Source organism: Thamnophis elegans, chromosome 2 (genome assembly GCF_009769535.1).
Source record: "Thamnophis elegans isolate rThaEle1 chromosome 2, rThaEle1.pri, whole genome shotgun sequence".
Classification (NCBI taxonomy): domain Eukaryota; kingdom Metazoa; phylum Chordata; class Lepidosauria; order Squamata; family Colubridae; genus Thamnophis; species Thamnophis elegans.
In genome coordinates, this window is record NC_045542.1 from 22,016,369 (window position 1) to 22,068,514 (window position 52,146).

At 42.3% G+C, this 52,146-nt stretch overlaps 2 protein-coding genes across 3 annotated transcripts in view; both read left to right on the forward strand.

Moving 5' to 3' along the window:
* AMHR2 (anti-Mullerian hormone receptor type 2) overlaps positions 1–16,378 on the forward strand; it is a 43,373-nt gene extending 26,995 nt beyond the window's left edge. Inside the window, exons 7-10 of the mRNA XM_032211265.1 lie at positions 1,345–1,505; positions 2,701–2,848; positions 13,667–13,803; positions 16,250–16,378. Coding sequence (XP_032067156.1) covers positions 1,345–1,505; positions 2,701–2,848; positions 13,667–13,803; positions 16,250–16,378 — 575 coding nt within the window. The remainder of the gene's footprint in view (positions 1–1,344; positions 1,506–2,700; positions 2,849–13,666; positions 13,804–16,249) is intronic.
* Positions 16,379–29,740: 13,362 nt separating this feature from the next.
* PRR13 (proline rich 13) lies at positions 29,741–51,564 on the forward strand. Of its 2 annotated transcripts, none has more exons than XM_032211529.1 (4): positions 29,741–29,861; positions 44,702–44,741; positions 45,890–46,296; positions 50,071–51,564. In XM_032211529.1, exons 2-4 carry the CDS (start codon positions 44,723–44,725, stop codon positions 50,107–50,109), a joined length of 465 nt encoding a protein of 154 aa, XP_032067420.1. In that variant the 5' UTR covers positions 29,741–29,861; positions 44,702–44,722; the 3' UTR covers positions 50,110–51,564. The 2 variants fall into 2 exon arrangements, with proteins under 2 accessions (XP_032067420.1, XP_032067419.1); XM_032211528.1 differs by lacking the exon at positions 29,741–29,861 and adding an exon at positions 31,882–31,955.
* The last annotated feature ends 582 nt before the right edge of the window (positions 51,565–52,146 follow it).

Here is a 52,146-nt window from a genome sequence, read left to right on the forward strand (position 1 = left end):
TGGATAAGGGGAGGAATCTAAGAATTATCCAAGAGATGTGATTCAGAAGTCGGAGTAAAAGCCACAGTCAAGTCTATTTATTTCTCGATTTTTTTTTTAAATTGAGCTGCTCTACAGCCAGACATGAGTGAATTCCATGTTGGCATTGCATCCAGAGGTTTTTCCTGACTTTCCTTAGTGACCATCATTGCATTTTAAAGTGGCCAGTTTCATAAATAACACAAGCGGTCGGTATTCCACCAATATTTAAAATAAAATATCACCAGAGCTAATGTTAATGTCCGTTCTGAACTTGCCTGGCACATCAGTTTCAGTGACTGAGATGTGGTGCCATGATTAGACAGCAAAATATCTCTTTTGTACTTTTTATTGAGCCTACTCAAAATTTACTACTTTGGTATCATGCAGATGTTCTATCACTACCAGAGCAAACAATCAGAGTTAATGGGAACTGAGAGTCAGCGATATTTAAAGTGGCAAAGATCTGCCACGCTGGCTGTTATCTGACTGCCAGCAGCTCTCTGGGGCTCCAAGCAGAAAGAGAATATTCTGCCTGATGTCTTTTAACTGGAAATATCTGGGCTTCAATCTTATGAATGGAAAACATCTATTCTTCAGTTAACGGTGTTTCTCAACCTTGGCATTTGCTGGCTGGGGAATTCTGGAAGTTGAAGTCCGGACATCTTCAAGTTGCCAAGGTTGAGAAACACTGAGTTAACCTATCTAGGCTCCTTTTAGCTTGGTTCACCTGACATATTACACTATGTCATCATCTGGTTTATGAGATTTTTACTTACTACGTCTGTGATGGCGAACGAATGGCCCACGTGCCAGAGGTGGCACGCAGCACCCTCTCTGATGGCATGCGAGCCGTTGCCCCAGTTCGGCTCCGCCACACAGGAGCACACACCTCCCACCATCCAGCTTTTTGGGTCTTTGGGTCTCTATTGCGCATGTGTGGGGGTCAGGGGGCGTGCAGGGTGGGGGATTTGAGCATATGCACGGAGGGACGTGCAGGGTGTGCACACGCATGCATGGGGGTGGGGTGCATGCACAGGGGACACACACGCATTGTATTTCGGGGGGCTCGGGTGCATGCGCATGCGCTTCGGGCACTCGCTCCAGAAAAGGTTAGCCATCACTGTGCTAAGTGATACTAGACTTTAATCAAATTTTCCTTACCACGCAGTTCCTTCTCATGATTCAATAAGCCACGTTTAAACAAACAATGGTGTGATGTGTGAATCCAGTCTTCCTTTGTCCACGCTAACTGGTTTAGTAGGTTCATACGTGGTTAAGATGACAACTTTGTTGAAACTTGTTATTTTTTTCCCATGATATCAGGCCTGCATAAACCCGGGGTGGCCCATCGTGACCTCAGTAGCCAGAATGTGCTGGTGCGGGAAGATAGGACTTGCGTCATAACGGATTTTGGCTTTGCTATGACCCTCCCTCTGCGACACGAGCAGTCACGAAAAGGTCCTGCAGAAGCCATTGTGCACAAGGTACCATACATGACATAGAAAGTCCCAAAGAGATGCATATTGTTGAAATGGGATCAATGGTTCTTCTAAAATTCATTTACTTACATTGAACTTCAAGCCCCAGACGTCTCATATCAAAACTCATAAAACGACAACAATCATCACAACCACGTTCAGACAATAGTAAGAAGAGAGGTAATATTTATTCCAGTAGAGATGCAGGATCAGTATGTCAGGGGTGGGTTTCCAAAGTTTTTACTGCTGGTTCTGTGGGCATGCCTTATTTTGTGGGCGTGGCTTGGCTAATTTATGTTTCAGATTGGAGATGGGAAATAAAATATGCTGTAAAACTTTTTTTTTAAAGGCCAAAGAAAGCAGCAACCCGAGCTGCACTGAGCTGAATGCAGGAGAGCTTGAGGGTCCGAAGAGTGCATGGTTTTGTTCGCTGCCTGTTAGCTCCGGAGGGCGGCGGGGCAGCAGGTCACCCTGCTCATGAGTAAACTTGCTCACGAGAAAACTGCAGATTAGAGGCAGCCAGCAGATCCTGGCATGCTCGCTTGGCTGCTGCCGCCCTCTTGTGAAGCCTCGGGGCTCCCTGAGCAGCCCATGCTGCTTACCTGTGTGTAAGCACTAGGAAGCAGTTGTGTGGGTGCACATGGTGAAGACGAGGCAGGGCGAGCGTCAGAGTGATCCGGTTCAGGGCGTGGCCAGCCAGCCATCACTACCGGTTCAACGACCCACGCCCAATTACCACTACCAGTTCTCCTGAACCGGTCCGAACTGGGAGCAACCCACCTTTGCAATATGTCCGATTCCAGTATCGTGTTTCAGATTCCAGCATTGTGTTTGAGATCTGACAGCATCCTGGTAGTTAGCACTTAGCTATAGCACTTTACACTTAGATACCACTTTATAGTGCTTTATAGCCCTCTCTAAGAAGATTACAGAGTCAGCATATTGCCCCCAATAATCTGGGTCCTCATTTTACTGACCTTGAAGGATGGAAGTCTAAGTCAACCTTGAGTCAGTCAGGATCGAACTGCTGATAGTTGGCAGAATTAGCCTGCAGTACTGCATTCTGACCGCGGCTCTTTCTCATATTGTACTGTTTTGAAATGGACTACTTACCGTATATAAAATTTGGGCATACCCAGTTCTTGCTCCAAGTAGGCATTATTCATAAACTGCTTGCTTCTTTCATTGGTATTTTCTCCAGGTAGGAGCTCAACGCTATGTAGCTCCTGAAATTTTGGATGAGAATTTGAATCTGCAGGATGTGGGCTCTGCACTGAGGCAAGCGGATGTCTATTCCCTGGCACTGGTACTGTGGGAGATCCTGATGAGATGCTCTGCACTTTTCCCAGGTAAACCATTATGGAATTCCACAATGGCCAAAGACTTTGGCTGACAATTACTGGAGATGATATCGAGTAGCTTTGATTTTGCAATCATCAGTTCCCTTCCAAAGAATGCTGAGAACTGTAGGTTGATGAGAATTCTCGGCTCCCACAATTGGCTGGCTGTAAGGAAAAGATAACCTGGCACCTGCTGTTCATGCCAAAAGCAATTGTGGTTTATGTAGAAGACAGTGGTGGGTTGCAGGCGGTATGTCCCGTTATGGGCGTACCGGTGCCTGCCCAGAGCACAGGGTACCATTCCGGTACGGTGCTCCGGAGGGCCACCCACCCGGCCATCGTCCTTACCTATCTTGAAACTCTTCAGCCCTTCCACGCATGCGCATGGCATGTACAGCACCTGTGTGACGCTTCACCGAGCAGCTGGAGCGTCGCAGAGGCTCGTGGAGGCATCGCTGAAAGGTAGAACGCATGTGCATGCTGTGCACATGTGTGCACGCTTTGTGTGTTCATGTGGAGGGCTCGGGCCCCTACTCCAACCGTACCAGTTGCAACGGGATCCAGAACCCACCACTGGTAGAAGAGATATCATAGCTAGCATTTTAGAGAAAGGTAAATGTGGGCTTCGTAACAGGAGGAAACCACTGTATAATGAAAGTTTCAGTGCAAGCTGGAAGAAAAAGTGTAAACTATCGTTGCCTATATCACTTTTATTCTTATTGTTGGTTATCTTGGATAGAAAAGTGATCTGTGTGTTTGTGTGTGTGTGTGTGTAAATGTTCTATTATAGTAAAAACACATGGAGAAAATTTATCTATGTGGCACAATCAATAAAAAGAAGTCCTACATAGATATATCCATGTAGAAAACTGGAATTAAATCCAATTTGAAATTTCCTCTGTATTCTCTGTAAAATAGATTCTTAATTTAGAAAAGTCCATGGATGAATGCAGGAGTGAAGAATGGAAAGGATGAACTCCGTTCTTCCTTATTCTTGGAAAGCTCAGAATGTCAAACTTTTCTGCATTAAACTATTAATAGAGCAACTTAAAGTAAGATTGTAAGTCTAGGGCTGAATTTGAATCATTCCCGCATCGTATTTGATTCCCTTATTGGTATCATTATTGTGATTGTTCTGTTATTTTACCATATATACTGAGAGCTTCTGCATTGGAGACAAATCCCCTGGGGGGGGTTCTTATCACACTTTTTAGAATAAAGCACAATTTCTGGGTCCAAGCAATAAAGTAACCTTATACCATGTTTTACAAAGAGTGAGACTGGGGAGCATGATGTTTGAACCCAACCTTATAGTCTTAAGAAAGGGAAAGGGAAGTAGCAGAAGAACAGGGCCTTGTGCTGTTTACCCTTTAGCTGTTTCTGCTGTTCAACTGAGCAATACAACTGGCAAAGGATGATTTAAATCTCCTGCAAACCTTACTCAGTTAATCAGCAGACAAACAGCACTCCCTATAATCTTTTCAGTGTTTTTCAACTTAAGGCTGGGGAATTCTGGGAGTTGTCATCCACATATCTTAAAGTTACATGGTTTGAAAAACATTGTTTTAGCTGCTCAATTAAATCACTAGAAAAGAGCAGAGAAATAAGGCAGCATGTTCAGAGTGGATAATTCTTGGGCAGATGGGCGTGAGAGATTATGGGGAGGTTGGAAAAGAAAACTATTGGAAAGTAGATCTAAACAATCAAAGAGAAAGGCAATTTAGTTGGCAGCTTATCTTGTAAATAACAACTTAGTCCAGGTGGCAAGAAATAGGAGGAGGAAACATTGCAAACCCTTCAAAGAGACTCAGCCTGAATTTATGCCCTACAAGTGAGGCTGTGAAATTCCTCTCATAGTTTCCCAGATTCTGTACTTACCCAAGGCTAACATTAAATATACCTTACAAGTAGTCAACTCACAACCTTCATTGAGCCCCAAAATTTTGCTGTTAAGTGAGGCCGCTGTTAAGTGAATTTTGCCCCATTTTACGACCTTTCTTGCCACAGTTGTTAGGTGAATCACTGCAGTGGTTAAGTTAGTGACACAGTTGTTAAGTGAATGTGGCTTCCCCATTGACTTTGCTTGTCAGAAAGTCACAAAAGGGGAACATATGACCTTGGGACACTGCAAAACGGTCATAAATATGAGTCGGTTGCCAAGCATTTGAATTTTGATCACGTGACCATGTGGATGCTGCAACAGTTGTAAGTATGAAAAAAGTTCACAAGTCCCTTTTTGTCAATGATGTTATAACTTCAAAAGATCACTAAATGAACTGCTGTAAGTTGAAGACTACCTGTACTAACCTCTTGCTAGTTCACTCGTGTGGGTGGGTTTGACAATGGGGATATCCTGCAGATTAGATAGTCCTCATCTGTTTTAAAACTCAAGACTTACTCACAGGTTTCCAACTTTCCAACCGGTGTCACCCACATGGACGCACACAGCGTGCGTGCATGTGTCCTACTTGCCTGCAACGCTTACGCAAGCCTCCGCGATGCTCCAGCTGCTCGGCGGAGCATTGCGCAGGCGCAATTTGTACCATGCATGTGCGCGGAAGCGCCAAAGGCTTAAAGGACAGGTAAGGAGCTCAAGCAGGCGGGCGGGCCCTCCGGAGCAGAGTACCGAAATGGTACCTGGTGTTTTGGGCAGGCTCTGGTACGCCCGTATCGGGGTGTACCACCTGTAACCCACCACTGCTCCAAGCCTTCCTGTTCTCTACCATCCTTTAGAGTCCATTTAAGCTCACGCCTACTGCTTCAGTGACTCCATCCAGCCACCTCATTCTCTGTTGTCCCTTTCTTCTTTTGCCCTCAGTCTTTCCCAGCATTAGGTTTTTCTCCTAAATTGGCCTAAATAACAGGAATAGGTTTAAACCTACGTATATATCACTTTGCAGTAGATGTATACATAAGGTATAAGCTCCATGGAATTTGAAGGATTTTTTCCCACTTTTTTAAAGGATCAATTCAATTATTATTATTTATAGTAAACAAATATTTATTTATTACAGGCTGTCACAATGGTGTGTGTGGGAATGGCTCTTCGCTAATAAAGCATCTGGCACTGAAACCGTTTTTATTTGTATTTGAATCCAGAATTCACCCCTGTGATTGTATCACAAGCTACACCCCTAACAAGTTTTGATTTCACTAATCTAGTACAGTGAAGAGAAATGCACCCCCTTTAATATTTTGTGTGCATATAGGCCTTTTGATGCAGAAACGATGGCAGAGCTGTGCTGGGCTCCAAAGCAAACCTCTCAGTCTGACTGTCCAATGGGTGAGAGGCCTCAGGCCTCTTGCCCCAACTGCTACCATTGAGTAGGGGCAGGAGAAGGGGATGGGGCTCCTAAAGCCCCTGTTTATCTGCTATGGCTACAGGAGCAGGTCTGAGCTCCATAGCTATCTCCACCCCCACCCCCCACCCGGCTTCTGTCTCTGTTCCTGACTGAGGAGAGGTAGAAAGATGTTTGAAGATCGCCTTGAAGAAGGAATCCAAAACATCAGTTTGGCCCAGATTGGGGATGCAGGTGGAAAGAAAGAAATCAAGACAGCTGCATCTGGCTGATATAAAAGGGAAAAAAGATAATCTCCTTCAGGTTTTCAATATTAGATTAGAATACCACCACCACCACCACAACAACATGACCAAGTTGCTAAATTAATCCACTGGTCATTATGTAAAAAATATGATTTACCTGTATCCAGAAAGTCATGGGAACATAAAGTGGAAAAAGTTATCGAAAATGAGAAGGTGAAGATCTTGTGGGACTTTCGAATACAAATGGATCATCATTTGGAGCACAAACCGCCAGATATCATGGTTGTAGAGAGCCAAAGTGTACAGTTTATTGATATCACTGTTGATATCGCGGCCTGGCCATCGAAACTACACGGCAGGGGATGAAGCATGTAACAGTGATACCCATTGTCATTGGGGCACTTGGCACCATGTCCAAGAATTTTACAAGTTACATCAACAAATTACAGCTTCCTGCAATAACACCAGTGGAACTGCAAAAAATTGTGCTATTCGGAACATCTTATATTTTAAGAAGGTACTTGGTTGATACTTAGGACACTGGCAGCAAATCGTACCAATAATTAGCACCAGTCACTGGTATTTGTAATGCATTTTTGAATGTTCAGTTGGCTGAAATTCATGTTTAATGAATAAAGTAAATAATAATAATAATAATAATAATAATAATAACAACAATAATAGTAAGCTAATCAGAAGATATAGATTGGATACAAGAAACATCAATGAAGCTGTAGAGATTGTAAAACAGCAGATAACAGCAACAGCTAGAAAAATTGAAAGATATGAGGCATGAATCATCCAATATAAACAAAATCAGCAATTTCGATCAGACCAACGGCGTTTTTATCAAAGTCTTAATGTGAATGGTGACACCAAAAGTGAAAAACCAGAAAAGCAGGCCACAGTTGAATTCTGGAAAGAACTGTGGGAAAATGCAAAGGACTACAATAAGGAAGCAAAGTGGATATATGACTTTGAGAAAAGCATTGGCAACAAACAAATACAAATATTAGAAATAACAACTGAGATGGTCAAAAATCGAGTTTAAAAAGTAAAGAATTGGACATCACCTGAAAATGACCAATTGCATGGTTGACTGACTGGTTTACATGCAATATTGGCCAGGCAACTGAATGAAATTTTACAAAATGGTCAAATTGATGAATGGTTGACAACTGGAAAAAAATACTTGATTCAGAAGGATGCAACTAAAGGAACAATACCTGAAAACTACAGACCAATAACATGCTTGCCAACCACCTTCAAATTACTCACAGGCATTATTGCAGATAACATTATGGATTATTTGGAAACAAATAACATCTTGCCAGTAGAGCAAAAAGGCAACAAAAGAAGGAGCAGGGGCACAAAAGATCAGCTCCTAATTGATAAAATGATATTAGAAAATTGTAAGAACAGAAAAACAAACTTGAATATGGTCTGGATTGATTACAAAAAGGTATTCGACTCATTGCCACATAGTTGGATCATAAAATGCTTAGAAACAACTGGCATTAGCAAAAATATTATATCCTTTACTGAAAAGGCGATGAAACAGTGGAGAACTGAGTTGGCAGTAGGGAATGAGATCTACGGAATGGTTAATATCAAGCAAGGAATTTTCCAGGGTGATTCTCTTTCACCTCTTCTCTTCATCATCGCGATGATCCCACTATCAGTAATCTTTAAAAAAAAATGAAATTAGGCTACCAAGCCAAAAAAGCTGAAAAAAAATTCTCATTTGTTATATATGGATGATTTGAAATTCTATGGAGAGTTAGAAATAGAAATCCAATCACTGACAAACACAGTCCGAGTATTCAGCACCGATATTTCAATGCAGTTTGGCATGGAAAAATGCGCCACTGTATCCATAAAAAGGGGCAAAATCTCTACATGTGAGGGAATTGAAATGCCCAATGGCCAACTAATTAAATGCAATGAAAATGAAGCCTACAAATATTTAGGCATTCTGCAGTTGGATAACATCAAGCATGGAGAAGTAAAAACTATTGTCAGGGGAGAGTACACCAACAGAGTTAGGAAAATTTTGAAATCTAAATTGAATGGTGGAAATACAATCAAGGTCATAAATACCTGGGCAATACCAGTTATAAGATACACAGCTGGTATAGTTAACTGGACACAAGCTGATTTGGACATTTTGGACTGAAAAACCAGGAAACTAATGACAATGCACTACAGTTTACATCCACGTGGTGATACTGATAGACTATACCTGCCCCGAAAATCAGGTGGCAGAGGATTATTACAAGTGAAGCAAACAGTTGAAGAAGAAAAATATGGCTGATTATTTTAAAGAAAGTCAAGAACATCTATTAATCGAAGTAAAGAACAAAAATCTATTGAAGGTCCAACAGACGAAACAAGAATACAGAAAAGATGTGATAAAATCAAGAATGGAGAGTTGGCAGAACAAAGCATTGCATGGCCAATTTCTGGAAAAAATAAAAGATAAAATGGACAGTGAAAAAACTTGGTTATGGTTAACAGCAGGTACATTAAAGAAAGAAACAGAGTCACTAATCCTGGCTGCGCAAGAACAAGCTATCCGCACAAATGCCATTAAGGCCAAAATCGAAAAATCCTCTGATGATGCCAAATGCAGACTTGGCAAAGAAGCTGATGAAACTGTTGATCACATACTCAGCTGCTGTAAAAAAATCGCGCAGACTGATTATAAATTGCGGCACAATTCAGTAGCACAAATGATCCATTGGAATTTGTGCAAAGATTATAATATTAAAACAGCAATAAATTGGTGGGAACATCAGCCTGAAAAAGTCACCGAAAATCAGATGGTCAAGATCTTGTGGGATTTTCGCATACAAACGGACAAAATACTGGCGCATAATACACCAGACATCACACTGGTTGAGAAAAACAAGGTTACAATCATAGACATTGCAATACTAGGTGATAGCAGGGTCGATGAGAAGGAATATGAAAAAATCGCGAAATACCAGGACTTAAAAATCGAAATTCAACTATTATGGCACAAACCAGCAGTGGTAATTCCAGTGGTAATCGGCACACTGGGTGCTATTCCAAAAGCACTGGAATTACATTTAAAACAGTTAAAAATTGACAAAATCACCATCAGTCAAATGCAAAAAGCCGCACTGCTTGGATCTGCATGCATATTACAAAAATACGTTACGATGACCTAGGCCCCTGGGTGGGGTCCGACTAGTAATCAATGGCAAATCCAGCAAAACAATTGGCCGCTGTGATACAATTCTGTTGTTGCGATAATAATAATAATGTAGAGCAGCGGTTCTCAACCTGTGGGTCGGGACCCCTTTGGAGGTCAAATGACCCTTTCACAGGGGTCACCTAAGACCATCTGAAAATACATATTTTCAATGGTCTTAGGAACTGAGACACCAATTTTATGGTTGGGGGTCACCACAACATGAGAAACTGTATTAAAGGGTCGTGGCATTGGGAAGATTGGGAACCACTGCAGTAGAGCTCCATTAGTTCACAGTCTTTGTTTCTTGACCGGGTCTTCCTGAAAAGAGGTGATGAGGCTACAGTGCTAGTACAGCCGATTGAGGCGGCAGCTGGCTATGGGGGAAGCAGTGGTTTCTCTTTCTTCCCTCCCTCCATGCTACTTGCCTGCTGCTGCTGCTGCTATCCCCGGGCACTAGGTACCATTCCGGTACGGTGCTTCGGAGGGCCCACCTGCCCACCCGCGCTCCTTACCTGTATTTGAGCTGTTCGGGGCTTCGGCACATGCACACGGAGCGTTTGGCACCTGCGCGATGCTCCGCTGAGCAGCTGAAGTATTGCTGGCAGTAAGTACGCATGCGTGCGCTGTGTGTGTGCGCATGTGTGCCGGGCACGTTCATGTGGTGGACGCCCAGCCCCATTGCACCATACCGGTTGCAACGGGATCTGGAACCCACCACTGATTGGTATGCAAGTTAAAAAAAAAGTAAGCCTATTTTTGAGGAGTCCAAACATGGGTGATGTTACCTAGTTTGGGTCGCATCACAAGAAAACCAAGTTCATAGAGCACCATTTCAACCCTGAGCTACAAATATTCTTGATAAGCCTATTTTTGTTTACTAACAAAAACCGTGCCCTGTTGTTCTGATCAATAAAAGAGAAACGGATCCATAGTCTGCTTCTTCACAAATGCAGCCCATCTATAACAGGCATGGCAGCCAAAGGGCTGCTATAACCCGGTATTCTTCCATTCCCACTTATCTCCCTTTGAAGGGGCAGGAGCAGTGGTGAAATTCAATTTTTTTTACTACCAGTTCTGTGGGCATGGCTTGATGGGTGTGGCAGGGGAAGGACCTTGCAAAATCCCCATTCCCTCCCCACTCCTGGGAGGATACAGGGGTGGGTTTCTGCCGGTACTACTGCCGGTTCAGTGTGCGCACAATTTTTGCCTATAAATAGGAACAATTAAAAAGATGAAAAAAAAAACCCACCATGTTGCAGCAACTGGAGAACCAGTTGGGGGCGTGGCAAAAATGCCGTCCCTACCGGTTCGGAGACCCAGTCACCATTTCCACTACTGGTTCCACCTCTGAAAGGATATTGCAAAATCTCCATTCCTACCCCACTCTGGGGCCAGTCCAGAGGTGGTATTTTCTGGTTCTCCCAACCATTCAAAATTTTCACTACTGTTTCGCTGCTGAATTTCACCCATGGGCAGGAGAGAACTTGATTTCCGACCTTTATTATGGTCTCAACTGGTTGCACTAATAACTGAGAAGAGCTTTCACATGGTGAAGTCATGAATGGTCACCCCTTGCCTATTTGAGGCACCTCATTATAACTTGGCCTGATTTTGGATAGTGGCAATAGTTATTCCTGTTTTGCTGCAAAAGGACAATTTATCCTACCTTGGCTAGGCAGCTCTGCCAAGAGATAAGGAAGGGAGGGCGAGCATAACAGTGGTGATAATGGTGTGGGGTATGCTGCCATCTGGTGGCAATTTAGGAGCACAGCCTGCCCTTGATCAACAACAAATGGGGATATGTTCAGCTTGAACGGATAAAGCTGAACTGCAGACTTCCGGGGTGGAATTATATGATCTTGGTCTTATTGAACTCAGTCTCATTCTGCATCCTCTTCCTCCTTCTCTTCTCCAGACTTTGGGTGACCTTTTAAATCCCTTGAGACAAGAGCCTTCTGTTCTGTTGCTTCGAGACATCATTTCCAGCGGTACGGTGACTCATCTCTGTACAATGAGACAGAGTCATTGATGGAGCAACATGAGCAAAAGCACCCCAACCTCTCTGGGCATCAGCCAGACTCCTAGTCTCCTAGCAAGACCCGTGGCTAAAGAGAAAAGATTGTTGAAGGAGAAAAATATTACATTTCCCAAATTAATAAGTTGGAGCTTGTCTCCAGGGAATGGGCAGTGTCCCCCATGCAAAAGTCTTTTTCTTAAGAGTAGAGGCTGGATTGGAATACCGGTAGTCCTTGACTTACGACCACAATTGAGGCCAAGGTTTCTGTTGCTAAATGAAACATTTCTTAAGTGAGTTGTCTCATTTTTTGACTTTCCTTGCCATAGTTGTTGAGTGAATCACTGCAATTCTTAAGTGAGTCACGTGGTTGTTAAGTGAATCAGGCTTCCCCATGGAGTTTGCTTGTCAGAAAGTCCCTAAAGGGGATTGTATGGCCCCAGGACACTGCAAAACCATCATAAACATGGGTCTCAATTTTGAATACGTGACCATGGGGAAGCGGCAATGGTTGTAAGCATGAAAAATGGTCATAGGCCGGGGTGAAATGCTACCCGTTTGAACTGGCTTGCCTGAATCGGTAATAAAAAATGCTACCAGTTCGCCTGAACTGGTAGCAAAAAAATGCGACAATCAGCTGTGCCATGCGATTTATATTTGCTAGAAAGCAGGAAGTCCTGCTTCCTAGTGAATCTAAACTGCACAGCACAGCTGTTCCCCCCTTGCTGTTTACCTTTATTTACCTTTGCAGACTCAGAAAATGCTTCTTAATCCTCCCTTTTCAGTGCTGTGGGGTAGCACATCCCTGCGCAAAGCAAACTGGTAGCAGACTTTAGAGCATTTTACCCCTGGTCACATGTCACTTTTTTCAGTGCCACTATAACTCTGAACAGTCATTAAATGAACAGTTGTAAGTTGAGAACTACTTGTAGACCGTCTGAGCATTTGTTACTGAGAGGCCACTAACGTTTAATAGCAGTATGTGTCTGAAAGTCTTTATCCCTCTACAGCAGTCAACTTTTAAGATATGTGGACCAACTCCTAGAAGTCCCCAGTCAGCATACCTGAAGTTTAAGTCCACAAGTTTTAAAGTTGACAAGGCTGAGAAAGGTTGCTTGCTCTGCAGGTAAGAGCAAGGAAGTGCACATTTTATGACACTAAAGAAAATCTTTGCCTTCAGTAATACATGCAAGGCTCAACCCCCCCCCCCCCAAGAAAAAAAAGGTGACAGGATGAAAATAGGCAGCAACACACTAAAGATTTCCTTTGGTGTAGTAACTCCTATGAATCACTTTCTCTTGATAATTTTCAGTACCAGCAACTGTAAATGGATAGCTAGTTTCTGTGTTTCTGCCTTTCCTTTTGTGAATAGTGGTATTAGTGGTCATTGCAGTGCAACCTGCTGACTCTCCTTTATTGGTAGTCCTCAACTTATAACCGTTTGTTTAGTGGCCGTTCAAAGTTACCAAGGCACTAAAAAGTGATTTATAACTATTTTTTCACACTTACGACCATTGCATACCATCCTCTGTCACCTGATCAAAATTCAGATGCTTGGCAACTGTCTGGAAGCCAGAGTCATTCAACCACCGTGATATTAATTTAACAACTGGAGAGATTCACTTAACAACTGTGGCAAGAAAGGTCCTAAAATGGAGGAAAATGCAGTTGTCTTGCTTAACAGCGGCAACCTTGGCCTCAATTGCAGCCATAAATGGAGGACTACCTGTACCAGTGTTTCTCAACCTTGGCAACTTGAAGATTCTGGGAATTCTGGGAGTTGAAGTCCGGACATCTTCAAGTTGCCAAGGTTGAGAAACACTGACCTGTACTAACAGATTGCAACCCTGAGTACAGGGACCACCACTGTCCAAGCAATGCAGCAATTATTTGGAAGTGAAATTTTGTTATGAAATGGGTAGGTGCTGTGAAGCGTGAAGAAGACAGCTGAAGCAATAACTTTGCTATTCATGCACTGGCTATGCTTGGCCCACATGTGCGCTCGCACAAACCCTGCTTTGATAAAACAGGCCATTTTTGTCTCTTCAGAGAACAGCATTCCCCCATTCCAGCTCGCCTATGAAGCAGAATTAGGTAGCAGCCCTACGTACAATGAGCTGCGAAGGTTGACTGTTGAGGAAAGGCGAAGACCAATCATCCCACCAGCCTGGACAAGATTTGGGCAAGTAAGTTCACAACACAGGTAGGTTTGAATACGGGGCAGTAGGCTTTAGACAACATGTTGGCAGCTACACTCCTAAAGAGGATGGACCAGGAGTTGAGTTTGTTGATCAGAAAGGTTGGCAGTTTGAATCCCTAGCGCCACGTAACAGAGTGAGCTCCCGTTACTTGTCTCAGCTTCTGCCAACCTAGCAGTTTGAAATCATGTAAAAAATGCAAGAAGAAAAATAGGGACCATCTTTGGTGGGAAGGTAACAGTGTTCTGTGTTCTTTCGGCGTTTAGTCATGCCACCCACATGACCACGGAGACATCTCCAGACAGTGCTGGATCTTCGGCTTTGAAACAGAGATGAGCACCGCCCCCTAGAGTCGGGAATGACTAGCACATATGTGCGAGGGGAACCTCTACCTTAAACCCTGCAGGGCTAAGGGAACACAGCTTGTGCCTTAGCCCTGTCTCTCTGCCAAAAAAGGGGAAAAGGAGACAACACGGGCTGAAAAGTCAGTTCTGAAGGCCACAGATAGGACAAGCCTGTATTTGACTTTTGGGCAATATTTTTCCTGCACTGAGGCTCTAGATGCAGTGAAAGGGATGGGAGGGATTAATCCAGGGGTGGGGAACAATGGCTCTTTTATGACATGTGGACTTCAACTCCTGGAATTCCTGAGCCAGCCATTAATTCTGGGAGTTCAAGTCCACAAGTCATAAAAGGACCATAGTTCCCCACCTCTGGATTATTCTAACAAAAAAGGATAGCCAAAGATTGCTGCAGTTGCTGCAGAAGCAACTGTCATGGGGACAAATCCATCAGGTGATTATCGCAGGGGACGATGGAACAAGCTCCTAGAGAACTTTAATGGAGGGAAAAGATTTGGGGCTAAAGGCAAGAGGGGAGCTCAGTGAACAAAACCATGATCTTTTAACGACAGCAAGGAGAATAGAAGTTAATCCCCTGGATCCACTGGTAGAACTCTGGGTATTTTACATTAGTTCATTAAGAATTTTATTCCCTATTTATTAGTGGCAGGAGAAACAAAATAGCTCCCTTGCCTTGTGCTAAAAATAGTTGAAATAGAAGGCGCTTGGAGTAACCAACAACAGATTTTGCTTTGAAAAGGAGGGTTCTTATAGACTAAATGAAAGCCTGATTTCAGAATTGTATGTCCCTTTGCAGCTGGGAGGATGTCAAGATTCTCTTTTGAAAAAAATCGCTTTCTCAAGTCCAAAGTCTGCCTAGTTATGTGCAGAGAAATCACGTTTCCCAACATCTGTGTTAGAGATGGGGTCTCACCAGAATGCATAGCCGCAAAAGCTCTCTTGAGATTCCTTATTCCAGATACAGGAGGCCTATTTGCACCCCATGTCACATCTCCTGCAACAGCTTTTGCTACACTTTCCACATGCATTGGGTACCCAGGTCTTCATCAGCACTGGCTGAGAAGGATGCAAACTGCAAGCATCTAGAACAGAGATGGTCAACCTTTATGGAACCGAGTTCCGAAACTGGAGCCTGTGTGGGCGTGCATGTGCGTGCGCGCACACTGGAGCACCAGAACCTGGAAGAGAACAGCTGGCTGATGCTCATGTGTGTGGCGGCCAACTGCTCTTCCGGGTTCTGCCGGACAGCTGCTCCCTTCTGGGTTCTGGCACGCGCATGTGCATGCTGGAACCCGGAAGAGCAGCTGACTGTTGCGAGCATGCCCACGTGTGCGATAGTTTTACCATCATGGATCTAGAATAAGACACTAGGGAGGAAGTTAAATATGAGCCAATGAAGTGTTAGCAGCAGCCAAAAAAGTCAATGCAATCCTAGGCTGCATTAATAGAGATAGAATCAAGATCACGTGAAGTACTAGTACCCCTTTATAAAGCCTTAGTGAGACTACACTTTGAATAGTACATCCACCACATAAAAGCTGTGGAGACTCTGGAAAGAGTGCAGGGAAGGGCAACAAAGATGATTAGAGGGGCTGGAGGCTAAAATATATGAAGAATGGTTGCAGGAACTGGGTATGTCTAGTCCAGTGAAAAGAAGGATGAGGGGAGACTTGATAGCATTGTTCCAGTATTTGAGGGGCTTCCACAAACAAGAAGGGATTCAACCTATTTTCCAAAGCACCAGAAGACAAGACAAAAAGTAATGGATGGAGACTAATCAGGGAGAAAAGCAACCTAGAACTAAGGAGAAATTTCCTCACAGTTAGAACAATTAACCAGTGGGATGGCTTGCCTTAAAAAGTTGTGGGTGCCCCAACACTGGAGGCTTTCAAGAAGAGACTGGACAGCCATTTGTCTGAAATGGTATAGGATCTCCTGCTCAAGCAGAGGGTTGCACTAGGAGACCCCCAAGGTCCCTTCCAACTCTGTTACTCTAGGTTCTAAGTCTTCTAGAAGGAGTTCCTCTTCTTTTCCTGACCTTTGCTGTTCCTCTTCTCTCTCCTGTCCTCTAGGTAGCTATTTCTTTGCAAGAGCTCCTGGAAGACTGTTGGGACCCTGAACCAGAAGCTCGTCTGCAAGCTGAGTGTGCCCTACAAAGGCTGCAAAGGCTGGGCACTGAGGATCTGGTGAAGGACTACTGAGGTCAAAGCATTTTAGGCTTTCCACTCAGATTTACTTCGAAGAACTTTGTCCGAGAAGAGCAGGAGGCCTTTAAGAGAAGCCCATCCAGGTCCATTTTCTCAATAGGACCCTACCAGGACATTGTCCGAATGGATGCATTTTTATAAATGCTAGCCATTAAATCAACTTGAATTGTTTTTGTTAACTACTGTTAACCTGGGAGATATCCTATATCCAGCCTCTGACTTTGGAATGTTCATCATTTCAGTTCCTCCAAATAGCACAATATCTTTCTGGAACCTTAAGCAACCTTTCTTCCAAATAACTCCCAGTGAACTCAATTTCTGAGCAGATATTAGATGCATAGTTTATAACAGGGGTGTCAAACTCAAGGCCCACGGGAGAGATCTGACATGCAATGTGGTTGGATCCGGTCTGCAGGGCCGTCCTGGTCTACCCACTGCGAAGTGGAAAGATCTTAAAATTAAAGATCAAGAAAATACAGAATATTATACGATTTGGAATAAATTCTATGAATGGCTAGAAGCAAGAGGTGGGAATTAGAGAAAAGTAAAATCCTAAATGTTAGCACTGAAAATAAGAAGGTAAATAATTACAATAATCAACCAAAATGTACATATTTTAATGTAAGAAGAAAATTAGCTAAAAGCTTGTTTATATTATTACTATTGTTACTATATCATTATTATTGTTATTAGCTTGTATGTTGATGTTTAACACCACCCTTCTTTTTTGGTCTTTTTTATTTGGTATACCCTGACAATGCACTTTTTTTCAAAAGTGTTTATGAATAAAATTTATATATATATAAAAAAAGATCAGGCCCGCATGACTTCCCACCCAGTCTACCCATTGTGAAGAGGAAAGATTAGGCCAGTGTGGCTTCGGCCCGGTCTACCCAATGCAAAGGGGAGACATGCCAGAAGTTTGGGGAGTGGCGTCATGCTGGCCCCACCCACCCAGTCAGCTGCACCCACCGTTGCCCCCCCCCTTCCTTGAGGTTAACCAAAGCCCTGATGTGGCCCTCAATGAAATTAGTTTGGCACCCCTGGTTTATAGCATGTGTTACCTGAATGCACAAATTAGTTTTAAATGAAGAATTCAGATTCCTAAGAAATACTTTTCTCTGGAATTGCTGAAAAATATGGAAGTGCAGCCCAACACATCTAAAGGACATACAGTTGGGAAAGATTGAGGACATAGATACATAGATTGTTGGGGGGCAATATGCTGACTCTAAACCATTTAGAGAGGGCTGTAAAGCACTGTGAAGCAGTATATAAGTCTAAGTGCTATTGCTATTCTCTTCCACTGAAGAAAAAATCATTCTTATGTCTGCATCCAACTCAATACCTCTACACCAGGGGTGTCAAACTGGATTTCTTCGAGGGCCGGATCAGCATTGTAGTTCTCCTCCATAGGCCAGCAGCAGGGGGCGTGGAGGGAGACAGGACAGATGCCTCCCTCCACGCCCCCCGCTGCTGGCCCACAGAGAACTACGCTGCTGATGCTGGCCCAACCAGGGCACAGGAAGGTGGGCCTGCACATGGCTCCCCTGGACTTCATTTTCACCCTCCATGGCCTCCTGCAGCACTCTGCCAAATGAAAATGTGCCGTTTTGGGCCGGCAGAGTCACCCCGGGCCAGTCCTTTGATACTTCCGGCCCGGCCCCATGGGCCGGATTTAAGCACCCCGTGTACTGGATCTGGCCTGCGGGCCTTGACTTTGACACCCCTGCTTTACACCCTCTTTTTGCAATAATTTGTTACCAAAAATTGTTCAAGATTGTTTGGGATTTTATGTCCTAGTTGACAGAGGGACAGTCATTAACTTGATGCAGTTTTGTTCTGATGGGCTGTCCAGTTTATTCCCATTTTAAAGGGAGGGAAGGAAGGAAGGGAGTCTTCAAGCCAACCATCCAGAGGAAGGGAACCAAGTCACCTAATCACCACCCCAAGGTGGTGAGACCTCCTATATTCGTAATAGATTTTTTTTCCTTAGCTTTCATCCAGATTTATAAAGAAGCACAGGCAGACATTTATATTTCTTTTCTCTTTTGTTGTTTGGTGACCACCACCACCCCGCCCCATGTATTCTTTTGTGGTCCGTTCCCTTTTTCATCTAACTTTGTTTTAAAATTAAAAGCTTCAGCCAAAGCTGTTTTTAGTTTATTTTTATCTCTCCAGAATGTAATGTGAGATTAGCATTGACCAAATTTATCACTAGTAATCTAGGTTTTACATTGATTTAAAACATGCATATCCCTCTCTGCCATTAAGATGCTCACAAGCAGATGACAGTAACTTAAGCATGCCCATTTTAATGCAAAAAACATAATAAAAACGATCATAGAAAACAAAACAAAAAAAACCCTTAAAAAAAATAAAAATTAGGAAATTTCAGGCATTCGCAATTTTATAAACCAGCTAGTGAAAGAGTGGTAGGAAAGGGATGAAGGAATTCCTCTAGGAAGCCAGCCTCATTCCAGATATATTGGGACTACCAATTCCATAATTCCTAGCCAGGTTTTGGGAATACACTAAGTTGGGAATGTTCTTCCATTTCCTAGCCAAAGACATGAGCGCCAGTGGAATGGAGTGGTTCATGGATTAAAGAACCCCACACCCACAATGCAATGCGCCTCTTCCCCTGCACATGCGTGTGATCCCCGTGACCCATTTGGGGCCTAGCAGGCTTCCCTGAAGCCTCCTGGGACAAAAAACGGACACGGGGGGAGGGGGCATGCCCCCTGCTCGTCCCACCCCCATGCATGCGTACATGACCTCCTGCCCCTCCACATGGGGCATGATCCCCTGCCCCCTATCCATGCACGTCTCCCACATGTGCAGCTGAGACCCGAAAATCAGCTGGCTGGTGGGAGGCACATGCACATGCACTGTGGAGCTGAGCTGGGCAATGGCTCGCATGCCCGCAGAGAGGGCTCCACGTGCCACCTGTGGCACGCGTGCCATAGGTTTGCCATCATGGATATAGAGCATCTACCTAGCTGTAAAACCAGCATGGCATTTTATTGTAAACCTTGTAGTAACCAACTGCAGGATAGTCAAGGATGGGGCTGGGAGACAGATTCCACCTTTGGGAGTTTGAGGCATTAACTTGGGGTTGGATTACCCTGTCTTAAAGTGGCTCTTTGACATATGACAGCAGGCAACATACTGTGTGTGAGAGAGAGAGGGGGGGGGGATTGTCGGGATGATGGCAGAGACACAGCCACAAAGTGGTTATGTCATTCGTACAAGTCTGTTCCATCTAGCAGTCACAATTACAATAAACATGCCAGAGGAAAATTTATTTCCCCAGAGACGGCACTACATCGTGAAATTCAATTGCTTTGGCGATAAGATCTTATGCGGTGCATCTGTTTTCTTTCTTTACCTTGCCCTAATAAGGTAAAGAACCAGCGTGGATCATAATAGGAGAGTTGAGTAAGGATGGGAAGAGTTCAAATCTCCCTATATCCACAACAACTATACTTGGATGACCTCCCCCTAATCTCCTTCCCTTCCAACGGAATCGCCACACATTCAATTTCCAGGAAGGAGACCCGGAAGGTACGAGAAAGTCAAAGTTTCCCTGTGAGCTGTTTCAAGACCGCAGGATGAAAGCAAAAATAAAGAGCCCAAGATTCAGCTGCTCAGCTTTTGTTCTCCTTTTGACCTTCAGCTGTCGAACAGAATTGCATTCTTGCCATCTCATCAGAAGAGAAAAGGACGATTTGTTACTATATCATGCACCAAGCTGCTTGGCCAGATGCCACCAGCCACCAGAAATGCAAGACCTCTGTCCTTGACGCAGATGCTTACATATACACAGGCTCCGCTCTTCCGTACTGGAGCCCCAGATTTTCTTTATATAGCCGGCAAGAGGAGTGAATCACCATTAGAAGCAAGCCTGTTATTCTGACACAAGCAGTATTTTGAATATTTTTAGGGACTAGACGAACAAGCGCTGCCGATTATCGGGGTAGTGATTTACCAGAAGCATTTCCTGTGCACATATTCCACCTTATGTCTAATTTTTGTACAAACATTTGTAAAAAACATTTTAAAAGCTGAAAGTGTAACACCACACAATAGAAACACTTTTTTTGAAAAAGATAAAAATAGAATAAAAATGGAGTAAAAACTAGAACCATCCGGGAGGGAGCGGGGAAATAATGACTGGAAAAGCTGATATTTTTTTAAAAAAGGAGTTTTTAGGATATCTAAAGCACTTTACATCCAATTTTGGTATAGTGGTTAAGTCAGGGGTGGGTTCTTGCCGGTATTGCAACCAGTTCGGTGACCAAACAAAATTTGTGTGTGCATGCTAGCTTCGCGCATTTGCACTTAAAAAGGTCTTTGCATGCGCACACCATTAAAAAAGAGGGAAAATTACATTTTTTCAATGAAGATGGTTCTGCACATGTGCAGAAAAGAAAATAAAGATGGCAGCACCCAGGATAGAGCCGGTATGGTCACGTGCCCGGCTGAGTTACTACCTATTCGGCCGAACCGGGCTGAACCAGTAGGAACCCACCTCTGGATTAAGTCCCACCTTAGCAAAAAACCAGCTGGGTGACCTTGGTCCCGTCACTCTGTGAGCCCTAGGAAGCAGGCAAGGGCAAACCACATCTGAAAAACCTTGCCAAGAAAACATCAGGGATTAGTCAAGACGGTTGCCAGGAGTTAACACTGACTCAAAGGCGCGCGCGCGCACACACACACACAAACACACACACACACAGATAAGCAGCCTAGACTTGCCTCTGTGACTGAGACAGCATACAGGTTCATTAAATACATAAATATTCTTTTCATACAAATCACATTAAGCCAAATCCAGAACCAGACCATTTTATAACCAATCCAAGCGAGCCCAGACTGTTCCCCAGGGTAGGTAGAACTCAGAAAGAATAAACCTGCCATCTACAGTAATTTCTCCACTGCATAATGGTAGAAATAAGCCCAAATGCAGCATATTTTTACAGCAGCTCTAAATGATATGATGTTAACTTTTAAAAACGACATTTGTTATTAAAAGTCCCCTCCGTCCCCCGGAAGTATACTTATTGCTCCTTTCTCTTACCCTCCCTCCGCCTCCCCCTATTCAGCCCAATAATATGGGGCAAGGAAATGGATACTCTCCTTGGGTCACATGGCTGCCAGGAGAAACAGGCGTGGATGTCATGTTGGTAGCAGGCTCCATTCCTTAACGCTAGCCAAGATTTCAGAATGCTGTGGGGCTAAAAATAGATTTTTGCTCCGGGATTTGTAGGAGGCAAACGCTCTTTAATCTGTGCCTGCATGATGGACTGCACAGTGCAAATATAACTCTTTACCTCACTGATTTTCAAGGGTTCTCTGGACCCTTGAATTAAAACCAGGAAAAAAACAAAAATCTTGAACTACATTTAAGGCACACATTTGAACCACTTAGAAGCTCAGTTTTAAAAAGGTGAGGCATGTGGAGATGATCACAAAACACATCATGCAGGATGCGGAAGGGAAAAAGATGTTGAGAGTTTGGAAAAAATGCAAAGGAACAACTAAGATAATTAAAGGTCTGGAGACAAAAACATGAAGAACGATTCCAGGAGCTGGATATGGCTAGTCTGGAGAAAACAAGGCCTAGGGATGGCATGACAGCAATATTCCAGTATTTGAGGGGCTGCCACAAAGAAGAAGGGTTCAATTTATTTCCCAAAGCACCGGAAGGCAAGACAAGAAACAATGGATAGAAACTAATTAAGGAGAGAAGCAACCTGGAATTAAGGAGAAACTCCCTAACAGTGAGGACAATTAACCAGTGGAACAGCTTGCCTTCAGAAGTTATAGTGCCATGATGGTGAGCCTATGGCACACGTGCCAGAAGTGGCACACAGAGCCATCTCTCCAGGCACGCCAGTTGTCGTCAGTTGCTCTTCTGGTTTCCGGTGCACACAGGAGAGTGCCAGAAACCAGAAGAGCTGTTCTGTAGTGGGCATGCGCCAGAGCGCTGGAAGCCAAAGAGCAATTCCCCAGTGTGCATGCACGCACTGGGAAGCTGTTCCTCTGGTTTCCGTGTGCACATGCGTGCTGGGCAGCTGGTCTTTGCATATGTATACACGCCAAAAAACAGAAGACAAGGTGACTGGCGCGCATGCGCATGCTAGAAACCAGAAGTTCAACTTCCCGGTGTGTGCATGAGTGCCAGGGAACTGCTGTTCTGGTTTCCAGCGCTCCCGTACATGCGCACCAGGGAGCAGCTCTTCCGATTTCTGGTGCTCCCCCGCGCCCACTCCTGTTTTGGCACTCAGTGCCGAAAAGATTCGCCAACACTGTTGTAGGTGCTTCATCACTGGAGATTTTTAAGAAGAGCCCAGACAGCCACTTGTCTGAAATAATATAGGGTCTCCTCCTGCTTGAGAGGCTGAACTAGAACTAGAGTGTCAAACTCACATCGCCACAGTGGGCTGGGAGTTTGACAGCCCTGGACTTGAAGATCTCCAAGCTCTATTCTAATTGAATCAAAATTGCTCTCCCAAAGCCACATACATGAAAAAAGGGGTAGTATTTGAACCCCCCGTCAAGCCCCTCCTTTTGAAACCAGTAACTATCTCAGCAGATGTGCCCTTCTTGGGCCCCAATCACAGTTAAACTGGCCCAGGTGTCATCTGCTTAGGTTCTGTACTTCATTTTTATTTATTTATCTAGGTGCCTTCCAGCCTGTGTTGACTCCTGGCGACTTCCTGGCCAAGTCCTTGCAGTTTTCTTGGCAAGATTTCAGAAGTGGCTTTCCCTTGTTTGCTTCCCAGGGTTGAGAGACAGAGAGAGGGATGGAAGGAGAGAGAGAAATAGGCCCAATGTCACCCAACTGGCTTTGTGCCTAAGGCAAGACATGCACTCAGTTTCCTGGTTTCCAGTGCCTTAACTATGATACCAAACTGTCTATTTTACCAGATTGGATAACATGCCCGAATCCCAAAGGTCTCCCATGAACCACATCTAAGAAAAAGAGGGGGGGGGGGGACATTGTAACTAAATCTAAATCATAAAAATAAAATATGAAAGAAAAACAAAGAACCCAATACAGGTATCTACTTACTGGCAACTAAATGCACATGAGAATAAAACAGCATTAACTTCCCTCACACCCCACAAAGTGGGAACTTTCAGCAGGCCTTCTCCTGATTTGACTGGATGGGCACATGTTGCCTGCTGTAGGGTATCTCACTTTACATCAGGGGTATCAAACTCACGCCATCACATCATCCTTTTGTGACCTACCGGGACTTCCCCCCCCCTTTGCTAAACTGGGGGTGGGCGTGGCCAGCATGTGACCCATCCAGCCCGCGGGTCGTGAGTTTGACATCCCTGCTCTACATCATTTAATTCAGCTTCTCATAGCATAGAGAATTCATTAAAAGTTAACCTGTGATTTGTTTAATTGTAGTTTCTAAAATAAACCACAATTGGCTCCAATCATGCAACACAATAAACCATAAACTATGATTTTTAAATCTCATTGGTTGGGGCTAATCAGATGCACTAAACCACAAACAATCAAGGACACTATCATGGCTTAGCACTGATTGTAAAATCAGTTTGTATGTTGTATTGTAATTATGCCTTCAGGGCTTATAGACTTTAACATGTTTGGGTTAGAACAGCCTTTCTTAACCTTTTTATCCTAGAGCAGTGTTTCTTAATCTTGATAACTTTCAAGAGGCGTGTACTTCAACTCCCAGAATTCCCTATCCAGCAGGCTAGGAAATTCTGGGAGTTGAAGTACACATATCTAAAAATTGCTATGCTGAGAGAAATCATGCCAAGAAGAACTGCTGGAATAATTGTAAGGTCTCAGAACGTCTTGCATAAAAATCATAAAATATCCAATTTCATAAGACAATTCACTTCTAACCTATATACTCTGTGTTTTATAATCTTTACAACAGCAATAAAGCAGCAGATGAGCATATGAGTCACAGCACATAAAATTTTTACCAAGGTGAACTTTTTGCATTGCGCAGGCCATGAAGTTCAAGAAGCAATGTTTATTCCCTCCCCCCCACCATCATGATAGCACGCAGAACCCCTAGAGTCACTTGCAAATCCCAGTTGAGAAAGCTGGGGTTAGAGGATCACCACTGATTTTGGCTTGTTTTCTCTGTTATTTATTGACTTACAGTATTTCTATGACTATAAATTTCATCCATAACGCAGCTTCTGGGAGCAGCTTTATCCATTACGCAGAGACCTCATTCACACAACACATTAAACTATAATGTGCTTTGCTTGTGCCTAAGTTAATATATGGTTATAAACCATGTTTTAAGGCTTAGTGGGCTAGGTGAATCCAGTCTGCTGGAATTGCTGAAAATAGGCTCTGGTTAAAGAAAGCATGGCTTAATTCAGTCTGTGAACAGAGGCATCGAAAGCAACCCCTTGCTTCTTCAAAATCAAGTAGACATCCCCTCATGCTCATAGCAGAGGTGAGGAACTTTGACCCCTTTATGACTTACAATACAATAGCAGAGTTGGAAGGGACCTTGGAGGTCTTCTAGTCCAACCCCTTGACTAGGCAGGAAACCCTATACCATTTCATACAAATGGCTATCCAACATCTTCTTAAAGACTTCCAGTGTTGGGGCATTCACAACTTCTGGAGGCAAGCTGTTCCACTGATTAATTGTTCTAACTGCCAGGAAATTTCTCCTCAGTTCTAAGTTGCTTCTCTCCTTGATTAGTTTCTACCCATTGCTTCTTGTTCTACCCGCAGATGCCTTGGAAAATAGTTTGACTCCCTCTTCTTTGTGGCAACCCCTGAGATATTGGAACACTGCTATCATGTCTCCTGTAGTCCTTCTTTTCATTAAACTAGACATATCCAGTTCCTGCAACCGTTCTTCATATGTTTTAGTCTCCAGTCTCCTAATCATCTTTGTTGCTCTTCTCTGCACTCTTTCTAGAGTCTCCACATCTTTTCTACATCGTGGTGACCAAAACTGAGTGCAGTATTCCAAGTGTGGCCTTACCAAGGCATTAAAAAGTGGTATTAATACTTCACGTGATCTTGATTCTCTCCCTCTGTTTATGTAGCCTAGAACTGTGTTGGCTTTTTTGACAGCTGCTGCACACTGCTGGCTCATATTTAAATGATTGTCCACTAGGATTCCAAGATCCCTCTCACAGTTACTACTATTGAGCAAGGTACCACCTATACTGAACCTGTGCATTTTGTTTTTCTTGCCTACTTGTCAACTTCAACTCCCAGAATCCCTGCGCCAGCAAGAAAGTCAAGATGGCTGCCTCAGGGATTCTGCAAGTTGATGTTCACAAGTCATAAAAAGGCCCTAGTTCTGTACTCCTGGCTTATAGGAAGCAGAACTGGCTTCAAATAGGGAAAAAAACATCCTCTGGCCCCCAGTTCGAGTTTCATTCACATCTACTCAGAAATAAGTCAGACAGGAATGAGATAAGTGTATTTAGGATTTGGGGAGATGAGAATGGTTTATAATGTATCCTTGCTTGCTCATCTCTTGTCAGCCTGATCGTACACTCTCAGCGTATAGAAATCTATTTATTTCCTTAGGCTTAGGAACAGCTAAAGAAAAGCTTGTACGGGTCTTAACTGAAATGAGTTCTCTTCTGCAGAAGCTCAGCCTTACATGTCTTATTTCACTGCTAGCGCTACTTCTCCAGCCCATTACATCTAAGTTCAGGCTTCATTGTCTTGTAAAAATCTAAGATCTCTCTGTTCTCTTCTTTTCCATTTTCTACAAATCAAATAAAAAGTAGGCAAGATTTATATCCTGCTTTCAGAATTATGAAAAGGCGCTTGTCCATTTAACTTATATTATACATTGGACAAAATGCTCACAATGGAAAAAATGACTAAGCTTCTTTATTTTCAAGGAAGCATCCTGTAACATTTTCCAACACAAAGCTACACTCTGTTGGTACACATTATCCTCAATCACCACAGAGCCTTAGTTCGAACAAATCCATCAATAGCTTTTAACACCCACTCCTCTTCATATTTTTATCTGACATTGCCTGATCAGCAAAGCAAGACTTAATCTAGGAGTTGCCATTTTAATTTTCCATAACTGTATTTCAGGATGCAATGGAAAATGAACCTGGTAACTTCCAAATTTAACAACCACTAGTAAAGGGGGCCTTTAGGAAATTCTTTCGCATTCACAGGTGTCCATGTATACATGCACACACTCAATGAGAAGACTATATGTTGCTGATGTTGGTTGTGGAGAAAATACTGCGCTTAGATTTAGCTACATACTTAATTTTATAATGATCTCTCCAGTTGCTTGCCAAGAGCTTCTGAAACCTGGAGTTAGCACTGCCAGAGGAAAAAGAGGGAATAACCTGTGTTTTTCCATTTTTTGGATGAGTCTGTTTACTTCTGACCATGTTCTGCAAACACCAGCTGCCCTGTTGTTATTTATTTCTTTATATTGTTTGTAGTCTATGCTAGTTCTAAGATCCTGGGCAATTTACAACATTCCAAATTATATACATGATATAATGTGTGTGTGTGTGTGTGTGTGTGTGTGTGTGTGTTTGTCTGTGTGTGTATATACACACACACACATATATATAAATACATACACATATTTCTCTGTGTGTATACACACAAACAACTAACACACACAGTATATATACACAAATACACAAACATATATATGATGTATAAAATATACTAGAAAGCCATAATAAATTAAACCAAACAGACTAATGTAAAACACCTCACCACTACTCTTTCATAGCCCATTGGAATAAAATGGTTTTCATAATCTGATCAGAAGAAAGCCATATTAAGATCACCAAGTCTTCTTCCTGAACTTGTATGTATAACATTGTGGTTTAATTCATTCATTTGATTTATATTCAGTCGAACTATACATTTTGTCAACTACCATACTTAGTTTCTGTCAACAGTTGGGTAGACAGTTGTGCCTGGTTGTTCTACACCAATCTTTTTCAAACTTTGCTCTCAGGACTACTTCCCACATTTAAGAATTCCAAAAGAGCTTTTGTCTATATAGGTTACATTTATCTATTTTTACCACATTAACAATGAACATTGATGCATGTGTAGAACATTGAATCGCATAAAATAGCAATATTAAACTCCTTAGATGATTAATACAAATAAAAATATTCATAAAAGTCTTATAAACAAAGAAAAATAAGTAACAAAAATAGAATAACAGAGTTGGAAGGGACCTTGAAGGTCTTCTAGTCCAACCCCCTGCTTAGGAAGGAAACCCTACACCACTTCAGACAAATGGTTATCCAACATCTTCTTAAAAACTTCCAGTGTTGGAGCATTCACAACTTCTGGAGGCAAGTTGTTCCACTGATTAATTGTTCTGTCAGGAAATTTCTCTTCAGTCTAAGTTGCTTCTCTCATTGATTAGTTTCCGCCCATAGTCTCCAGTCCCCTAATCATCTTTGTTGCTCTTCTCTGCATTCTTTCTAGAGTTTCAACATCTTTTTTTACATCATGGCAACCAAAACTGAATGCAGTATTCCAAGTGTGGCCTTACCAAGGCATTATAAAGTGGTATTAACACTTCATGTGATCTTGATTCTATCCCTCTGTTTATGCAGCCTAGAACTGTGTTGGCTTTTTTGGCAGCTGCTGCACACTGCTGGCTCATATTTAAGTGGTTGTCCACTAAGACTCCAAGATCCCTCTCAGTTACTACTATTGAACGAGGTATCACACATACTGTACCTGTGCATTTCATTTTTCTTGCCCAAATGTAGAACCTTACTTTTTTCACCATTGAATTTCATTTTGTTAGATAGTGCCCAATGTTCAAGTCTGTCAAGTCTGTCAAGTGATATTGTTCTAAATTTTTGAAAATTTCTTCAATATCTGGCAAGTTGTTTTGGTTTTGTGGACTCTTCAGGGTGTTTGGGGAGATTCTTGGATCACACTTTAAGAAACTCTGGCCTATAGAAAAGCATCCAAGTTTTGTGTGTGTGTGTATTTTACATGTTTATTAATAAAAAAAATTTTTTTTAAAAAGCATCCAATCAGTCTAATATCAATACCTGGGAAGATCCTGGAAAAGATAATCAAAAAACAGATCTGCGAACAACTAGAACAGTGGTTCTCAACCTTCCCAATGCCACGACCCTTTAATATAGTTCCTCATGTTGTGTGACCCCCAACCATAGGAACCAGTGTCTCAGTTTCTAACACCATCGAAAATATATGTTTTCCGATGGTCTTAGGCCAGGGGTCTGCAATCTTAAACTGTGGCACGACAAAACCGCGCTCCACTAAAGCGCGCCCGATTAAACCGCGTCGCTGACGTCATCAGCAGGGCGACAACAGCGACCGCGGAGAAAAAAGGGTGCTTTAAATAGCGCTTTGAAAGCAAGCCGATTCAAGTTAAGGTAAGGGTTAGGTTTAGGGTTAGGTTAAGGGTTAGGGTTAGGTTTAGGGTTAGGTTGTTAGGATTAGGTTTAGCGTTAGGTTAAGGGTTAGGTTTAGGGTTAGGGTTAGGTTTAGGTTTAGGTTTAGGGGGGTTAGGTTTAGGTTTAGGGGTTAATTTTAGCTTTAGCGTTTACAGCGTGCTTTTTTCGTCGCGCTGTGATGACGTCAGCTACGCGGTTTCGTCGAGCGCGCTTTAGTCGAACGCGGTTTTGTGGTGGAACCATCTTAAACACTCAAAGAGCCACTTGGGCCTGTTTCCCAGAGAAAACAAAACACTCGATGTTACTCACTCCCACTGAGTCACTTGACTCCCCCCTAGCCACGGCTTCCCAGGTTTTGTGACACTTTTCTTTTCTATGGGAAATACACACACATATATACACATTTCTCCCTCTCCCCTTCTCTCTTTCCCCCTCTCCTTCCCTAATCTCTTTATGTCTCTCCCTCTTCTCCCTCTCTCTCATTCTCCCTCTCTCTCATTCTCCCTCTCCCATCTCTCTCTTTCCCTCCCTCTCATCTTTCTCCCTCCCTCCATTTTTCTCTTTTTCCCTCTCTCCCTTCCTCCCCCTCTCTCATTTTTCTCCCTCCTTCTCCCCATCACTCTCTCTCCTTCTCTCCCTACCTCCTATCTCTCTTCCTCTCTCTCTCTCTGCTGAGGAACAAACGACAGCCATGGTGGAGGCCTCTCTTCAGGTGACCCTCCTCCCTCTCTCACAATCTCCCGGCCTTGCTGTGTCATCCCTCCCTCTCACACCAGAGCCCGAGATGCGGAGCAGCCCTGCGAAGTTCCGACGCTCCGGCCCTGACGGAAAGCAGAGCGCCGCGGCCAGACGACCCGGCGTGACAGGCAGGGGCTGTTGGGCGGCTCTCCCCCCGCCCGTTCCCCGCGGCAGCCGCTTCCCTAGCTCCACTGAGCCGCCTCATCTGTACCACTCCAGGCCCCGCTCGTAGTGCCGGTCGAAGAAGCGGGACTCGGTGCCGAGGGCGCGCACGTCCGGGTGGCCGCGGATAAACTCCAGCACGGCGCAGGTGCTGCCCTTCTTGACGCCCGCAATCAGCGCGTGCGGGAGCCGCTTGGCCACCGCTGCCTTGGCCTAGTTGCTCCCGCCGTCCCCGTCGCCCGCCGGCCGGGCCGGGCGGGTCGTGGGCGCAGGGCAACGGGGCAGGCGCGCCACTCCTGCAGAAGTTTCTTGCGGGAGGGGGGGGGCGCAACAGAGGAGCAGCGGGCTGTAGCAGAGGCAGGTGCCCGACAGCGAGAACAGCGCGCCCAGCAGCGCCGTAGCCGCCGTCTCCGCCGGTCGAGCGCCATGGCTCCATTGCCCGCGGCGGCCACGGCTCCCCGGCCAGCACCAGGCGACCCACAGGTGGAGAACCGCTGAACTAGAAACAACTAAAGTTATAACTAGTAGCCAGCACGGGTTTGTTAAAAACAGGTCATGCCAAAACCATCTTATTTTATTCTTTGATAAAGTCACTAAATTAGTAGACCGGTGAAATGCTGTGGACATACTATACTTAGATTTCAGTGAGGCATTTGACAAAGTAGACAATCTACTTGATAAGCTAGAAAAATGTGGAATAGACAACATCATCACCAGATGGATTTAATGGTACTGCATCCACATGGTAAGAAGCAGCTGGGTACCACATGGTTCCTTCTCAGGCCCAGTACTCTTCAATATCTTTCTAAACGACTTAGATAAGGGAATGGGGGGGGGGGACTCATCAAATTTGCAGATGATACTAAACTGGACGGAATAGCCAACAACCCAAAAGACAAACTCAGGATCCAAAAAGATGTTGACAAACTTGAACAATGGGCCCTATCCAACAAAATGAATTTTAATGTGGAGAAAAGCAAAGCTTTACATTTAGGCAGGAAAAATCAAAGATATAAGTATAGATTAGGGGAGACCTGGGCTCAAAAACAGTAACTGTGAGAGGGACCTTGGAGTCCTAGTGGATGATCACTTGAATATGAGCCAGCAATGTGCAGTCATCGCCAAAAAAGCTAATACAATCCAGCCGCATAGAATGAAGATCATGTGACGTATTACTGTCCCTTTACAAAACCCTAGTAAGACAACACATGGAATACTGCAACCAATTTTGGTCACCATTCTACAAAAAAAATGTTGAGACCTTGGAAAAAGTTCATAGAAGAGCAACTAAGCTGATCAAAGGCCTGGAGACTAAACCATTTGAAGAACGGCTGCAGGTTTTGGGTCTGGCTAGTCTAAAGAAAAGAAGAATTAGCAGTATTCCAGTATTTGAGGGGCTGCCACAAAGAAGAGGGGGTCAAATAATTCTCTAATGCACCAGAGGGTAGGACAAGAAATAACAGTTGGAAACTGATCAGAGAGAAGCAACCTGAAATTAAGGAGAAACTTCCTAGCAGTGAGGACAATTAACCAGTGAAACAACTTGCCTTCAGAAATTATGGGCGCTCCATCACCGGAGACTTTTAAGAAGAGACTGGACAGTAACTTGTATGAGATTTCATAGGTTCTCATGCTTGAGCATGGGGCTGGACTAGAAGATCTCCAAGGTCCCTTCCAGCTAACTTCCTACTTCCTCCTCTTCCAATTCAAATTCTATTCTATTCTGGAAGGAGGCAGTAACAAGCCATCTTAATTAAGAAAACGACCATGCGTTACTGATTTAAATATTTAGAATAGCAATGGATGCCAGTGAGGCCACAGTGGCTCTCGTTTCCCCCTTCGGCCATCCCTCGGTTGGCGTTTGCAGTTTCAAAGCGCTGCACTTTATACAACGCCCTTTTCCCGTTCACGTGCAAGTTCTATCTCAAGATTTGAACGGAAACAAAGGAGGTGCATGTTCATTTAAAAATTTTAAACCGGACCACAACTGTTTATAGCAACGGAACCTCTTATAACGCTGTCCCTTCCTGCAATTCCTGCTCTAAAAGCTAGGAGAAGAAGGCGGGGGTGCTGGAGACGTGACTTTTTGACGGACATCCCTTCCGACCAATGGAAAGTTTGGAAAGAAGCGCGCTGAGCCAATGAGACCGAGCAATTTGGAAATGGTGTCAGGTGCAAAGGGATCCAGGAAGTGATAGTTGGAGCAGTTAAGAGAGTGCTGCCGCAGGGAGAGACACTAAAGGTAGTTAACTCTTATTTGGATGGGATTGTTTGTTTGTGATCGTCTTCTTTTCTGAAGGAAAATGGGTGTTGTTTCTCCTGTGGGTGTGGACATAAGGGATGACACATTTAGCCATGGCTAGTTTAAACCACCTTTTATTTAAACTACTTGCTGGGTTCTCAAGACGTAGGATCAACAAACTAATTTCATGCATGGATTCAATTTACACCTCTTGAGAACCCAGAGAGCGGCTAAATATAACTGGGAACGGGTCTTGCACATTTAAATGGAAATGCAATTTTCAGGACATCCTTGCTGAGGCTAAATCCACCTCGGTTAATCATCTGATCGAGTTGGATTTACCCTATTTTTACTTCTTAAATTACAGTAATGGGATTGCCATGCCCAGAAAATGAAGTTTTGGCATCTTTTTAGAAAGTAAAATTGGAATCTTAGAGCTGTGTTTTTCAAATTTGGCAATAATAAGATGTGTGGTCTTCAATTTCCAGAATTCCCCAGCAAAAGCATGCTGGTGGAGGAATTCTTGGAATTCAGGTCCACACATCTTTAAGTTGCCAAGGTTGAATAACACAAATGTAAAGCTATGACCCATCTTTAAAACTAAGGAATACAATTAGGTTATTAGTAATCATAAGCACATTAATATTTTAGAGCACTTAACTAATAATCCTGGTGATGAATTTTTAGTAACCCATGCAAACGTGTGAGACTTGGAGATACTATCTAATCCTAAAAGTGAGGATTTTTAACTGATGAATCCTACCGGAAGTTCACTTACAGAGCTGGGGAACTATAGCCCTTTTATGACTTGTGGACTTCAACTCCCAGAATTTCTGAGCCAGTCATGCTGGTTTAGGAATTCTCGGAGTTAAAGTCCATAGGTCATAAAAGGGCCACAATTCCCCTCCTCCGCCTTCAAGTATCATAGATTCTTAAAGAGGCCTGTACTAAAATTCCAGATGTTAGAAGCAGACTCATTGAGTTTATGTAGATCAAATGATGTGAAGGAGGAATAATTTTGGAGAAACCAAAAAGCAAGAAAGATACAAAAAGTATTGGGAAATCCGCTCCCATTTCTGAGCATGTTCAGCAAATGCAGGATGCTGGCTGACTATTGGAGGCTGCTGAAAATTGAGAGGACGATGGCATGGAACAGCCTGGGAGTGGGTGGGTACAGCTGGCTGAGCTTTAGCAGGCATACGATATACACTGTCACGTGTTGTTTCTAGTTCCACTCACTGTTGTTTAATGTCAACAGTGTAAGTACATCCTATGTAAAAGAGTATAGGGAGTCTGTGTTGGGCAAATAAGAGCAAGATATGAGAGAGTGGAAAAAGTAAAGGAGAGGAGATGTTAAAATTATACAATGAAGGACGTGGGTCTGCAGAATCATAGATTGGAAGAGGCTATGAAGTGCTAGAATCCCAATTAAAGCACCCCTACCAAAGCTATATAATCTCTGCTTGAAGCCTTCCAATGAAAGATGTCTCCTAGCCATCTGGGTATTTAGACCCACTGTCAAACTGTTCTTATTGGTATCTTTCTTAAAGTGTAGAACTAGTAGTGTACAGATACTCCAGGTGGGACTGACCAATCAAATTACCAGTAATGATTATTTCGTGTAATTTGGAACCTATTTTTGTGGATGCAGCCTGAAATGACATTTGCCTTTTTTTCTAGTTACATAGTACTTGACTTACATTGAGTTGCCAAACAATCATTATTCCAAGATTATATAAAGCCTTCTGCTGTGGACATCATGGCAAAAAGTTTCCTTAGATCTCATAAAATGGAGTTTTATTTTTTTTCCTACATCAAATAATGTAGTCCAAACACTTGGGCAGATTGTAGAAATTGAGACAATGATTCTAATTACAATAATAGTGTAGGGAAAAAAATCTGATTCAACTTTTTTTTTAATCCCACATTTCTCTCTGATCAAGAGGGAAGGAAGTAGTATAGAACTGTAGCCTTGTTAGTTTAATTATAGTCTATACTGATTGCCAGGTGAATTCATTCATGGTCTCTGAATTTCAACTGAATTCTTCCCCTCTTTGATTTCCTTCTCATTTGCTTGAGCATTCTTATTGTAGGCATGTGCTTGCTAGTTTTGTATAAACATTTCAGAACTTCCTTAATTTTGTGGACTTGATTGATCAAAATGTGATTTTATTTCTGATCTATAAAAGCTCAACCTCATATTGGAAGACTCAATCTTCTCATCAGCAATAGCAGGAGAAGAAAGTAGAATTAATGCAAATACTTCAGCACAAAACTACAGAGTATTATAGAATCCACAAGAAAGAGTTGGCTGCTTTGTTCTAGCACAGGGTGTCAAACTCGATTTCATTGAGGGCCGCATCAGGGTTGTGTTTGATCTCAAGGGGCCGAGATGGGCATGGCCAGCTCAACGTGACTCATGTCAGAGGTGCCTGTGGTGACCAAAGCGCTCTGCCAGAGAAAACAGGCTCCCAAGTTCCATTTTCTGCTGCAGTGGCCTCCTGCAGAGGCACCGTGGGCCAGTCCTTCGCTGTTTCCAGCATGACTCTGTGGGCTGAATCTGACCTGTGGGCCTTGACACCCCTGTTCCAACACCTTGGATCCTAGATGTTCCCAGGTTTTTGGAAATGATTAAAACATCACAATCTGATGCCTTCTGTTTACATTTTTGTAAAGAGGTCAAAGCTGTACTGGTTTGTAATTTCTGAAATACCCAACCAATATATTTTTCAAATCGTCTTTCCAATACTGCTGGAAGGCATATGTTGAGAAAGGGGACTCTTGGCTTAGATGAGAATTCTTAACAAATGCAACAACTGTCTGTCCTTCCCACAAGAAATACACTTAGCATCAAGAGCTCTTTCTGCTGAAGATTTTAGGCAGGGTTCTCTAAACTCAGCAATGGAGTGCTGGTGGGGGAATTCTGGGAATTGAAGTCCACAAGTCTTTTTTTTATTTTTGTTACATAGACAACACATACCCACAACAATAAAAAAACAAAAACAAAAAACAGAAAACACACACACACACACACACAAAAACCCATCATCACATACAGCATGTCATTTGGTTACAAGTGTTTTAACATTTATTATTCTTATACATTTATTATTTCATTTAATAGGTTATAATATACAGTTTGGGTTGCTTTGTTTACCATCCCTTCCTCCTGTTATAACACCACCTTATTTTTCCTTTCTTTTCTCCCTCCCTCCCTTCTCTACTTTCTTCCTTCCTCCTCTCCTTTCCCTTCTTCCTGTACCTTTCTCCTACTCCTGCTCTTCCTCTTCCCCTTCCTACCCTCTCCACCTCTTTCTCTCCTTTCCACCCTCCTCTCCTTACCTCTTTCTTTTCACCCTCTCTCCCTTCTCTACTTTCTTCCTTCCTCCTCTCCTTCCCCTTCCTTCTTCCCTTACCTCTCCTTTGCTCCTACTCTTCCTCTTTCCCTTCCTACCCTCTCTCCTTCCTTTTCTCTCCCTTCCATCTTCCTTTCCTTTCCCTTTCCTTTCTCCCTCCCTTCTCTACTTTCCTCCTTCCTCCTCTCCTTCCCCTTCCTTCTTCCCGTACCTTTCTCCTACTCCTGCTCTTCCTCTTCCCCTTTCTACCCTCTCTCCTCCTCTTTCTCTCCTTTCCATCCTCCTCTCCTTACCTCTTTCTTCTTTCCCCCGTCTTCCTTTCATTCTCTCCTCCTCTCTCCCTTTCTTTTTCTATTGTTGTTGGTGTGTCTATTTTAAATCTCAGTTTATGTTTCCTTGGGATGGTACTTCCGCCAACCCAGATATAATTTAGTATCATTTCTTATTCCCTTCCTTTGCTAATCTATCCTAACTATATTTCCCCCCACAGACACACTTTGTATCTCTCTATTGTATATATACTTATATATTTGATACACACAACAATAAAAAAACACAAAAAAACACAACAAACATATGTTATAAAAAAGTATATCAGCTGGTTACAAAAAGCTTTTGTGCATCTCTTCCATTAATTCATATTAATTTGAATGTCGTAACTCAAATATTTACTATATTAACATCATCATACCTCCACTTTTAGTTGACTACATTTATTTAAACATCCTTCATCCTTAAATATACCAAGATTCAATCCATAATCACATACTGGCATTTCATTTACTTATTTATAAAATCCTCCATTAACATTAAGTCCTCATATCCTGTTTTAGCTAAACATCCATAATATTTAATACTAAAAATTTCTAATCCTCCATGTATATAATTTGCTATCATTTTCCTTTCTTTATTTAATTATATCCTATATCATAGCATTTTCCCCCTATTAGTTAAGATTTAACTGTATATAGTTTTATTTTATTTTTTTATAATAATTATTGTTGTTATTAATAATCTTTATATATAGTCCAAATATATTTCTAACCTTCCCTTCTCATATCCAATTATTACTTATTATATCAACTCAACATTGTATACATTACTATCATCATCAACTTTTATTTAACTATACCTATTACAAATGGATTTAACTAAGTTTAGCTAATTTTTTTATACTCTTCCATCTATCAACCTGTATCTCTCCAATAACAGAACAATCTTATATCTGCTGCCATTTGTGGGTCCAATTCTCCAAACATCTTTATAAACAAGTCCATACAAAGAAATCTTTACACCTTCTTGTCTGTAGTGTCTCTCATATAATGTTGACACCCTTTTTTATTTCCTTTATCAGCTTGTCTTTAATTCTCAGCAGTGGTATCAAATGTTTGGCAAATAGTATTCCATAAACTATAAATTATTTGTTGTTTCCTTCTCCTCCTGCGCCCTGTCTTTTGAAGTAGATTTTTTCTCCATTTAACTCCTCTTCAAACATTCCATTCTTTCCTCCCTCAGAAGTAAACCAATTGTCACGAATATCAACAAGTTCAGATTCTTTATCTCGGTCATTCTTATTTTGTATTTGAAAAACATCCTCAGTTTTTTCCTCATACTTTGTTGCCAAAAACACCAAATAATCCAATTTTCTCTGAATTCTGTCTTCTGTATCAGACAGCGTCTGTAGGGCTGAAAAAATCACGTGAATTGGTTTACAGCCCGCTTGCAGAAAATCAGAAGAGATGTTGGAGTAATCTATCCATTATCCATGTGAATAACATTTAAAGAGTAAGATAACCACTGTCCAAAACCATTAAAAAGATCAAAATCGCCGCTAGATTCTTCTATTCTTTAATTTAAATTAGTTTGAATTTTTAGGCAGTCCGTTTTTCTATAAACAATAAAATGTTCTTACCAGCTGGAAACACTTTCTCTTTCTTTAGGGCTGTTTGCAGTTTCAATAGCCTTGTGGCTAATCCGGAAGTCACTGGCAAAGAGGGTTTTCCTGGGTCCCCAGAGACTTTGCGAACGTCTCTGGGACCACTGGGTCTCCCCCTACCTTTCACTGTCTCTTCGGGACAGCTTGGGTCCAAAAAAGAACCGTCCAGATGCTCCAGTATAGATGGGCATTCAGGAGCAGCCTGAAAGTCCGTCTTCACACTGCTAAGCCCTGCCTTCTCTCCCAAAGTCCACAAGTCTTAAAGTTCCAAGTTTAGCTACCCTTGTTCTAGACCAGGGGTCCCCATCCCTTAGCAGCGGCATGTCAGAAACCGGGCCATGCAAACAAGCAAAGCCCCATCTGCGGGATGCAGGCTTTGCATGCAAAACCACATCCCCTCCAGTCCGTGGGGAAAGTTTCTATCCATGTAACTGGTCCCTGGTGCCCCAAAGGTTGGGGATTGTTACTCCAGACCAGTGGTAGTCAACCTGGTCCCTACCACCCACTAGTGGGCGTTCCAACTTTCATGGTGGATGGTAGGGGTTTGCTGTAACTCTGCTTTATAAATTTTATAAATAAAGTTACTTCCCTACTTTATAAATCACTATTACTGTGGAACCTGTGGGCGGTTAGAAAATTTTACTACTAACATATACAAAAGTGGGCGGTAGGTATAAAAAGGTTGACTACCCTGCTCTAGACTATGAAATAACTTAGTGTTAAGTTGAGGCTGGTCTCCCTGTTACAGAGAGGAGGGAACTTAAAACACTTGTTTTTACAATAACCCTTAAGAGATTTTACAAAAAAGATAGTGATAGTTTGCAATTAAGATTATATCTAGGCTGCAAAAATCCAGATGATCACTACACAGCAGCAAAGAGAGTTTTTGCCATCTCATTTTTTTTCCAGTCCTTTAATTATATACAGGTACCTTGATATACCTTGATTCACAACCATTTGTTTAGTGACCATTTGAACAATAGCACTGAAAAAAGTGGCTTATGACCAGTTTTCACACTTAAGTCTTGTAGCATCCCTGTGGTTCACATGATCAGCATATGGGCACTTAACAACTGTCATAAATATATGCCAGTTGCACTGTCTCGTGGTCATGTAATCACAATTTTAAAGCTTCCTATTTGGCTTCCAAATAGCAGAGTCAGTGGGGGAAGTTAGATCTGCTTAACAGCTGCATGATTGACTAAGCAACTGCAGTGATTAGTCTGTGGCAAAAAGCTTGTAAAATGAGATGCAACTCACTTAAGTGCCTTGCTTAGCAAGAGAAACGTTGACCTCCGTTGTGGTCTTAAGTTGAGGACTACCTGTATGAATGTTTGTAAGTACTTAAAACTGCAAAGTGGGAATTGGTCTATCTTTGGCTATTTGAAGAACTTTCTTTCCCCTATTGTTTCTGTTTGTCCAGTAAGATCTGACAGTGGGCATATTTGTTTATTATTAATCAAGTTTTTATGGCTGCCCATCTCATGGAAATTGGGCAGCATGCAACAATCTCACAAGATAAATATAAAACATTTTTTTCCTCAAATCATTACAGTTAGTTATTAAGAAATTTTTTATGGCTGCCCATCTCATGGAAATTGGGCAGCATGCAACAATCTCACAAGATAAATATAAAACGTTTTTTCCTCAAATCATTACAGTTAGTTATTAAGAAACATTAACAACTACAAAAGTAGAAGTAAACAAGAAAAGGAAAAATAATAATTGGAAGGATATCACTCATTGGCCTTACAAGTTCACTCATCCCTTGAGGTCCTGAGATCCCATTCTTAAAACAACATCATCTGATGGAATCCCAGCAATATGCTTTCTCTGTCATGGGCCTTATTTCCAACCCTCTCATCTTTTGAGCCTTGAAGATCTTTCCCCAGGTGTTGGATTAGGAAATACTAGTAGATGCTGCTGTTTTTTTTTAAATTAGTTTGCTATCACCAAGTTTTTGCTTTCTTATGGATGGCTTTTGCTATACTGAATTTGACAAAACAGACCACAGCTACTTCTTGGTAAGAAGATATAGATGTCGTCACCACCAGAGGGATTCACAATTAGCTGACCAACTACACTCAATGTGTAGTCCTCAAAGGAATTACATCTTTATGGAGGGAAGCATGGAGAGGGGTACCTCAAGGTTTGGTTTTTGGCCCAGTGCTCTTCAACATCTTCATAAATGATCTAAATGAGGGGATGGAAGGAGAACTCATTAAATTTGTAGAAGATACCAAGCTGAGGGTGGGAAATAGCCAACACTTTAGAAGATAGGTTCAACATTGAGAAAGGTCTTTTCAGACTTGACATTGGTCCCCCTCCAACAAGATACAGTTCAATGGTGGGAAAAGTAAGGCCCTGCATTTAGACAGGGAAAGGCAAATGCATAGGTATAGTATATAGATCTGCAAACCTATGGAACACATGCCACAGGTGGCACACAGAGTCCGCTCTGCAGGCATGCAAGCCATCACCCCAGATCAGCTCCACCATGCACGCATGCATGCCTCTTGCCAGCCAGCTTTTTTTCGGGTCTCTGTAATGCATGCACAGGGTGGGATACATGCACCGGGAGGGGCATTTTTGCTCACAGGAGGCTGCAGGGAGGCCTACTAGGCCCAAAACAGGGAGCATGGGGAATCTATGTGCATGCGCAGGGGATGAGGGAAGCACAGAGGTCACGCATGGATGCGCAGGGATGGGCTTGTGGGGGGGCACTGCACATTGCATTATGGATGCGGGCATGGGCGTTTGCTGTCGTGCACACACTTTCGGCATGTGACAACAAAAAGGTAATAGATGGTACCTGGCTCAACAATAGTAATTGGGACAGGGATCTGTGAATCCTAGTGGGCTATTACATAAGTATGAACCAGCAGTGTACTGCAGCTGTCAAAAAAAAAGCCAGTGCAGTCCTAAGCTGCAACAACAGGGGAATAGCATCAAGACAAGGAGTGATAGTACTGATTTACACCATGCTTGTGAGACCACACTTAGAATACTGCAACCAGTTATTGTCATCACGATGCAAAAAAGATGTTGAGAACCTGGAAAGTGTGTAGCGAAAAGCAACAAAGATGATAAAGGATCTGGAGGCTAAATCATATGACAAATGGTTGAGGGAACTAGGTATGTCTAGCCTATTGAAGAGAAGGATTGAGGGGAACATATGTAATAGCTGTCTTCTAATACTTGGGCCTTCACAAAGAGGGGATTGACTTACTCTCTAGGGTATCAAAGGGCAGGACAAGAAGTAATGGGTAGAAGCTTGTTAAAGAGAGATCCAAACTAGAAGTAAAGATAATTTTTCTGACAATGAGAGTAATTAATCGGTGGAATAGTTTGCTTCCTGGGTGTGTGGGTGCTCCATCACTGTAGGTTTTCAAAAATAGATTGGACAACCATCTGACTGGGATAATATAAGACTGCTGCCTTGAGCAGGGAGTTGGACTAGAAGACCTCCAGACTACCTTCCAGCCCCTATGAATCTAGAATTCTGTTTTTTATGAATATTGATTATTTATTTGTATACCATCAAAAGTTGTGATGAGAAAGGTGGCTTTTAAATGTGATTAATGAATAAACATTTCAGATATAAATCATACCTAAAAACTTAGTATCTTGGACAAAGCCTTCAATTCAGAACCTACATGAGCTAGTTAGTTGTGCTAGGCATTTCCCTTGTTAACATCCTGCCTTAAACAAGCCTTTTTTTCTCTCAACATACTTGTTGAATTATGAAGGGATAATATTAGTTTTAATAATGGCGGAAGAGCAATTGAAATGATGTAGATCATGGGTCCTCAAACTACGGCCCAGAGGCCTCGTGTGGCCCGCCGAAGCCATTAATCTGGCCCATACCGGACCAGGAGGCTGCTCCACCCACATCACCCCACCCACCCTTCGGCGGAGCAGGAACTTACCTCCGCGGGTTGGAACTGAAAGGTAAGGCCCACAATTTTGGCCTGCAGAGACGTTCTATAGGTGGGGGAGGTGGAAAATGAGGCACACAGATGCCCAGGAGGCCCAAAAATGGGTGAAAATGGCCCATTTTTCACCTACCTTACCTCCAGAAGATAAAGATAGATAGACAGAAGTGGGGGGGGGCAGAGAAAGAGGGGAGAGAGATTTCTCAATTTCCTTGGGGCTGAGAAGAATTACTACAAAACTGAGTTTCCTGAAGTGGACCACTAGACTCCTAAACAACTGAAAAAATGATCTAGTAAAAAGAAAAGGCAACCAAAAGAGCAACATGCAAACAAAAGCAAATGAAACACCCCCAGGAGCAAAACAAATTAGGTTAATCTGTATGTATTGTTCAACGGACTGTTAAATTGGCCACGCCCACCTATTCACAAGACTTAGCCATACCCACCCAGTCACATGACCACCTAGCCACGCCCACCCAGCCAGTCTGCCCCCCCCCCCAAACAGTCTGAGTGACTGTGAATTGGCCCCCTGTTTAAAACGTTTGAGGAGCCTTGATGTAGATAAAGCCTTTTCTTTTTCAGCACTATAGGCTTGCTGCTTCCTTAGCTGCAAATATTGGTTCCTGACCTGCAACATTTGGGGGTGGGTGGGTTATGCACTTAGTACTTTAAAGCCAAAATTCCTACAATAGCAGCAGTGCAAATGTTCATAGAGAAAAAAGTGTATACATTAACAATGACCATTTCAGCATTGTGTATTTCAATGCAGAAATTGCCAATGAGGGAATCATCCTGCCTAAGGGGATGAGGATTTGTTAGAATGGCATTTGCAGTCAGTTTCTCCCTATAGCAAGACTTCAGTAAAGAGTTTGCATAAGAAGCAAATTGTAATGGAGGATCTAAATATATTTGGCAGGAAAATTGTTAACCTTTCTGGATTCAGTAAGTGAAAAAGAGTGGGGCTTTTTATCCTGCCTCAGTCTAATGCAGAGTAATTTATGTAGCTTTCTTGGCCAGGTTTCAGTCATGTATTCTTTTAGTCTAATTGCAATAACAAAATTGATTTACTTTGATGGAGATGTATTGGTCGATGCGTGTTCCCATCATTTGGTCTTGGAACATTAAGACCTTAAAACCGGAGGATGCTAATTCTATTTTGTCCTTTTAAATGTTGTTTTGAGTATACATGAGCGCAATTAGAAATGAAAAGCTGTAATATTTATTGTGGAATTGTAAGGACATTGTTGAAAGAAAGTAACATTTTGTATTTAAATCATTTCATGGATACCTTAATGACTTCATGGCCAAAAGGAATTCTAAACATTGAAATAATGTATTTCTTGCCCTGAATGTTCAGTTCAATATTAAATGTTTTAATCTCATTTAGATAACACACCAATGCTAGGATTTCTAAAATGGTTTAAGGAAAGGAAAGCCTGTAGTTATGCTATTGGGGAATATAAGAAATAATATTTCATGGCCCCTTGAGATGAAAAAGGATGTGGGTGAGAAAAAAACAAAAGGCAATAGTTCCTGCTGCAGGAAAGATATGATATAATGTGTTTAGGAAGAAAAAAAAGGGCAGCAAATGTAGTCAAAGACTAAGGAATAGATCAGAAAAAGACAGAAGAAAATGTAGAATATTTGTGTCGAAATAAAAGAATTGTTTTCAAAGTGGATGCAAATGGCTAAAGAAGGAACCTTTAGCAGAGGCAATGGAACTAAAAATAAACGTGCTGAACTTATTTTATTTAAGTGATTATTTTGTATCTGGCCTTTCATTCACCAATTCAATGTGTCATCTTCCTCCTCCTCTTTTTTCCTCACAATAATAATTATGTGGGGAAAGTTCAGCAGAGAGAGGGGGGGGAGGGAGGGAGGGAGAGAGAGAGACCTAATTTAAATATAGTGAGGGGGAAATATGATGGTGTTTTTTTTAGAAATAAGTTTGGGAATGATAGTGAGATGTCAAAAACAGAGTTGAAATGTACATTGCAAATGTTTGGGTTTGAGGAAAAGTTATTTTAAACAAATCTTGGTACGGTGAATTTGTTGAACAAGACTGCAGATGTAGATGGTGTAGATAAAAAAAATGTTCAGTTATGAAATTTTGTATATGGAATGGCTTGGGCATGTTGGCAGAAACGGTTCAAGAAGTAACAATGAACAAAATGTGGGAAGCGTTCTGCAACTTTATGCCAGAAAGTTTGCAAACTGTCTCATTGTGAGATATAAAATTTATTACATTTTTTTTTAATTCAGAAAAAGCATATAATAAAATGAGTAGACTTGACTTGAATTATGGAACATGCAAAACAGTTGAAAATGGAATATGGATTAGAAAATAACTTGGTCTGACTGAAAATGGAGTGAATAATTCAAGTTATACATAATTGGCAAACCCTAGAGCAAGGGGGTGAATTTGTATATCTTGGTGGAAACTTGCCAAAGATGGGAAAATGACAAGCAACATCAACGAAGGAGGCTAGATCTGCTTAACAACCACATGATTCATTTAACAACAGCAGCAAATCGCTTAACAAACATGGCTTAAAAAGATAATAAATCAGGCATGATTCAACAGCCGCTTTACTTAGCAACAGAAATTCTGGTCCCAATTGTGGTTGTAAGTCGAGGACTGCCTGTCTATGAAGGAAGTGTGAAAACTGAGAAAGTTATGGCTGAAGGAGACCCCAAAAAGAGCAAAAGGCAATGTGGTGCATGAGCTTAGTGGAAGCAAAGATGGTTTCAAGGATAGAAAAGTAGAAAAGGCTATAAAGTGAATGGCATTTAGATTGCTCTTTTTTGTTATCGCCTGTCTTTAATTTCTTTTGTTCACTACAACTTGATATTTTCTGCATTTCGCGTAGCCTGATTTATCTCAAAAGGAAATAAAACATGGGTAGTTTTCAAAATTCAAAAGGTTTCTTTTTTTTAATAATTCTTCAAACCTATTGAGAGTTTTGTATGAAACATGAATATTAGAAAACTTCATCCCATTTTTTAAAACTGCTTTCTTGTATTTGGGTGCATTTTCTATCCTGCTGTGAAGGATATTGTTTAAATCGGTATGAGTAAGAACTACAAATACTAAAATATATATATGAAAAAATATGTCAAGAATCCTGAAATTCACACTGTGCTGTTTTCCCAAATTACTTGTTGCTGAATTTATACATCATATTTTTGTACTGGGGGGGGGAGGGGAGGGCAGAAGGGAGGAGGTTCTTCATGAGATGTGTGAAATCAACCACAATTGTTTATAACTCATGATTTATGGTTTGGCTTTATAAATGAAACAGGCCACTATAATTTGTTCCAAACCATGATGAAAACAAATGATGCATATCTAAAATACATAGATGTACACCTGGCATGTGCAACTTGACCCTGGAGAAAGATTAAATTGAAAAGGGCTTCAATGCATGTTTCACTAGAGGTGGTTTGGGCAGTACTGACGGCCAATTCTAATTTTACATTGTTGGTCTTACTTTTGTGTCTTTTTCCTTCAATTGGCAGATTGTTCTCTTGTGAAGGACCATGTGGGATCCCAATGCAGGTAAAAAAGGGAAGGCGATTTAATGGGATTTGCTAGGATACTTCTCTAAAAGCCCAAATTGAGTACAGTGTGTCATTGCCTATTAAATCTCTCTGGGCAAGTAGTTGGCCTCGTGACTGGAGGCTTTAATGGAGACCAGCCTTTGGCAGCTACCCATAAAGGTTTGGAATGCAGGATCCTTGCTGAATTAATACATTTGTTGCCATGGTCTCTCTGTCTCTCTCTGTCTCCCCACCCCCGTAATAACTTAAATGCCATTTTGTTGATGTCTACTAACATTGTCAATGTAACAGCATTAGCACATTGGTGGCAAAAATCTTGCAAATTTCCTGTGGAAAGGAAATCTGTCCAGAAGCAACGCTGCAGGCATTTATGGCCGGTTGCAATTAACTTCAGCCAGCCCACTTCCTGCAGCCGAATTAGTCTGTCTCCAGTAATCTGTGGAAGAACTTCCTGTATGTTTTCCTTACTGCTGCCTGCCAGATACACTTCACCATTGGCTCATTTGGATTTTTCCTTTTAAGAGACATGCTTAAGGTTGAAACCCACAAACACGGAGGAATCCTTTGCCGTGGTCTCTGAGACATTCACCCCCAATTTGCCCTAAGAGATGGAACTTAAGATAACCTCATTTGCTAATGTGGGGGAGAGGGGATAGTTTCATAATTCGGTTAGCTTTGGATAAATTCTATTTACAAAAACCAAAACCACCCAAGCCAAAGCATCTTTATGATGTTGCATTTGCAATTGCCATTGGGTAAGAATCTGCTGTATCGAGGGGTTTTACAGTTATCACTGAGCACACTATAAAATTGTGGGGAAAATAGGAGCTGGTGCTATTTGTATCCATCATGAGTTGAGGATGATAACTAACTAGCCTTTCCCAGTCTGATCTTAATCCCAATGTATTGGGCTTTCTCAAAACGGTCAGACGGTGTCATGGAATACCCCAGTTTAGCAGCATTCTGGGTGCAGCAGGTTAGGAAGGAATTGAGTTTTGTATATAGAATATATAAGCTACAAAATATAACCAGGAATTCTGTGAGCAAATTAGCCCTTCATTTGATAGGCATTCTACAAAGATGGCTACAGCTGGATTTGTTTCACCAAGTAACAGATATATTGTTTCTTCTTACCTTTCATTTTAGGGCAGCCAGGTGCCTTCCCCGGAGCAGCACATCCCCCCAACCCTTCTTACCCAGGTGGCTTCAATCCTGCATACCCACCTCCTGTGAACCCTGCATTCCCTCCAGCACTTATGCCTGCTGGCCCCTGCCCTGTTCCCCCAGTAGGGATCCCAGGGCAACCTGCCTATCCCCCTGGCCATCCCATTCAGCCCCCGTATCCTGGTCATCAGCCTATCCTACCTGGTGGTCCTTTTCCCCCACTTGTTCCTGGGATGCCAGGAGGAATCGGAGTCAATCCATTGATGCCCGGGGCTGCTGCTGTGGGCGCCTACCCGATGGACAAGAAAGCTGCTAAAAAGATGAAGAAGAAGATGAAGAAGGCACACAAAATGAATAAACCACACAAACACCACAAGGGGCATGGAAAGGTCAGTAGAGAAGAGTGAGATGGCAAACCTAGGCTGTACAGGTAGTCTTTGATTTATGACCACAATTGAGCCCAAACTTTCTGTTGCTAAAAACGAGCTTTTCCCCCCATTTTGTGACCTTTCTTGTCACAGTTGTTAAGTGAATCACTGCAGTTAGTAACACAGTTGTTAAGTGAACCTGGCTTCCCTGTCGACCTTTGCTTATCAGAAGGCTGCAAAAGGTGATCACACGACCCTGGCACACTGCAACCATCATAAATACGAGTCATAAATACAAGCTAAGCATCTGAACTTTGATTACGTGACTGTGGGGATGCTGCAAAGGTCATAAGTGTGAAAAACGGTCATGTCACTTTTTTCCAGTGCCACTGTTACTTCAAATGGTCACTCAAAGAACTGTTGTAAGTTGAGGACTATCCGTATTGGGCAGTGGTGGGATTCAAATTTTTTTACTACTGGTTCTGTGGGCGTGGCTTCATGGGCATGGCAGGGGAAGGTTACTGCAAAATCCCCATTCCCTCCCCACCCCACTAACCTGCTTTCCAGCTCTGTTCTCCTGTTCAGGGCAACAGAAGAAGACCAGCTAGGAGGCAATGGGGGCAGGGGCAGCCTATTTGCCGGTTCTCCAAAGTACTCAAAATTTCTGTTACCGGTTCTCCAGAACCTGGCTGGATGCCACGTTTGGTATTGTGAATGATGATTTATTTCCAACTGCCGCCAAAGTATATTTTTGTCGCAAATCTGTATCTTCCATTTTCTGAAAATCTCAAAGGCTTGTTTGATTTGGATCCATATTTGGGATCTGGGATTAATTCCTTGGCTCCTTGGTAGTGGAGGTAGAGGAGGAGGAGGAACAGAGGAACATGTTGTTTTGGGGATGGGGAGAGGGGAAGCATTGCTCAATGAGGTTTGATTCCTGGTTTACACTGGGGCTATGCATGAAGGAACATTTCAGAAGCAGTCAATGTACCAATTAGCACAGAAGTGACAATCTGAAACAGAGGCTGCTTTTGTTGTCCTGGCTGCGTTCCAAACAACTGATCAACACCATTGGTGTGGGCTGAAGAGAGAGCTCCACGTGCAGATATCAGCATTTGGATTGGGAGGGGCGGCTATTCACGCCTTACTGATTGGGCTCTCTTGTTCCGTGTCTAATAACTAGAGACCCCTCATAGGGCAATCTTGAAAAGCCCACATTTATTTTACTCGATATCGAACGGCCATTCCACCACCCCCCCAGCACATTTCTACAATCAAAGGACTAAAGTTTTGCTTTTTGAAAAAAAATAAAATAAAATTAACTTAATATGATTACGTTCACTCATTAGATCCATACAGCCACATGGAATGAAAATACATCTTCTAAAGTTCTCTTTTAAAACTACTCTCCGGGTTGGTGTGCACTATAAAACTAGAAAAGGAATAACACTTCATTCTAGAAAAATGATAACTATGTTATTTATTAATAATTACCAGAGAAGACACCTAGAAAGGTCCTGGCTAAAAACCAAGAATGATCTGATCAGACCTAGGTAGGAACTTGGGTTTCATCCTACACTTTGAATATAAGAACAATCATCAGTATTTTTTTCTGTTCATATGGTCACCCAGATTTTTTTTAAGAGAGTGATAGGCTTGGACATTATTTGTTGGGCCACTGTGAGAAATGTTTAAAATATCCAGAGGATCAAATTGCTTAGATTTGCTTGGAGTTTGCCACCACAAGCTGGAGATAATCTCCTCTTGAGATTATGTAAACCTTGTATAATTAAAGTTACCCGGGAGGAGTTTGAACTTGTTAATCTTAAAGAAGTTGGTAGAGTTGTTTGTGATGTTAGTCCTGCCACCAGTGATTCGGACCATCCCTTTGCTTGCTGGTGAACATCACCAGGGAGGTACCAAAAGGCTGTGTCAGAGCAGTAGTCAATGCATCCTTGAAAGAAGGAATTCTTCTGTCTGCTTTGAAAGAGGTGATGGTGCACTCTTTCCCCAGGAAGCCATTGCTTGGCCCGGCATATTAGGTAACTATCATCCAGTCTCCAACTTTTTTTGTAGGGAGGAGGCGGCACTGTTCCATAGAGGAATAGGAGTCTAAGGGGAAGATACTAGGCCAGTGATGGGCAACCTTTTTGGCGTGGTGTGTCAAAAATCGGCAAAAAATCGAGCATAACTCGCGTTGTGTGTCACTTCGACAAAAACATAATTTTGCACAATTTATAGTTGCTGTTAATGGCGCTCACAGTTCCCGTTGGCACTCCGCTATTCCCTGCTGTGGTGCGGTCGTAACCGACAGTCCCAGGAGTAGACTCTCTGTGCCGGCCTGACTGGAGAGAGGCGCACACTGTTCCCGCGCTCCTCTCCTGCGGGTCCTCCCTCGCCGCGCTGATGACGTGTGTGCGCACGGCACGCACGCCTTACCAGCAGCCCCTGCGCTCAGAAAGGGGCGGCGGCGATACAGTAAGTGAGTGTGGGCGGGGGAGATCACACGTCCCGCCCCCCCCCCCCCGTTCCTCCAGCACAGATTCTTTCATCCTCGGCGGCCGTGCAGGAGCCGAGGATGAATCGCATGAAATCCTGTGCGTGTCACCCCAAATGGCTACGCGTGTCAGCACTAACACGCGTGTCATAGGTTCGCCATCACTGTACTAGGCAGTGGTAGGGAAGAGTGGAGATGCTATATCCTAGGGCTCTCCACTGTGCAACAGGGTTCAAACCATTCTTCCTTAAGTGATATCTGTTTAAAGTGATCTCTCTCTCCCTCCTTCCCTCCCTCTCCTCCCTGCCCAATTCTTAGCTTAGGAGGTTTTGGTTGAGCCTGGATACTGTTTGAATCTAGATGAGGAAAAAGGCTCAAGCGTAATCCCAGCCAGGCAAGTGCCAGGAACCTTCCAATGACTTGGCTACTACTGGCCTATAGATCTCTTCCACAGTAGAGTTGGAAAAAATGAAGGCTAATGGATATGAAATACATGTAGGACTGGCAGAAGAGATTTGTTGGGATAATAAAAAAAGCAGGAAATAGACACGCCAGAGTATGTGAAATACGCTTCACCACCACCAAACTGTTCCATAATAATTGCCTTGCTGCTTATACCACTGTGAAACTGTGTTTTATTCTTTTGCCATTCTGTTAAGCTGTCCAGAAAACATATTGTTGGATAGTCATATAAATGAATTCAGTTCTACAAGTATGACTGAGACCTTGCAAAATAGCTTTCTACTCTATTGAGCATTAATGAGCATAATAATCTACTCTATTTAGCATTAATTAATGACTTGCAGAAGTGACAAGGAATTAATGGGATTTTGAAATTTATTTTAGATTTTTAAATTTTATTTGTATTAATAACTCAAGCTGGCAGACATGCCTTATACCCCACCCTGTTTTCCTAATAAGAACCTGTGAGTTGGGTTGAAAAGAGTGACTTGCCCAAAGTCACCCAACCAGCTTTTATGCCTAAGGCAGGACTAGAACTCAAGTCTCCTGGTTTCCAGCCTGATGCCTTAACCACTAAATGAAACTTTTTAGATTATTTTTTTTTACTTGCAATCTTTGCTGGTAAAAAAAAAGCTGCCTTCTAATGTACAGATAGATAGATGTTGATGTTAAAGTGCTCAGCCTCACCCCCAGATATCTAGAATGTGGTAATAGTGGTGGTACTCAGAAAGGAGAAGTGTGCTAAAAACAAATGTGTATACATAAAAATAATTATAGCTGTTTTATGTCATAATTATCCACACTTGACAATTGAAAACTTTCTCTCTTCTTTTCAGCATTCCTCCTCCTCTTCCAGCAGCAGTGACTCTGACTGACATCTCCCTACTTTCCAGCTGCATCCTTTTCCACCATGGCTGATCCTTGCACTGCTCTTCCTGCATTCATAGAAAATTCACTAGATTGGTTACTTACTAGATAAAAATGACATCTACTTAATTTTTGTCTGCCCTCCAAGATGTCCAGTCATCAAGCTTATCCATAGGACTAGTGCCTGCTGATTAACCAGCCTGCTGTGATCAGCTGTTTGGGAGGCTAGAGCACGATTGGCTTCAAAGCAGTATATCTGCACCTTTTGGCAATTGTGATTTCATTTCTGCAGTCAATCAAATCATCTCCTGGCGCTCCAAATGTTTTATTGGGAACTAACCAAATGATTATTTTGAGGTTGGTTGGGAGATCCAAATCCACCCAAGTGCTTTTAAAAATTATTGTTCATCAAAGTAGTTCTTGAATGTATGTAGTGCCTGGAAAAAGGACAAAAAAGGAGGGATTACTCAATATTATAACTGCGTTTGGAAAGTGTTGCTTATTTAATATAAACTAGAATAATCCGCTTTCAAAGAAATCACAAAATGTGCTGAATCAGGGATAATGGCATAACTGTATGCATGCAGAAATTTATTGTGAGATTTCCTTCTCTCGGTCACTCAGAAATATACATACATTCATGTATTTATGGCATATTTTAGAAAACTTAATTTCTCTAGCATACAAATATTTTGGTGGCTCAGGGTTTGCTTCAAAGAAACACTTTTTCATGGCTGCGATCTTAGTTTGCTTGAAGTTTGTATTTGTGATAGCAGTATCTTAGTAAATTGCTCCAGGGTATTGAAAGATCATACTACATTCATATTGCATGATATGTTCCAAACCTCTGCATTTGGAAGAAGCATTTTCTCATTCATCAGTTCAACATTGCTGATGCCCCATTTAAACTGGCTGCTTATATAATACTTAGATGTGTTTCTAAAATGAAAGGAGAAGATTGCAGTTAGCCAGTTTTTAAAGAGAAAAAAACACAACCACATCATTATCCAGCATGGCACAATTTGAGATTTGCATTGGACATCCAATAATCTTGGGTGGGGATTCAAAAGCCCCTCCAGAAGTACCCACCAAATTATAGCATTTAATGGGACAAAAATAAATAAAATATATTGGAAATAACTTTAGTAATTGTTAATAATCAGGTTTAAGTAAAGGGATTAGTGTGTAAATCAAAAAACTTTATTATGTACATTCCAGCTCAGTTTGCATCTTGCAATGCATGTCAGAAAGACTAAACAAAAATGTCACAGCTTTCATTCCTGAAAACTCTGTCCACCCCTACGTTGCACAATGCCTACAAGATTGAACTTAAAAGAATCATGTCTTGTTAGAAATGTGTTCTATTTTACAGATTCTTTTTCTGGCCAGTGACAATAATTACAAGTCTGATTTTTGCTTGTCCTAAAATTGCTTCTCCCTTGATAAAAAGATTTTGGCTTTAATGCTCAGTCTGAATTGTAGTGTGTTACTTTATACGTATAAAATAAAACTCCAGAAAAGAATCAAAATCAAATTAGTGTTTATAAAATGTATCTTAACAAATGCTCTTCTGTTCTTGGCTTGAAGTTCATGTCAATGCTGTTTTGGCATTACCTTCCAGAATGCAATTAAACCAAGGAATATGGATTGTCAGAAGAGAGCTAGAAGGGACCTTGGAGGTCTTCTAGTCCAAACTCCTGCTCAAGCATGAGACCCTATACCATTTCAGACAGGTGGCTATCCACTATCCAGTCTTTTCTTAAAAACCTCAGTGATGAAGCACCCACAACTTCTGAAGGCAAGCTGTTCCACTGGTTAATTGTCCTCACTGTTAGGAAGTTTCTCCTTAGTTCCAGGTTGCTTCTCTCCTTGATTAGTTTCCATCCATTGTTTCTTGTCATGCCTTCTGGTGAATTCTGCTAGCTCAGAATCCAATTAAAGTTGGGGCAAGCAGTATTTTTATGGTTGGGATAGAAAAAGTTCACTTATAGGTGAACTTTAGGTAGTCCTCGGCTTGTGATCACAATTGAGACTGAATCTTCTAT

Excerpts from the sequence above, each read along its gene's own strand:
- PRR13 (XM_032211529.1), top strand. Across the intron at positions 46,297-50,070 it reads ACCACAAGGGGCATGGAAAG|CATTCCTCCTCCTCTTCCAG; the intron begins GTCAGTAGAGAA and ends TCTTCTTTTCAG.